General features: G+C 44.4%; 2 protein-coding genes across 3 annotated transcripts in view; both read right to left on the reverse strand.

Annotated features, from left to right (window-relative positions):
- Positions 1-13279, reverse strand: part of LOC127692694 (sterol 26-hydroxylase, mitochondrial) — a 29717-nt gene extending 16438 nt beyond the window's left edge. The window contains exons 1-2 of one of the 2 annotated variants that reach the window (XM_052193301.1): positions 12635-12982; positions 12018-12134 (exon numbers count right to left, since the gene is read on the reverse strand). In XM_052193301.1, the coding sequence (XP_052049261.1) occupies positions 12018-12134; positions 12635-12895 (378 nt within the window). In that variant the 5' untranslated portion in view covers positions 12896-12982. Of the gene's footprint in view, positions 1-12017; positions 12135-12634 lie in introns of both variants that reach the window. The other variant, XM_052193300.1, reaches the window with a different exon arrangement.
- An 11400-nt stretch (positions 13280-24679) lies between these two features.
- On the reverse strand, positions 24680-60519 carry Ttll4 (tubulin tyrosine ligase like 4). Its single transcript, XM_052192438.1, has 19 exons — positions 60276-60519; positions 42512-44080; positions 41409-41518; positions 41011-41074; positions 40136-40260; positions 39663-39773; positions 39246-39322; positions 38204-38395; positions 38039-38121; positions 37746-37874; positions 37317-37439; positions 36935-37033; positions 36141-36275; positions 35553-35699; positions 30807-30909; positions 30017-30227; positions 29808-29878; positions 29371-29456; positions 24680-29175 (listed from the first exon to the last, which is right to left on the reverse strand). Exons 2-19 carry the CDS (start codon positions 43984-43986, stop codon positions 28917-28919), a joined length of 3600 nt encoding a protein of 1199 aa, XP_052048398.1. The 5' UTR covers positions 43987-44080; positions 60276-60519; the 3' UTR covers positions 24680-28916.
- Positions 60520-68225: the final 7706 nt, after the last annotated feature.

Below are 68225 nucleotides of genomic sequence, written 5' to 3' on the forward strand. Positions count from 1 at the left end.
GTTTTTTAAGACAGGGTTTCTTTGTGTAGCCCTGGCTGTCCTGGAGCTCACTCTGTAGACCAGGATGGCCTCGAACTCAGAAAGCCTGCTTCTGCCTCCCAAATGCTGGGATTAAAGGCGTGACCACCACCACCTGGTTTAATTTTTTTTTTTTTTTTGGATTTGGTTTTTTTTTTTTGTTTTTTTTTGAGACAGGGTTTCTCTGTATAGCCCTGGCTGTCCTGGAACTCACTCTTGTAGACCAGGCTGGCCTCGAACTCAGAAATCCGCTTGCCTCTGCCTCCCGGAGTGCTGGAATTACAGATGTGCGCCACTACTGCCCCACTATTTTCTTTCTTTTTTAATTAAAAAAATACTAGAGAATGTTAGTATTATGTCTAAGCTCTACCCCACAATTACCTGGCAACAGCCAGGTATGCCCCTCCCCATAGACCTGGCCCACTATAAAAGGAGCTGCTTGGGCTCCCCCCCCCCCCCCCCCATCGCTCTTGCCTCTTGGCACTCTCACCTCTCTGCCCCTCTTGGGCTCCCCTCCCCCCCTCTCTCTCCATGTGGTCAAGGCCTCCACTTCTCTTCTCTCTCTCTCTCTCTCTCTCTCTCTCTCTCTCTCTCTCTCTCTCTTGCCTCTCTCTGCCTCCACTACTCCATTAATTTCCATCCTCTGCCCTGAATAAACTCTATTCTATACTAAAAAAAGAAAAAAAAAAGAAAAGAAAAGAAAGGGCTGGAGAAATGGCTCAGCAGTTAAGAGCACTGGCAGCTCCTCCAGAAAAGTCAGGTTCGATTCCCAGAACCCCAAAGGTGGCTCACCACTATCTGTAACTCAAGTTCCAACTCCTCAGGCAGGAGTTAACTGTCAAGAAGACATGAGTGCGATTGTTGTGGACTCTTTAGTTGTGGACCTGAAACTTGCTTGACACCATCACCCAGGATGTTCCATTTGAGGGATGATTGCCCGCCAGATGTTGTTGCTCACATCTGTAATTCCAAGCACTCAGGAGGCTAAGGCAGGAAGACCAGGAATTGGAGGCTAGCTTGGGCTACAGAGCAAGCCAGAGGGAGAAGGCAGGAGGGAGACAGAAGTATGCTGTGATAGCCATGGTGGTGCACTTGGGAGACAGAGGCAGGCTGATCTCTGTGAGTTCAAGCCAGTCTGGTCTACAGAGTGAGTTCCTGGACAGCCAGGGCTACACAGAGAAACCCTGTCTCAAAACACCCTTCCCTGAAACTGGGGAGTAGGGGGAAGTACAGTGTTTAGTGGGCAAGTCTATGGCAACAGTCCTAGGGAAAACCGACAATGCTGTACCTTATCCAATCTTCTCTGATTCCTGGCAGCATGGGCGGGTGTCTAGCCACAGGATGACGTGATGAAAAGTCTCAGTCCCTTCTAGGATGAACATTACATTCTTACAGTATCACAGTTATGCAAGTCCCGTGCTACCTATTTGTGGGAAAAGTCTGCTTGGAGTTAACACAAGAGGAATGAATAGCTTGATCCATAGTCTACTGGCTGCACCATTGCTCAGGGCACAGGAGCAGGCAGTTCATCCTGGGCCACAGAGCTCAGGCTATAGTGCACAAGGCCAAGGAGTTCCAAGGAAACACCCAGCTCCCTTTCCAGCCACGCCTACACGCTAGGGACGGAAACTGTGAGAAATGGTAACTAGCAGAGATAAGGAAGAGAACGGCAGGCTCTAACTTGCTGATTCTAGGCAACCGTGGCGGGCAGCGAGGAAGAGATGTAACTACCATGGGGATAGAACACACTGAACTGTGGCAGGAGAGCAACTACTCTGCTTTAGAGGATGCTGGGCTGCTACCCCGCCCCCGTTTCCAACTTGACAAATGGCCAGTGGAAAAAATCTTAATTCTAGAACTCATAGAAACTTCCCAACAGCAAGACTTCTTTGGGAAAGCTCAGCCTCCATGAAAGATGATAGCACAAGATCGATTTTCTGATGTGATCTCTTTGATCTCATCCTGCTGTTGACCTCTTTGATATTTTGTCAGAGCTTGTTTGCTGTTCAAGACAGGTGCCCCTGGCTGCCCTGGAACTCACGTATAGACCAGGCTGGCATCAAGCACAGAGATCTGCCTGCCTGTAACTCCTGAGTACTGGATTAAATGCGGGCATCGCCTTGGCACTTGGCCTTGTCAAACACAGGTCTTTTGGATGTTGGCAACCACATAAGGGTCAACTGAGTTAGTACAGGGGGTTGGCAACAGCTCTAGTTATTTTCTAAAAAGATGCTGGGCCAAACCTGTTCTCTAAGCAAGCCTAACCAACCTTTGCAAGATCATGGTTGTATACAATGTAGTTAGATGTTACTTATGACAAACAGTGCAGTTTTGATACAAGCCCTTATTAGTAAAACGGATTACATTATCTGAGAAGAGTGACCTGTTTCTGGAATTTTTTAAAACCAGATTTAAACATCACAAGAAAATTATTAAAGAATGAACTCCAGCCCATCAGCTTCGTAAATGCCTATGCCAACAATACCTTGAACCTCAGACTCTGAACCTCCTGGAACAGGACAGAATCAGAAGCCTGCCTGGAGCTAACCATGAGGCAACTTTTTGATTGGTGTTTATTTCACTGGGTTCTGAGGTGGCCTGAGACTTTCTGCCCTATTCATTTTAGAAAGAAGATTTTTTTTTTTTGAAGATGTTGTTTTTAACAAAAATCTCAAGCCAGGCGGTGGTGGCACACACCTGTAATCCCAGCACTCTGGGAGGCAGAGGCAGGTGGATTTCTGAGTTCGAGACCAGCCTGGTCTACAGAGTGAGTTCCAGGACAGCCAGGGCTATACAGAGAAACCCTGTCTTGAAAAAACCAAATCCAAAAAAATAAAATAAAATAAACAAACAAACAAACAAAATCTCAAACATTCGATTTTACCAATAAAGACGATGGAGCCAGGTGCTGGGGTGAAAGCCTCATGGGTCTGTGAGGCAGAAAAAGCACCCAGCTGACCTTCCTCCTCAGCCTATGTCCAAAAGCAAGCTCTCCTTCTCCACATCATCTCAAAAACCCCTCAGCTGAAAGCCCCTCCCTTCTGTCTCCTGCGTGTCTCTCTATGCCTCCCCTGAACTCCCTGCTCCTCTCTGTCTCCTGCGTGTCTCTCTATGCCTCCCCTGGACTCCCTGCTCCCCTGTCTCCTGCGTGTCTCTCTATGCCTCCCCTGGACTCCCTGCTCCTCTCTGTCTCCTGCGTGTCTCTCTATGCCTCCCCTGGATTCCCTGCTCCTCTCTGTCTCCCGCGTGTCTCTCTATGCCTCTGCGTGTCTCTCTATGCCTCCCCTGGATTCCCTGCTCCTCTCTGTCTCCTGCGTGTCTCTCTATGCCTCCCCTGGATTCCCTGCTCCTCTCTGTCTCCTGCGTGTCTCTCTATGCCTCCCCTGGATTCCCTGCTCCTCTCTGTCTCCTGCGTGTCTCTCTATGCCTCCCCTGGATTCCCTGCTCCTCTCTGTCTCCTGCGTGTCTCTCTTTGTCTCCCCTGGACTCCCTGCTCCTCTCTGTCTCCTGCGTGTGTCTCTCTATGCCTCCCCTGGATTCCCTGCTCCTCTCTGTCTCCTGCGTGTCTCTCTATGCCTCCCCTGGATTCCCTGCTCCTCTCTGTCTCCTGCGTGTGTCTCTCTATGCCTCCCCTGGATTCCCCGCTCCTCTCTGTCTCCTGCGTGTCTCTCTATGCCTCCCCTGGATTCCCTGCTCCTCTCTGTCTCCTGCGTGTCTCTCTATGTCTCCCCTGGACTCCCTGCTCCCTTCTGTCTCCTGCGTGTCTCTCTATGCCTCCCCTGGATTCCCTGCTCCTCTCTGTCTCCTGCGTGTGTCTCTCTATGCCTCCCCTGGATTCCCCGCTCCTCTCTGTCTCCTGCGTGTCTCTCTATGCCTCCCCTGGATTCCCCGCTCCTCTCTGTCTCCTGCGTGTCTCTCTTTGTCTCCCCTGGACTCCCTGTTCCTCTCTGTCTCCTGCATGTTTCTCTATCCCTCCTCCTGGCTCCCTGTCCCTTGCTATGTGGGTGGGCAGTTTCCTTTGTTCACTTCCTGCCAACTGGTTTCTTGCTCCAACTCTTGACCTATGATTGAGTTTATTTAATCCTGTTTACAATAATCAAAAAGCTCTTGGATTAAAGTGTGCTAGGGCTGAGCCAACCCACAACTAGAAATAGGTTTTTCCAGTAAACAACACAATCTCAGCGTTCACAGTGTAATCAAACATTCTTCAATAAGCTGGTGCAAAGCCAAGCAGTGGTGACTCACGCTTTTAATTCCAGCACGCAAGGGGCAGAGTCAGGCAGATCTCTGAGTTCAAGGCCAGCCTGGACTACAGAATAAGTTCCAAGACAGCCAGGGCTACACAGAGAAACCCTGTCTTAAAAACAAAACAAAACAAAACAAAAAGGAGGAGGAGGGAAGAAAGAAAGCAGGTTTAGAATAAAAATTCCTGGAAAGGGCTTTTTATTTTATTTATTTATTTATTTATTTATTTATTTATTTATTTATTTTTTGGATTTGGATTTTTCGAGACAGGGTTTCTCTGTATAGCCCTGGCTGTCCTGGAACTCACTCTGTAGACCAGGCTGGCCTCGAACTCAGAAATCCACCTGCCTCTGCCTCCCAGATTACAGGCCTCTGCTGGGATTACAGGCGTGCACCACCACCGTCCAGCTGGAAAGGGCTTTTTAAATTGGAGATTATCCTGCCACACACACCGAGTTCATAGTTGCCTGGGGTTTGGGTGTTGGGAGGTCTTGGGCTTATTCTTTTTACACTAAATAACAAACTATCTAAACCTGAAATATCTCTTCATGTTTTTAATTATTGATTTTTTACTGTTTTATTTGCTTATTTATGTATTATTTTCCTGGTTTTGTGTTTTTTTTTTTTATACTAAGTAACTATCTAAACCTAAAAGTATCTCTGAGGTTTTTACTGGCTGAATCTGTCAGGCCTTGGTTTTCTTATATGTATGAATTTAACTAACACACACACACACACACACACACACCTGTCCTTGTCAGTTAAAGAGGATTGTCTGAGTAATTAATCCCAGAGATGTACAGTAGCTAGCCTATATATTTAGAGTGGAATGCTGAAGGCAGGTCTTGGAGACTGTTAGTTAAATTATTAGTATAGTGCCTAGCAGGCGTAAACCTGGCTCTCAGCGAAGACATAAGGTGTGCCTACTAAATTGAATCCTGTTTCTCTCAGGGGTGAGAACTACATGAGTCAATAAGTTTACCAAAGCCGGGCGTGTTGGCGCACGCCTGTAATCCCAGCACTCTGGGAGGCAGAGGCAGACAGATTTCTGAGTTCAAGGCCAGCCTGGTCTACAGAGTGAGCTCCAGGACAGCCAGGACTCCACAGAGAAACCCTGTCTCAAAAAAACAAAAACAAAAAACAAAAGTCTACTAAAAAAAAAAAATTAAGTGTTAAATGACTGAGCAGCATAGTATGTGATTATCCCAAGGAAGTTATTCCTGGGCTAAGGATGCAGCTCAGTGGTAGAGTGTGGACTTAGCGTGTGTGAGCTCTGAGGCCTGATGCCCAGCACTCCACAGAGGAGGGGGAGGGGTAGAAGGGAGGGACAGAGAGAAGAAAAGGCCTTTCAACTCAAAAAAAAAAAAAAAAAAAAAAAAGGCCAGCGGCATTTTGACCTCTTCTAGTTAGAGCCCTGTTTGGTTTGGTGATGGCAAAGCAGAAAACTCCCAAACCAGCCAATAGCCCTGACAACCAAAGCAAACTCACAAAGACCAAGAGCCATTTTGCCAAGTCAACAGCCAGGCCTTGAGAGCTGACAGTGAAATAAACAAGAGTGACCTAACCTCAGGCACAAGTTGCTCCTTTATCTGGTTGGCAAATGTCAGAAAGATGGCTCCTTCTGGGATCCCAGGCAGAGGAAGCACAGATGGGTGGGCCTGCCTCAAGTGCTGCCAGAGTACCACGAGAAGGTGCCACCAACCCCTCACACAAGCAGAATCCACAGCTCCAAGTAACCAGAGGTGCTAAGTAACTCACAGCATTCCAGCTTCTCCTCGCTCGGAACCTGGACTCGGATGAGTTCCTGCCACATCAAACCAAGCCAGTGACACTGTGGTATGTGGCATCTTGAAGATGTTCCTGTTGGAAAGTCGAAATACTATGCAAACCAAGCACCACTATAATTCTAACGGTCAGAAGCTGAGGCAGGAATCCCCTGAGCTCAGGAGTCCAGCAGCAGCCTGAGCAACTCGAGATCCAGTCTCAAAAGGAGAGGCCTGGAAGCGGGAGTGCTGGTGTGTGTAGCAATCTCAGTACTTAAGCCATAAGCAAGCAGGAGGATTTTGAGTTCAAAGCCAGCCTTGGTTACATAGAGAGTCTGAAGCCAGGCCAACTGGGGTACAAATACCCTGTGTAGAAAACAAAACAAAACAAAAAGCAAAAAAAAGGGTTATGTATTCACTACAACTGTTACATAGAAACCCACTGTGTGAATACATATAATTTATTATCCAGGGGGTGAGTATTTCACATGTTTTGATTATATTTATTTCTTTATCATGACTAATTTTCAGCACTGGAGATAGTATCCAGGGCCTAGCACAGGCTAGGCAGTTTCTCTATCTGCCACAAGCCCTACAAAAGGACATTTTTGTGCAAATGTGTACTGATGACTTCAATATTTTTTTTAAAATGTCTGTTTTTAATGCAAGAAGACAGAACTACTGGGCAGGGTGGTGCATGCCTTTAATCCCAGCACTTGGGAGGCAGAGGTAGGCAGATTTCTGAGTTCAAGGCCATCTTGGTCTACAGAGTGACTTTCAGAACAGCCAGGGCTACCCAGAGAAACCGTGTCTTGAAAAAAAAACAAACAAAAACAACAACAACAACAAAAAACCCTCAGCAACAACAAAATAATTGTCGTAGACTTCAAAGATTCATATCAAAGATCCTGACAGGAAAAATGGCCCAGTCAGTCTGCAGCCGGGAGAAACAGTGGGTTAGGAGCCGTGAGAGTAGAGGAGGGCCTGAGGGTGACTCAGGAGAAGCCTTGTCTGTAACGCACTCTCCTGAGTGTGAGCACTGCTTCTGACCGAGCTCATCGCCCACGGCCCAGCCCCACAGCAGAGCACAAGCATAGCTTTGTTGACAAGCACCAAGGATCAAGGGCAAGGAGCAGGTCACTCCCAGATGCTGAACCCTGAGGCAAGCAGGTCCCAGTGCCCGGAACTTGGGGGACAGACAGAAGTGGACAGATATAGGCTCAGCCCTTCATTTTATGACAGGTTTTTTCAGCCATATTAACAATGATGAAAAACCCAACCCACAAACTGACAAGTATTCAGAGGCGACTGGGGGCCGTGAGGGAGGACCTCAAGCCAGGGAGCTGAGAACAAGATATTAACTAGATGACATCTTATCATGCTCAGGATCAATATTTTTGGAAGGCAAAATTTTAATAGAGAGGTTGGAACAATAGCTTGGCAGTTAAGAGCACTGGCTGCTCTTCCAGAGGAACTGGGTTCAATTCCCAGTTCCCCAGCATCCCAACAATCTGTTATTCCGGCACCAAGGGATCAAGTGCTAACTTCTGGGCCCCTTGACAATGGAGGCACATGAAACACTGACATACAGTCAGGAAAACACTCATACACATAAATTAAAAAAAAAAAACTCAACAAGTTTTAGCTTAATAGAAACTTACAGCTGGGCAGTGGTGGCACATGCCTGTAATCCCAGCATTCTGGGAGGCAGAGACAGGAGAATTTCTGAGTTCGAGGCCAGTCTGGTCTACAAGAGTGAGTTCCAGGGACAGCCAGGGCTATACAGAGAAACCCTGTCTCGGAAAAAAATCAAATCCAAAAAACAAAACAAAACAAAAAACAGAAACTTACATATAAATTGGGGGCTGGAGTTATGTTTCAGTGGTTAAGAGAACTTACTACACTTTAGGAAGATGGGACTCAGGTTTCAGCACCCAAATTTAGTATACATAAACTTTCTCTCTCTCTCTCTCTCTCTCTCTTTCTCTCTCTCTCTCTCTCTCTCTCTCTCTCTCACACACACACACACACACAAAATAATTAAATAAGTATTTTAAAGGCAATTATATGTAAATTTAACATATGTTCACATTGTACTTTCCTCCAGCATGCTTGGTATTACTTTTAATAGAACTATGCATTTGTTCATTTATCTCTAAAGAATCTTTTGCCCTTAGCTAGGGAGATTGCTTTTTTTAAAAGATTTATTTATTTTTATTTATATGAGTACACTGTAGCTGTCTTCAGACACACCAGAAGAGTGCATTGGATCCCATTACAGCACCATGTGGTTGCTGGGAATTGAACTCAGGACCTCTGGAAAAGTAGTCAGTGTTCTTAACTGCTGAGCCATCTCTGCAGACCTCAACCAACTTCTATAATACAGCAGAGCCTAGATACCAAAAGGAAAACAAAACGGTGAGTTCTAGGACTCCATAAATCTTGCTGTGAACAGGTTTTATTGCTCCAAAGTCTATGAGAGCTGGAAACCTGGCCCTCAATTCCATGGTGTCAAAAAGTTATAGTAGAGTCTGGGTTGATGGCTATGACTAAAGCCCTTTCTGTATAAGTGCAAATACTGCTCTGTATAAGTATAAATACTGAGCAGGTTTGGAGGCCCACATGTAACACCAACCTTGGAGGGTAGATATGGGGGATCCTAGACTAAGCTGGCTGGAGACACTGGCCTCAGAAGCTTTGCTTTAGCCCAAAATGAATGCAGACAGAAACTTCTACTGGGATGGAGTGGTGTTTGTAAAGGCGACGCTGACAAGGTCACAGATGATAGGTCAGAGGAGGTGAGTAGGGGCACCTTGTTCTAAAGCAGCAAAGAATTTAGCTGAATTGCATTCATGTCCAAGGTTTATGGAAGGCAGGATTTAAGGGTAATAACTTAGAGCATTCAAAAGAAACTTCTAAGCAATATACAAACCACATGCAGTAAGATTTGAGAGCGGCGTAGACCTAGAGGCTGCTGTCCAGAGGCACCTAGGCCTCAGCTCTTTCTTTCCCGGCCACTGCTGAGATAACCCTGTATAGCTGGTGCTGTTGGTGCACAAGAGGGTAAACTAAAAGTTCTCACAGAGTGAGTGCAGCTTACGTTCCCTGCACACAGAACCTAGTGGCTATGGGACCACAGTGATTCAGAATGTTAAAGTGAGGAGGAGGAGGAGGAGGAGGAGGGAGCCTTCTGATATCCTGGCCCAGCTGCCTTGCTGCAAAGCCTCATGACCTGTGTTAGATCCCTGGCACTCACATGATAGGAAAAAGCCATCATGTTCTCTCAACATGTGTCATGTCATGCTCATGCATATGTGTACACATGTACACACACATATACACCCACACACTAAATGTAAAACAAACAAACAAAAACAAAAAAAACCTTGTAACTTAAAACAAAATAAGAAGCCTAGGTAGACAGGCAAGAGTTTGCCAGAGAAGCAGAACTACCACAGAGTCTTCATTTAAAGCCCTAAAGGAGCCATAATCAAGACCCCAAAAATGTAGGGTAGCATACTAGAGAAGTACAGCAGGCAGGGAGATTTGGGGGGAGCTATCTCCAACCCAGTGTGCCCAGGATGCAGGACTTGGGGCTTCAGGACATGTCCACACTGTGGGGTTTCAGTTTTGCAGGGCTCTGTGACCTCTCTCTTCTGGGCCACTTCCCACATTGTGTGATAGATACTGGTAAGTTATTCACTTTACAGGGTAACAGCAGAAAGGAGTCGTCTTGAACGTCAGATCACTCTAGACGTTTGACTTGATGCTCAAAACAAGACTTTGGGGACTATTGGCACAGTTGAATGCATTTCTCCCTGTGAGAAGAACATGTAACTGGGGTTTCTGGTGGAATGCCATGGCTCAGATGTGGTCTGTCTTCCTCAAAGGTGGGAGTTGAAAGCTTGATCCACAAGACCAGCATGGGAAGGCTCTGGGACCTCTAAGTGGTGGGGCCTAAAAGAGTTTGGGGTTGGGTTATAACCATCCTGGGCTCCCAAGAGTAGATCAATTCTCACAAAAACAGACTGTTAAAAAAAAAAAAAAAAACCAGGCAGTGGTAGTGCACGTATTTAATCCTAGCATTTAGGAGGCAGAGGCAGGTGGATTTCTGAGTTCCAGGCCAGCCTGGTCTACAGAGTTAGTTCCAGGACAGCCAGGACTACACAGAGAAATCCTGTCTCCAAAAAAAAAAAAAAAAAGAAAGAAAGAAAGAAAGAAAGAAAGAAAAAGAAAAAGAAAAGAAAGAAAAGAAAAGAAAAGAAAAATTAGGCCGAGCGTGGTGGCACACGCCTGTAATCCCAGCACTTGGGAGGCAGAGGCAGGAGGATTTCTGAGTTCGAGGCCAGCCTGATCTACAGAGTGAGCTCCAGGACAGCCAGGGCTACACAGAGAAACCCTGTCTCGGGAAAAAAAAAAAAGAAAAGAAAAGAAAAATTAAAAAAAAGCAAGCCTGCCTGGACTTGCTGGCACATGCCTTTAATCAGCGCTTGGGAGGCAGAAGTAGGTGGATCTCCGAGTATAGGGCCAGCCAGGGTACTCCTGTCTTCCAACAACAACAACAACAAACCAAGCCTGTCTTTTCCCATATTCGCACTACAGCTCTTCGCTCCTACCATGTGACCACTCTCTTGCTCAACACAGGCAAGCTCAAGCCATGCGATGCCACCCGCCGTGACACATACAGTCACAAGACCTTCATCAGAAGCTAGCTAAGTGGAGGCACCTATTTGGACTTTCAATTTCCAAAATCGTGAACAAAATAACCCTTTCCTTTATAACGTAGTCACTCTTCAGCACTGTGTTATGGTTAAACCAAACAGCCTAAGATTCGGGAGCAGATCACAACCAAAGGACACTCAACGATGGGAATTCTCCACCTTAGCGTTTAAAACTGTTTAAACGACAAGCCAATGCGAACGATACAAAGCAAGTTATTGAAACACACGGTCTTCCTCAATAATGCTGTTGCCGTGTTTTAAGGATGTGCCACACTCTGCTAACTCACAGCAGCCCCAAGCACAGGAAGTGAGGATTAATGCATTCCTCATGGGCAGCTCAGAGTCATAGGATCAAGATGTTTAGAGTCCTAACACTGCTGCCTGCCACCTGTGCCCATTTAAAGGCCATTCACAGGGCTGGAGGGATGAAGCAGCAGTAAGTTTTCTTGCTGCTCTACATGGGACCTGAGTCTGGTCCCCAGTACCCATGAACTACCTGTAACTCCAGCTTTAACAGACAGACATGAACACTCAAACACATATAGGGAAATAAAATAAATCCTTTTTTTTTTTTAATCTATCTCTGGGGCATGATGATAAATGTTACAGAATCCCAGCACTCAAGAGGCTGAGGCAGGAGCAAAGAGTTAAAGCCAACCTAGACTACACAGGAAAGCACTGTCTTAACAAAACAAAAGCAAACAGACAAAACACTATATACTCATGGTTTTAATCCCCCTGAGAAAGCTTCAGTCCCAAGCTCCTAGGCATCAGGCAGTCTCCAGGCCTCTCAATTTCTGGAGACTGAAATCAAGAGGACTTTTCAGCTCCTTTGTTTCTTGGCCTAGAGATATCAGGTCTGCAGGAAATGGTTCATAATCCCACACACACACTGCGTGCCCCCCCCCTCCTTCTTACAATGTAGCATTGGCTGGCCTGGAATTTATACAGATTCTAATGCCTCTCTCCCTTCTGATTTCTGGGCCTGAAGGTGTGTGTCACTCCACCACACCAGGTGTCCTTCCTGCTTGCTCGCTCACGATTACTTCTAATTATGCATATGTGTGTCGGCAGATATGTGCTCACAAGTGCATGGTCCTGGAAGGGCAGAGACATCAGGTTCCCCTGGACCGTTGTAAACTGATTGACAAGGGTGCTGGCTGATTCAGGTCCTCTGGAAAAGAGACACTACTCCTAATTACGGAGCCCTCTCTCCAGTCCCAGGGAATGATTGTTTCTTTATTTGTTTGTTTAAATCATCTCTCAGTACCTTCTGGGCCTGACAGGGACAGCAGCAGGGACCGCTCTCCTGGCCGCTGGTTTTGTCCACAGATACTTCATTTTCTCTTTCTCGGCTCCCCATCCTCACTCTCCTCCTCTCCGACCTCTGGCAGGATCAAGGTGCAATTACATTAGAAGTTCCTTTCCCTGCTCCCTAACATGTTTTCTTTCACTTCCTGAGAAGCAACCTTCTTCTTTTTTTTTTTTTTCCTTCTGTGGACAAATGCGTCCTGCAAATTGCAAAGACGCTTCCAAAGTTGTCTTTTGGAAGAAGCAGGAGGGGAGTGGCATCTCTGAAGTAACAGGGCTCTTCAACATCGGGCAGTTTATGCATTAGCATGAGTCATTCTCTTCCAACACAACCTCTTCCCCTCCCAACTTGTGCCCGCCGCATTGCTAGTGGTCTCTTGATCGGTGACACCCATCACCTGTTTTAGCTCAAAGGAGTCTGTCTCTCTGCACCCTGCACACCCTTCCAGTTTAAGGCTTGAGGGCAGTGGCAAGCTAAATTCTATTCACTATTTATCCCTCTTCTCTCCCATATCCAGCTTCTTTCTCCGCCCCAGTGCCCAGCCCCAGGCGGCGATGCAGCTGTCGGGTGGTTACCTGGAGCTCGTGTAAGCGCAGCAAATAGCCTCGAGGAAATAGCTGGAATAAAAAGTGTAGCGTTCCGGTCCCCGGAAGCTCCTCCAGACTCCGCAAGCGCGGCCGATCTTGACTGGTCCCTGGACTCTCCGTACTTTCTTGTGCCCCGAGGGCTGCAGGGATCGCGGCCTTGGCTCTGGCCCCTTGTGGGCAGAGGCCACGGCTCAGCACACGCGAGTCCAGGAGTGCCCATGTCAGCCTCGTGCGGCTCAACGCAGCCATGGATTGTGCCTGAGAAGCCAAGAATTTAGATCCGGAGACTATGCGCCCTAGCCAGGCAAGGAGACAGAACTCGGGCTTTGCGATCTGGCGACTTTAAAGGCAGAGGCGATCCCGGGGCGGGCCGATAGAGGACCAGCCAGATCCTTTCATAACCCCTTCCAATCAGGATCTGTCGAACACACAAATGCCGCCTTCTCTCGCTGCAAGACCCCTACTAAGAAAGCAGGCAGAGGTGGACAAGGTGGTCTGGGGAAAAGCCCAGCGCTCTCTGGAATTAGCAGCCTCCTCCTCCACGGATTCGCAAGAACTTTGCTCGCTCTCAGTTGTGGGGGGGAGCACAACAGTCAACAGTCAACTTCCAAGTCCCTCAGGCCCCACCCAGCTAGGCTCGCCTTTGCTTGAACTACAGAGCGCCATCTCTGGTGCTCATTTTCCAGAAGGCTCCGCTCCGCCTTCTTGCCCCAACCTCCAGAGTGCAGGGAATAAAGATTTTTGCATAAACTAATTATTGTGGCGCAAACCTTTAATTTCAGCATTTGTGAGGCAGAGGCAAGTGAACTCTGAGTCCCAGGCCAGTCTGGTCTGCATAGCTAGAGTTAGATAATCAAACTCTGTCTCAAAAAAAAAAAAAAAAAAAAAAAAAAAAAAAAAAGCTGGAGAGATAGCTTCTGACTGTTCTTCCAGAGGTCCTGAGTTCAATTCCCACCAATCACATGCAATCACATGGTGGCCTACAACCATATGTAATGGGATCTGATCCCCTCTTCTGGTGTGTCTGAAGACAGCAACAGTGTACTCACATACATTAAATAAATAAATAATTTTAAAAAATTAGCTGGGCGGTGGTGGCGCATGCCTGTAATCCCAGCACTCTGGGAGGCAGAGGCAGGTGGATTTCTGAGTTCAAGGCCAGCCTGGTCTACAGAGTAAGTTCCAGGACAGCCAGGGCTGTACAGAGAAACCCTTTCTCAAAAAAACCAAATCCAAAAAAAAAAAAAAACCAAAACAAAACAAAACCAAAAACCACAGGGCTATAGATGTGGCTCAGCAGTTAAGAGCACTTGTTGCTGTCGTAGAGGGCTTGGGTTCGATTCTCAGCACCTGTGTAGTGGCTTACAGTCAGCCACAACTCCAGGGATCAACTGTCTTCTTCCAATTTCCATAGCAACCAAACACACACATAGTTCACATGCATACATGCAAAGAAAAAAATTACATAAGATAAAAATGAATAAATCTGATTTTTTTAATGAAAAACAAGACTCGTGCAAATGTAAATTAAACACAGGGATTGGGGATATGGTTCAGTGGAAGAGAACTTCCCTAGTGTGATGAAGACCTATGTTTAATCCCTGACATCCTCCGCTACACAGCGAGTTCTGAGGCCATCAGACATTACATGAGACCCTATCCCAAAGGAAACAGGAAACAAACACAGGCTCAATGATGACTTAACCAGGAAATATAGGAACCAGAAAGATGGTGAAGCAGGTTCTAATAACATGAGGAGAATTTTTTTTTTTTTTAGTCACCCAGAAGGAGGAAACATGTATAGTGATTTCAAATAACTCGACTGACAGCTAATGTGGCTAGGTGTGGAGTTCTTATTTATTCTATAGTTCATCTTTTTAACCCAATGCAGAGGGTTAGCCTCTTAGGAAATGCTAAAGCTGTAAGCACAGCTGGGCAATAGAAGAGGCTCATTGCCTGCAGCAGGTAAGGAAAGCATTGGGCATAATCCTCAAGGCAGTGTCCTCCCCAAGGAAATAAACAAGGGCTCTTTATTGGGATAAAGCATGCTTCTTTTTAAAGGAAAGACTCATTACACGTAGAAGAGGGCACACCTGTTCACCTCCCTCACTTTCTCTTACCTGCTCCTTCCTGCCTGTCCTCGGTTCCCAAACAGCAGTCCCCTCTACTTTTATGTATTAAATGCATACACATAACATGGACACACACACTCACATGCACACATATACTCTTTGTGTGTGTGAATGTTCTTGTGTGTATATGCCCATTCATGAATGGATATACAGAGGCAACGGTATTAGTTTCTTTTCTATCGCTGTGATGAGACAACATAACCATAAAAGAGTATAATTGGTGGGGCTCTATAAACACAGGTCCTCCTAACCAGTCATGGATCTAGTCATGGAGTAAATGCAGACACCAAAAACTCCAACATGGGGTTTGGGGATGATACAGTGAAAGAGGTGGGACCTAGAAATTCAACAAATAAAAATAAAAACAACGCCAGTCTCAGTAAATCTGTCGGTGTGTCTAACCGGCAGAATAAGGAAGTAGAAGAGGAAGAAACGTTGCTGAAGCTCTTTCAGGGAGTAAATAGAGCCCAAGATGGATTTACCCAGTGGTGTGAACAGATGCTTCATGCCCTTAATACGGCAATTAACTTGGATGTTCCCACATTTGTTTCTTTCTTGAAAGAAGTGGAGTCTCCTTATGAAGTCCGTGACTATACCAGGGCCTATTTAGGAGATACTTCTAAGGCCAAGGAGTTTGCCAAGCAGTTTCTTGAACACTGTGCCAAACAGAAAGCCAACCACCAGCACCAGCAGCAGCAGGACTCTGTCTGGGGGATAAACCATATAGTACACTCCACTCGGTATTTCAGACCAATCAAAGCAACAACCAACCATCAAATTTTGAGGCTGTGCCAAAGGCAAGAAGAAAAAGCAGAAGATGGTTGGAGCCGATTCCAGTTTATTAGGGTTTTCAGTCAACACCTTTCAGAGTGACTGAACATGGGTAAGATTGAGACTCTGGATGACTCCTGCCACTGTGCCAGCCTGCCCACTCCTGCCTAGTGACCATGGTTTCTCTTCATTGGACACAACATACGTTCACCATTTGCTCTGTCACTCTGCAACAAATCACAGAACCAATCATCTCAGGCTTTTTTTTTTTCCTAGCCCTTTGTGTCCAAGATTACTTTAAGTCACTGTTGGTGAGCACCTCAGACTGCACCTAGTGGAGCAGACCCTTGTCTCGGGGTGGCAGTTGGGATTGCTCCCCAGCAGAGCTACTGTTGCCAGCACACATTGATGTCATCTACTGTCCCCTGGAAGTGTGTTGGAATCTGCCAATAGCAGATCACTTTCTCTTGTCACTTTTCTTGTTCTGTTTTGTTCTTTCTCCCCCATCCCTCCATCCTACCACCCCATACAGGCAAAGGGCCTTAACTGGTGCAGTCGTGAAGAGAATTAATGGTTAATAGACATTGGCCAGCAAAAAACACCCCCTGGACAGTGACTTCTCCATTGCCACAGACAGGCAGAACTCTGTCTGGAGGTTGCGTGGCCATTGTTAATGTGGGAATTGCATCAGATGCCCCGAGGAGAGGTAGATTGGCTTGTTTGATGTTGCACACCCTCTCTGTTCTTTCTGGAGAAAGGATTCATATGTTCTTCATTAGATAGTGACTTTCCAAGCAAGCTGTGCTCTTCCCTGACAGACTCCAACCTTCCTACTGGACAAAGGAGAACCTATTGCTTGGGACAGGGACTTAATTTTTCCTTTCATATAAAAACGGATCTCCCCTCCTCCCATAAATATTTTTACTTCAAAGGACTAGGGCCAGTTTGTTTTGGGCCCTTATGTGAAAAATTTTCTCGTTTAAGAGGCATCTTTACCATATATATGAATTTGTGTAATTTCAACTCAGATAGGGATAAACTTTTGCTTCTGATAAAAGCTGGGGAGTCATCTGTCCCTCAGAGCACCGTGTGCATGCTTTGCCATGGCCCTGACAAGGTCTTGTGAGAAGATTCTGGGATGGCAAATTTCTTGCCTTTTCTGAAAAGAGAAGGTACAAAGCCTGACCACCTTTAAGACCTTCATCCATGGAAACCACTCTGCAGGAGGATGCAGTGGGGTGTGGGATGGGCAGGCCCGGGGGCAGGAGGCCTGCGCCTACACTTCCATAGCGAGGCTAAGTGTACTCAAGCTCAGTATAAACAGACTCTGACTGCTGCTGCTCCAGCCTGGCGAGCACCGCCTGGGATAGTCTAACACCTTGGCTGCAGCTGTGAGTCGGCTGGGCCTGTGCAAGAGGCACTGTGGTGGGCAGCTTAGCATCCGTGCCTGGACAAGGCTGGGGCTGCTCTCAGAGCAGTTTGGTATTGGAAGATTCTATTTGGTTTCTATTTTTATTATTTTGGATCACCATTCTCCCTATCCCTTCTTGACTCTTTCCTTCCTAAATGTGTATAATAACTATACAAAGACTGCTACATACTTGTAAATAGTTTTTGGATCAAATAGCATAAGGAGATAGGGAACCATTAAAATGTGAGATTCCTCTCCTTTGCTTTGTAAATTCAAAAGATATGGGGGAAGAGGGATAGTTAGAATGTTTTCAAAACTTTAAGCTCCCTTGGAACTTTTGCCAGTGTGGAGGAAAATAAAAACCTTAAGGAAAAAAAAAAGAGAGTATATCTGGGAGGCAGAGGCAGGCAGATTTCTGAGTTCGAGGCCAGCCTGCTCTACAGAGTGAGTTCCAGGACAGCCAGGGTTATACAGAGAAACCCTGTCTTGAAAACCGAGAGAGAGAGAGAGAGAGAGAGAGAGAGAGAGAGAGAGAATAATTGTGCTTATAGTTCCAGGGTGTTAGAGTCCATGGTGAAGAAGACCAGGTGACAGGCAGCTGGAACAGTAGCTAGGAGATTACATCCTGATTCACAAGCAAGAGGCGGTCAACACACAGTACAATGGGAATTACGTGAGTATTTATTTATTTATTTGGTTTTTTAAATACATTTACAGACCATTTTTAGTTTTGGGAGTTTGTATATTCTACCTATCAATTCCCTGTCATGTACACTTGAGTCCAAGTGTACTCAAGCTCTGTATAAACAGACTCTGGCTGCTTCTGCTCCAGCCTGGTCAGCATTGCCTGGGATAGTCTAACGCCTTGGTGAGTAGTGTTCCAGCCTGCAGGCTGTCTTTTCTTTCTTTTTCCCTTTGCTATTCAAAAGCTTTTTAATTTTATGACTCTATTTGTCAAATCCTTGTTATTATTTCTTGGACTATTGGAGTGCTTTTCAGAAAGTTCTTATCTGGTTGTGCCCTGTAGAGGTGGCACACACCTTTAATCTCAGCACTAGGGAGGCAGAGGCAGGGAGATCTTTGAGTCCCAGAAAAACTGGTCTAGAAAGCAAGTTCCAGGACAGCCAGGGCTACATAGACAAAGCCTGTTGAAAGAAAGGAAGAAGGAGGAAGGAAGGAAGGAAGGAAGGAAGGAAGGAAGGAAGGAAGGAAGGAAGGAAGGAAGTCATTGTCTCTGTCATTTCTGAAGAAAAAAATTTAACTTATGTGTATATGTATTGTCCTGGTTGGTTTTGTGTGTCAACTTGACACAGGCTGGAGTTATCACAGAGAAAGGAGCTTCAGGTGAGGAAATGCCTCCATGAGACCCAGCTATAAGGCATTTTCTTAATTAGTGATCAAATGGGGAGGGCCCATTGTGAGTGATGCCATCCCCGGGCTGGTAGTCTTGGGTTCTATAAGAAAGCAAGCTGAGCAAGCCAGTAACATCCCTCCATGGCTTCTGCATCAACTCCTGCTTCTTGACCTGCTTGAGTTCCAGTCCTGACATCTTTTGGTGAGAAACAGTAATGTGGAAGTGTAAACTGAATAAACCCTTTCCTTCCCAACTTGCATCTTGGTCATGATTCCTGTTTGTGCAGGAATAGAAACCCTGACTAAGACATGTATGTACCTACTTGTATGTATGTATACATACCTTCAATGTGCACTACACCTGTACATCTCTCAGAGGTCGGAAGAGGGTATCAGATCCGCTGGAATTAGAGTGTAGACTATAGTGAAGCTCCCACACGGATGCTGAGAACTGCCCCTAGGTCCTCCGCGAGAGCAGCAAGCCGTCTAAACTGCTGAGCATTTTCTGCAGCCCTGTGTCCATTTCTGTATAGCAGGCAACAGAGATCTTGCTCCATTCTTCTACTTACAGTTGTCCAGTTACCCAGACTATTTGGTGGAGAAACTTGTCTTTTCTCCAAAACATATCTTTCTTGAACATCTTGTGAATACAGTCAAATGATTTTTACTTCTCCAATCTATTAAGTTGTTCAACATGTTTTTGGGTTGTTTTCATTTTAATTTGTAGATCCCTTTAGATAATAGTCATCTTTATGATGTTAATTCATCATAACCAGTTTTTGAGAATGGGAGCTCTTTCCATCTCCTAGTGTCTTCAGATTTTTTCTGCATTTTAAAGTTTTCATTGTAGAGGTGAAGAAACTGTGCTCCAATAGGTGCATGTGTTGTATCTGGGTCTCCTACTCAATTCTATTGATTCCATGTTTATTTTTGGGACCGTTATCAGGCTATTTTTGTTACTGTTTACTCAAGTCAGACACGAGACCCAGAGCTTTTGTAACTATGAGTACTTTTCTTTCCAACCTCAGGTCTACAACCCGAATGGCTCTTCTACTCGTTAAAGTGGTTCTCAATCTTCCTAACCCTGCCACCCTTTAATACAGCTTGAGTTGTGGTGACCTCCAACCATAAACATTATTTTTGTTGCTGCTTCCTAACTGTAATTTTGCTAGTTATGAATCCTAATATAACTCTCTGATATGCAGGATATCTGATATGTGAACCCACAGGTTGACAACCATTACTTTTAGAGCAAGGGAAACAGGCTATCAATAATTCAGTGGTTTGTGGGGCTTATTGAAAGAATCTACATGAGCCCAGGACTCCACAGAACAAGTTCTTAGGGCAAAGATTTATTTGCTCCAGAGGGACAGAGGACAGGGAATAAGAAACAATGACAGGAGACAGAGGACAAGGGAGAAGGGGAAGGGAACAAAGACGAGGGAGGAGTGTCTCTGGATAGGAGACAGACATGGGCCATAGGAAAATAGTGGTTTATAAAGGTAAAAGGGGAAACCCTGCGTTAGGATGAGGTGTCTAATTTTGATTTGGTTTGTTGGCTAGGTAAGTCAAAGGGTTTATTTTTTTTGTTTTGTTTTGTTTTTGTTTTTTTGGTTTTTCTTTCTTTCTTTCTTTCTTTCTTTCTTTCTTTCTTTCTTTCTTTCTTTCTTTCTTTCTTTCTTTATTTTTTGATTGCTGGACTTCAGTACTTTGATAGTTGAACCTTGGTTTTCAACACCTGGAGTGGAAGTGGCCAAGTAAGAGAAAACCTTGGTGGCTAGCTTTAGGAATGTAATCTAACAGGTTTTAGCAAGGCCTGCCAGAGTCATGTTTGCCATGCTCAGGCTGGCCAGTCCCTTCATTTATACCGCTCTCTAAATATCTCATTCTGTTATGTGATATTTAACATAACACATATCAATGTCAAACAGGTCAATGCAGATGACAAACATTTATTGTAATTAAGTTGCTACTGATCAATTCGGGCCTCAGAACAGATCACATGAGTATCGAGCCAGAAGATCACAGAATATTTAAGCTGGCAAATCATAAACATTTGTGCCAAGTTGTCGTTACATTTCTCCACCAATCAGGATAGGAGCTGGCTCCTGGGTCTAGAAACATGAACTTAATTTAAAACTCTGCCAGCGAGAGGAAATTGTGCTTGAGATAGCTGGACTCGGACAGCTGGCTTCTAATAACAGAAGCTTTTCAGTTATTGGGAAGTCCCCAGCTCCCCTAGGGTCTGGGACCTTAAACTTTGTTCCCCTTATGCTTAAAACAAGTTTCTTCTGCTTGTTCTCAACAGTTCGATGTCTGAGCCTCAATTTTTACAAAGCAAGGAACTATTTTTGTTCTCTGCTGTGGTACATTTCTAAAGGGAATGCCATGAGATAGATGTTCCAGCTGCTGCCATCCTCCGTGCTGGGCCTGCAAGTGTGGACTGGGGGCGGGGGGGGGGGGGGGGGATAACAAATGACTGGAATGTAAGAAAAGATTTAAAGATAATTTAAAAAAAAAGAGTACAGCTCACACTTGAAAAGATCGTAGAACAATGACATAAATGTTTGTTTGTTTTTTGGTTTTTCGAGACAGGGTTTTTCTGTGTAGCCCTGGCTGTCCTGGAACTCACCCTGTAGACCAGGCTGGCCTCGAACTCAGAAATCTGCCTGCCCCTGCCTCCCAAATGCCGGGAGTAAAGGTGTGTGCCACCACTGCCCAGCGACATAAAAGTCTTAAATGTGTGGGTCAAGGTTGAATGGCAGGCATGAATCTGGAGTGGTGACACCCAAGCCCAAGCTTTGAAGTGGCCTTTTGTCAATGACTCCTATCAGATTTTATGGGGCTATCTTTTTTTTTTTTTAAAGATGTATTATTATATATAAGTACACTGTAGCTGTCTTCAGACACACCAGAAGAGAACATCAGATTTCATTAGGGATGGTTGTGAGCCACCATGTGGTTGCTGGGATTTCAACTCAGGACCTTCAGAAGAGCAGTCAGTGCTCTTACCCACAGAGCCATCTTACCAGCCCCAGCCCCCTTTTTAAATAAATGTCTTTTCTTTTTTAAAAGATTTATTTTTTGTATATGAGTTCACTGTCGCTGTCTTTGGACACACCATTACAGATGGTTGTGAGCCACCATGTGGCTGCTGGGAATTGAACTCAGGACCTCTGGAAGAGCACTCAGTGCTCTTAACCACTGAGACATCTCTCCAGCCCTTTTTTTTTTTATTATTATTTTTTTTTTTGTTGTTGGTTTTTTTCGAGACAGTTCGAGACAGGGTTTCTCTGTATAGCCCTGGCTGTCCTGGAACTCACTCTGTAGACCAGGCTGGCCTCGAACGCAGAAATCCGCCTGCCTCTGCCTCCCAGAGTGCTAGGATTACAGGCATGCGCCACCACCGCCCAGCTGGGGGCTATCCTTTTTAAGAGACTTGTATAAGAGTCTGGAGTCATGACTGGTAAACCAAGAAGTCTCCTATGGCTGAGAATTGCATAGGTGATTAAGTCATGACAAACTTTAGATCAGATAAACAATTTTTGTATGTAGAAATTGAATTGCTAAAAGTGTTTTTTTTGTGTAACAATAACTTAATATTCAAAAAAGAAAGGAAGGACACTGAAGATAAGTTCTGAGCACTTAGGGATAAGGCTTCCTATCTTCTTGAAGTATTTTGTTTTTTGAGGCAGGGTTCCACTGAATAAGCCCAGTTGACCTAAAACTCTCTATGTAGACCAGGCTGGCCTCAAACCTGCTGTCATTTTCCTGCCTCTTCCTCTGCTGGGGAATTATAGGTATATGCCACAATGCCCAGCTAGGCTACCTATCTTGAAACAGAATTTACTAGAACAAGAAGTTCTGAATGGGGAGCTGAGAAAGCTCTGAATGTGTATATTGTTAATATGGGCACAGTCATGTCAAGGACCCAATGCCTCAGACTCCAGAATAACAAAACCTTCTAGTGTGAATGTTGACACTGCGTGCAAGTAAGTGCTTAGGGATGACCAGCCAGTGTGTGCAGAAACCAGCATCTACAGTCTCCTCCTCCCCCGCGTTTTAGCCTAAGAGTATTCTCCGCTGTTCTCCCACCCTGTGCTGTACATAATCAAGCTGTGTCTCACCACTGTGGTGTAGGCTGTGTGCTCTATCACTGTGTGTCTGTCCTTCGTTCCCTCACTTGCCAGTCAGGTCAAAGTGCCGTGCTGAGCCCTGGTGACTGCAGAGGCACTGGAAAAGGCCTGGGTCTCACGGAAATGCTGGCATTTCATTAAGACACAAAAATCAAGTCAGCAACTCTCTCACATGACCGGAAGGACACATAGAGAGTTGGTAATGGTGATAAATCATATATTTCATTTTCTATATATTTCCTGGCATGTGTAATTATTTTAGAATAAGAAAAAAAAGTTCTAACATCAAAGTACATGGAGCATGGAGTCTCTACCAGTTTCACTTGTGATGAGATTAATATTTGGAATACATAAAGAACTAAGATTTTTTTTAATCAAACACCAATATTCCCAAATGAGCTAATCAATAAATGGGCAAATAAACTGAACAGTCAGTTGTCCCCCCTACCCCCCACAAATTACAAACAGTTGCAATTTACTTAATTAAAAAAATATTGATGGCCAATAAATACATCTTAAAAACTGTCCTGTCTCCTTAACCATCAAGGAAATACAACCCAAAACTATGTTGAGATTGCATTTCTCCCAGCCGACTGGCTACCCGTAAGAAAACAAACAAATGCTATTGAAAATGTTGGGCGAAAAGAACACTCACACACTGATGGTGGGATGTAATTAGTGTGGCCACTGTGGAAATGAAGTATGGAGTTTCCTCAGATATCGAAAACTAGAACTACCATACGGCCCAAGTCTACTCCTGGGAATACTGGTGGACTCTAAACCACACAGCAGCAGACTCTGACATCTCAGTGAATGACAGCACGGCCAGGCACCACAGCCAGATACTGTCCATCAGCTGACAGACAATGCAGCGCATGTACACAATGGCTTGTGCCCATCTATAAAGAACACAACTGTGCCACCTGCAGGAAGATGGATGGAAAATAAGGCAAGCTCAGAAAGATAAACACCAAAGCTGGGTGTGGTGCACACACCTGGAATTTCTGTACTCAGAAGGTTATGCTAAGAGGATTGTTTAAGTTCAAGGCCAGCCTGGGCTATGAAACCAAACCAAAAGTTTCAAGGGTTGGAGAGGTAGCTCAGTGGTTAAGAGCAAGTACAGCTGCGGCAGAGAACCCAGTATGGTTCCAGCGCCCATACCCGGTGGCTCAGGACCACCTGCAACTCTAGCTCCAAAGGGATCTGACCTCTTTGGCCTCTGAGGACATCCGCACACAGAAATTAAAAAAATAAATGTATTCTTTTTTAAAAAAAAAAAAAAAGCTTTCCCTCACGCACTCTTTTCTCACACTAATGTAGCCTTTATTCAAAGAACACACACAAGGTAGTAACTGTCAGTGAAGGGGAAAGGGACATAGGAGATAGATATATGATGAAAATGTCATGGTGAAGCTAATCAGTTTCTACCATTAACATGTACTGGTAATATAAAGAAATGAAGTGTCAACTTGTTTTACAAAGTGAATATTGAAACCATGCTAAGTCAAATACAAAAGATTACAATCCAGAATGGGTGAACCTATAGAAACTGAAGGGTCGGTGATTACAGAGAGCAGTTTGCTTTTCAAGTTTAGAAAAATATTCTAGAACGTGAAAGGAGGACGTGAAAGCTGTACAATAAAAATATAATGAATGCCACTGAAATGTACACGTAAAATGCTAATTTAACACACTGAAATGCTGTCAACAATTACACAGGTCTTACATGCACAGTTCAGTGTTTTAGCAACCATGTTAACCACAAATCCAACAGCCAAGGTATAGATAGGGCTGCTCTCGCCCCACAAGGCTCTTCCTTGGCAACCACTGACTTCAGCAGCCATAGCCGAGTTTCCCGCCAGAGGACAGCTAACCAACCAATATGTCCTCCTGTGTCTGCTTTCTCTCAATGTTTTAAGACACAGGTAGATATGCTCTTTATAAATAACTGCAAGGATTCAATTGGGACCAACATCTTATGCTTACACAAGTCACATATGCAAACTGCAATGGCTTTGTCCTCTCCAACTGGTCACGGCTGCCTTTCAGTCTTAACTATACTCCATTACCTCATTGTGACCATGGCTTTAATTTCTATGTCTCAACAAAGTGGTAACGGCTCTGGGTGTGTATGTGTCATTCCTTAATCAGATTTGGGCCAGGGAGTGTGGCTCAGTAGTACACTTGCCTAGTGTTGTTTGAGACCCTGGGTTAGATCCCATCACTTGAAAAAAAAAAAAAAAAAGAAGTTAAAGAAAAGAAAATCAGAAAATCAGCTTTATTTATAAAAATTTGTGTATAATACTCATTTCAACAGGACAATTTTGAGGTCAGCTAACTCTATACAGTTGTTAGCACAACTACAATTAAGACAGAGTATTCCCATGTGCCTCTAAGTCAATGCTCTGCTCCCCTCCCCCCAGGCATACCCCACCCAGGAAGCCCCGCCTGCTGTGAGCTGTTTCCTCTTCTAGACTGGAGTCTGCACATGGGCTTGTTTCTGGCTTCTTTCACTCAGCACAGTACTGTAGAGATCATCCCAGCTGTGCACTGGTTTTTCCATTCTGATGTTTAGACAGTATCTACTCAACAGTTTGTTCTTCCATTGGCTTCTGCACACTTGGGCTGTTCTACTTTTTAAGAAACTACCAAACTATCAATGGATCTGAGCACCCTTGCCAGGGATACTGGCATTCCTACCAATGGCTCTGCATTTCCAGACGCTGGCATTCCGGTTGTTGGGCCACTTAGTGTTAAGTTTTACTTGTGCCCCTCTGACAGCAGAAAGGGTTCTAAACTCTTAAGCTAATTATCTTGATCAAATCTTCAGCTCTAATTTCGCACAGACAGAATTACAGCACAGTTCTCCAGCCTCTGTGGGGATGGGCTCTAGGACTCCGATAACAGAGCACACAGATTTTTCAATCCCTTAGGTAAAATGGAGTTGCATTTGCTGCTGAAGTTTAGCCTGCACACATCCTCCACTGGACTTCAAATGGAGTCTAGATTAACTACCATACCCAACACAATGTAAACGTTATGCAAATAGTTGCACAATTTAGGAAGACAAGCCCAGCCCTATCCAACGGCTCCCACAGGCCTGAGCACATTTGCTGAGCCTACTGCTCTGCCACAGAACTGCTAAGAGCAGTGTAAGGCCTGGCCCCGCGCCTGCTACTCTGAGGAAATGGTCTGGAGGAATCATTTGGTATTTTAGGACTTATATGATGAAATCTGCACTGTGAGGCACTTTATTAAAAAGTTGTTTTACACACAATTTGATCCTCATAACTACATCTAAGAAACTGATATCCCTGGTTACTAAGCTGAAATTTCTAAACTAGATACATTTCAAATGTTGATTTCTGTGGTGATCCCTGGTGTTTCAATCTTAGCCCATTCTGATGTCTAAAGCAGACAGGTCAGTCTCAGAATGTCATGTGGCTGCTGATCTGCTGTGATCGCTCACAATTCACTCACAATTCCAGGACTGCTTGCTGCTTCCACTGATCTGAAGCTGACGGAGGAAGTCAAAAGCACACGCACTGGTCCCCAGGGACTACAGATTAAGGTTCAAGGCTAAGCACTGCTGGAGAGGCTGGGATCAAAATTCCAAATGACAAGATACTCTCTGAAAACCATTGTTTCCAGACCCAGAGTAAACTAGACATTCATTAGAGCAGTAATCAGTACTAACAAGAAGCCCACAGGGTAAGCTCCCTAGCAGCCTTTGACCATCATCTTATCCCAGGGAAGGAAGTGTAAATCACTGGCCCTCAGCAGTGAACTGCCACGGAAACCACCAAGAATGTTCTTTGGCTATAGTGATGGGATGTGACTTTCAGCAAAAGAGCTGCCACCCTGATAATGGGCCTGAAGTGACAGAATACCCTGGTAGTTGCTAGGTCCTCACAGCAGCCCTCATGGTTTGTCTTCTGTGCTATTTTTGTCCCAGACACTCTCATTATTCTTTGCCAATCAAGGCTCTTGGGATAACCAAATCATCACTTCACACACATATTTAGGTTTACGGCTCCCTTTCCTGGGATGCTACAGAGATGAAGCCAGACAAGACTCCCACTGAGTGCTATGAGGAATAATGAAGTGCGCTTCAGCAAGCCCTGGGTAAAAGGTGAGTAGAGACACTGCTCTGGCCTTTTCTGAGACCTCGGTAGCAGTTTCTCTTCTTTAAAGGGAAGGTTTTATCGGCTCACCTCTGCCTCCTCAGAGTGCTAGCATTAAGGGTATGAGCTACCACACCCAGTTTCAAGGAAAGATTTTTTTTACATTTCTTGCACAAAACAATGTTTGGATAATAAACCAACAAACTGGAAACTCCAATCCCCAGTGCTTTGGCTTAGCTTACTAAACAACCTGCAGGGTGGGTCTCATGTCCCTATTATAAAGGAAAAGATGACTTTATTCCCTGTGTCAGTCTTTGCTTCCCCCTTCCTCTGGAGGCTGGGTATCTTATCAACTTGGGAAAACAACTGATGCAGATAAATGTGTATTCCAGTACACTTACAAATTTAAAACTTTCAAAAGCTATTACTTAAAAAAAAAAAAAAACCTCATTCAGCCAAATGCTATTTATTGACTAGCCAGTGCTAAAACATGCATGTGAAATAAATTAAGGTTACACTCTTGAAAATAAGATGATATACAAGCCCCATCTTTTCTCCCACTAGCAAAACAGATCCATCGGCCTTCAGATGTAAGACTGAATACTGTGTGTTTAGCTGGGCACAACAGCACACCCAGACAATCTGGCATTTTTGAGGCAAAGATTACAGTCCCCAGGCAAGGCTGGGTCATCAGAACAGAAGACAGAACTGCCAGTGCGCTGCAGGTGTCCCATCAAGGGGTCCCCACGGGCTTTGTCTGGTGGGCTCCAGGCAGCTACTGTGCTGGTGAGCACTTTCAAGGAGTAAACCAACATGAGCACTAGGATACTGTAACCAGGACAAGAGGGTGTTGTTGGCGGTTGATATCAGAACAGATTTTCCAGAACGGCTTGGACTCTCCCACTGTGGTCTGACTTTGAAGCATTTATCATTGAGCAGGAGACACTGCCTAGGACTTTGTTATCCAGCTTTCTTCACAACTGTCAACACAGCATTAGGACTGACCGTCATGTTCACCTACGCTGTGGCCTTGAACCCAGTTAGGTCTCTCTTATCTTTCCAGGGCTCCATGCCAACTGACTAAGGACTCCAGGGGCCACGTGGAAAAAGCCTTCCTCTTTCCAAAACTCAGATGAATGAGGATAAGGCCAGTAGAGTCGGCCAGCTTGGTGTACGAAGGGCAAATCTTGTTTCTCAGATACAGGGCCAATTGGCTTCTTGCGAGCCCCTCTGCTGGGAAAACTAGAGTCTACAGGTCCCAGGGAGGTGAGTGCTGCGGGAATGCTAAGCTAAGGAGGCCATGGCTCTAGTGAAACCTCTTCCAAGCCAAACTGTCCCGCCTTGGCCTCCTTGAGCTCTCCTTTCCCACACTGGAGAGAACAGCAGTGCTGCAGGGGCCAGTGTCCTTTGGAGATCTGTATGCCCAGTTCACTCTGTCAAGTGTTTATTCAGTGCTTAGTGTAGGTGAGTCCGGGGTGGGGGGGGTAGGGGGGTGGGGGGGGTGGAGGTAGATGCAGCTGAGTATTGACTGTCAGAGATGAGAAGCCTGTCCTCTAAGAGTGACTGTGCTGAATCCACCCACCAAGGCACTAAACCCTGCTCAAAGCAAAAGAGACTATAGGACTTCCCCACACTGAGGAAAATAGAGTTCATTCCACCCCCACCACCTCCGCCCGCTACATAGCAGCAACTAAAATTATCAGGATCCTTCACTGGAGCCCTGGGAGACTCACAGGTAATAGCAACTCGCAGGTGATGGCGCTCATTGGGTGTAAGCTTAAATGGAGATATGGTATGGATGTCACCCCAAGACCAGGAGGCCAGAAAATGGGATAGCCGGTCATGGTTTCTTCTGCTTGTCTCTGAAGAAATCTGAAAGTTTCTAAGACTGTCTCTTCAAGACAAGGCTAAGCAGGGGACAGAGGTCCTAAGGAAATCAGGACCTTCAAGGAATTCCTCTCTGTTACAGAACAAGAGACTTCTGTGTTTAGCATGTTTTCTCCTCTTGAGCTACAACTCAAACCTTGTACCAGGGCCTCAAATAAATCACACATGGCTCTCAGTGTAGAAACCAAACCCTGCTTTATAAGGCTGCTTGGCTGTCACTGGCTTCTCTACTGAGATATGAAGTGCCAGCCAGGCAGTAAGGTGACAGACAGAGGGTGAACCTTCCTCACCTTCTCCCCATCACCACCGCCCCTCCAGCCCTCCAGTTGCCCATATCTACAATAGAAACACTTCAAAAATACTCTGATGAGGGGCAAAGTGGAGGCGGGGTGGAGGCTCAGGATGGTCAGCAGGCTGGTTCCCTTGAGGTAGCTGAGTGCTCCTGTGCAGGACCAGTCATGGGCTCACAGCAGTCAGGAGGGAGTCAGCGACTGACTGGGAAGCAGAAGAAGCAGAAAGTCTGGAAGTCTGCCCAGAGTACTTGAGAACAGGCAACCCTGGGGTAGAGCGCTTGGACTGTTTGCTGGAGCTCTCATTGCTCTTCGAGGACAAAGTCTTCCTGGATATGGGGGACAGGCCAGCTTGACTCTTCTTGGACTTGGGTGTTAGCTTATCTTCAGAGGATAGCGTATTTCCCTCGGAGCAGTTCTTCTTTCTGAAGGGGAAACATAGCTGAGGCTAAGACTAGCATGACACGGCAGGGCAGGGGAGGGGATACTCGCTGTCTATATGGCTAAAAATTCTGACATTCCACTTACAGGTGAAGAGTTCTTCTCACTGTCATGATCTTGGGAAAGAGGAAAGAGACTCCCCAACTCTCTAAGTCTTCTCTTGCTAAACTAGTACTCACCTTGACTTGTTGTGTTCTGATCTGCTGATGGAATTTGGTGTCCCATCACCCTTTGAGGAAGTCATGAGCGATGTTGGCAGAGACCACTATAACAAAGGAAGCAGTGTTTAAGGGCAGGCTGAGTCCAAGGAGGAATGCTTAGGATCTTGGGATTCTTGCTCAGCTCTGCCACTCTCACCTGAGAACACGGGGTTCTCACCTGCCCTACACCACATCATGGAGCATGTGACTAACTCAAGAAATCAGAAAGTTAAGGCTACTGATCACATTTTGATCCTTCAAAGATAGGCACCTAGGGCATTCTGTGACTAACTATATCCTTGAAAGCGAGACAAAGAGGTAGGACTGGGAGAGGAAAGGAGGGTACCTACCCATAGGCCAACCATAATACAGTCAGGAGCCGAGAAAAAGCTGTGACCCTGCATGGCATCACTTACCAGTGGAGCTGAGTCAGAGACAATCCCCGTGTGGAAGCCTTTGTAGCACCAGTTCCGAAGCAGATCTACTCCTGGACAAGATGAGCAGAGGCTGGGACTTAACGGAGAACAATCAATTCCCCACCTCCTGTCCAAAGAAACCTATTTCTTGGCCTAATGGGATTTAATCTACTAAATATGGCCTCCTGTGGACCAGAAAGTCATATCACCTTTGAGCTTGTTTCCATGGTACTTCTGTTCCCACTGGGTGGTGAGAATGTTGAAATATCGTGGCTGCTCAAAAAAGCGAAGATAGCGAGAAGAGATTCGGGAAGGAAAAATTCTTTCAAATTGACCACGACGAGAAAACTCATCTTCCATCTCCACCAAAACCCGAACATCATCTGGTGTCAAGACATCCAGCACAGACGCATAGAAGTCCTGTGCCCCAAGGAATAGGGAGAAGGGCAATGTGACCAACAAGGAGAGACATGGGCATTGAAACAAGAACTGGGGTAGGGAAGAAAGCTCTGGTGCTCTAAGTTTCCAGGATTCCCCTGGGACTACAAAGGACACCTGATCTGAAGCATGTGTTTCTAAATCCAAGGAACTGAGTGAGCTATTGGCGAAGACACTCTTGGCTTGAGCCAAGGAACCACTTGGGCTGAGTCAGTGTGTTGTTGAGTGAAGGCTAGCACCCAGCAGCTCAGCTTTGGCAGCCCAGACCCCAGACCTGCTTTGAGAAGCGCAAGCCTCCTAGGCCTGCCACAGCTCTTGGGAAGAAGTCCACAGGGTTAAAGGTTGATGGTTTTCACCAGAGTGAGCCAGTAAGGCACAGCTCTAAGAGCACAGTGACAACCATCCACTTTGCCAGAAAGATACACGTTTCAAATCTCTGTGCATCACATCATCCCACTTCTTGGTAAGAAACTCTGATCTAGACAGGAAAGCTCATCTCCTTCAAGTCTATGATGCTTGACTGAGGGCTTCTGGTAACTAGAGGGAAGATAAATTTCCTACCTGGTCAGGAATTTTCTGGGTCAGGTAATAGGCTTTCTTCATCTTCTGTGCAGTGAAGTGCTCTGGAGTCATTTGACATTTGTCTCTAGGAGAGCTTGGCAGGCTAAGGCAGACACAGGCAAAAAATAAAAGATAGGTCAGCAGCATCCTGTGCTGTCAAAACTCCAGATCCAGTGTAAGACTCCTTCCCAAGCACAGATGAAGACACAAGAAGATACTTACTTGTCCCTTAACTAGATCACTCTACATTCAAACAGCTGTTATACACAACTAAGTGCCCACAATGACGAAAAGAAGCAAGGGTTACTAATTTGACAGAAGCAGCTGGAGTGAACCTGCTCATGGGATGCTTCAGGTACCACTCACTACAGACCAAGCTCTATTGCGTGTAGGACCCTGTGCAAGAGACTTCCTCTCTTTTACTTCAGTTTCATTATCCACATCACAATGAATTCTATATCACTTTATATATACATATATTTTTTTAACTTTTAGAGTGAAACATAGTCTAACTCAGGAACTCAGGATGGCTAGAAATTCACTAAGTAGTCCAAAACTAGCCTTGATTTCAGGTCAATCCTCCTGCCTCCTGATTTATGGGATTATAGACATGGGTCACTACATCACTGAGATATGAAAATGGTTAGAAGGCCAGTGAGATGGATCAATGGGTAAGGGTGCTTACCACTAAGCTGATGACCCAAGATCAACTTGGGGGACATGTGTCTGGTCCCCAAAGAAATTTTTTTTTCTCAAAGTTAGGCATTTAGACAGAAGTCAGCATTCCTTCAGGGGCTTGAAAAAAAGTTATTACTACTTGTAAAAAAAAAAAAGGAGTCATTCTCCTTATCTCTGGAAAAAGAGATCCATTAGCTTGTTCTGGTGTGTATTCACTTGTCAGATCAGCTCTAGCCTCTAGTCTCAGTCATGCTCACAAGGCTCGCCCAAGCTCACAGACTCCCTCTCTCTACCGGACCACAGAACCTTCCCCATCACTTCTCTCCGCTTCCCCGGGAGACAGCCTTGGCACTTCAGAATGGCCTTTTCCCTTTTCCCCACAGTGCAGTTTCATCCATCTGGTGCCAAAACTCCAAGTGGCATAAGTGAGATCCCTTCCAAAAGACTCGCTGCTCTGAACCAAGCTGCTGGCCCTACTTTGTGAAAGTATATATGGATCATCTGTTTCTGCTGGCTTCTGCCACCCACTATATTTGGCCTCATTTCAAATTCTAGAGTCTACCTCTCCTCATCTCTTCATTTCTCTGTCTGCTAGAGCCTACTATTGGTCTGCTGAGTTAAGTGTCACCCTGGAGCTCCCTGCTTTGTCTATTACTACAAAAGCCACACCAGTGCATCAGGAAGTTCCTCTCACTCCCACTAGGTCCCAGTCACAAGGACAGAAAACACCTTTCTTCTGGTTTGGAACATTTCTTGACAAGGTTCCCATTCAGTTGGGGACACCCCAGATGGAAATTCTTGTCGCAACAATACTTTAACCACCTCAGCTCAGCTAGTTTTCTCTCACCTTCCCCTAGACCTGAAGCTCTTGCTCCAGTCCCACCTATGCCACCTCTCGCTGCCTGCTGTCTCTTCCTTGAGCTCCCAGGCCTCTCATTCCTCAGGCACAGGCCCTCTAAGCGCACACCATCTGCTCTCAGTTGAAACTTACGAAAACTCCCTCCTGTGGAACTTTATTTTATGACCCTCTCTCTCCTCCTAAGACTACAAACTACTTGGAATCAATACAGATCAATGGCCAAAGACTGTATATGATAACAACTTCTCACACTGTACAAATGATCCCTAATCTCTTATATCTAAACTTGCTTTATCCTACACTTCCAAGACTCTTATCTCTAAGGTTTTTCTACTTCCCAATCCTAAAAAAAAAATCCCTGTCTTGAAAAAGAAAAAAAAAACCTTTGTGTCAACAACAACAACAAAAAAATCCATACATGGGTAATCTTAATTTACAACTTAATATATGAGGGATTCAACTCTTGTTTAGAATATGTAACTTGTACTCAATTCTTATTTAAAAGAAACAGATCTACTTTTAAAAAAAGTAGATATTTTAAATAGTAACCACATAGTTGGCAGTCATCTTTACTAAGTTCAAAGGATATACATGTCATGTGACTTTGTCATCTTAAGATAGCTACATGGTATAACCAACTAAGGCAACACCTGTATTGAGAATTTTGGTTTCTTTGAAAAAAGACACAGATATCATGGGAATGTCTTAGTTTTAAGCCCAGGCGTGGGCTATGGGGAAGCAGAACTGCTTCAGATGGCCACGGCAACTGTGATTTGCCTTGTGCTCTAGCAGGAGTGTGATTTCTGCCAGCTGTACGGTTTCATTTAGAATTCATTTAGAATGTGTGTCATTTAGAATTCTGTGAACTTTTCAGAGGGTCTATAAATGCTAGGGCCCTGAGAGGTAGGGTAGGTTGTTGGTTTGCTGAGACTTGTGGTTTGCAAAGAAGAAACAACAGAAGCAATCAGATAACTGACTTGCCACAAGAACTCCACTCCTCTCATCAGCAGGAGGCCGTCTAATCATCCCCGCTATCCTTTTCTCTCTATGCAGCTTTAGGGGGTAAAGGTGGAAGAAAGGAGTAGAGAAGGGCAGAGAATGAAGAACCACAAAGCCCGGCTACAACACCTGTAAAACATCTTAGTCCTACTGAGCCCTTGCCTTATTATTATATCTCCTTTAGACCAGGAAAACAAAAGCACATTTCCAAAATGTTTGGGATCAGGGTGGATTTTTATAGATGATAAGTTCCTAAGGTTATAAAGGTCTACTCAGGTTAACAGAACTAACTTAGAAATATATGTCTATTTTATGTCTTTGTTAATTCTGTTCAACATCAGGTTTCTAAAAATTTTTAAGTAAGAAACAACAGGGGTATGTTTGATAAATAAGCTTTATAAGTTGCTACAGTCTACTCAGGTCACAGTAATATGTCTAGTCTCTTGTCTTTGCTAACTTTGTTAAGCTTCAGCTACTTGGATAAACTGAGTCAGGTAAAACACTGTGATAGTCTATAATGGATCCACTATAAAAGACTAAGTAAACAGTTTAAGACAGGTATACTTAATAGATTATGCTCCTTAAACTTTTCAGAAATCTCTTGAACATGGCATTTAAAATGTTTCATGTTTAAGTGTCACATGATAGAAATGCCAGGTCCTAGCAGAAACCTCAATGTCTCCAAAGAAGACAGATGGAGCATGATTCTACCTGATCTACAATAACACTAACCACTGCTACCAGGGAACTGCCCAAGCTATGGGCACTGTTGGGTTTATCTCCTCAAAGTTAACACTCATTAGTCCCCCATGCTTCTCCTCTACAGAAAAATCTCAGACCTGGCTCTGGCAGCCAAAGGCTAATACCTCTTTATGTGGTAGTGGAAGATTTAATGCTCTCCTATATGATAGCTAAAGATAGATCATTGCCATCAAGATCATGGGAGCCTAGAGCAGCCATCTAAGTAGTAGGTAAGTCTGTTATTTTTTAACTGGTACATAGATCAATTTTATCCTTCTCAGATCTGATACTAACTAACTACTGTAGCTTTAAGAGCAAGACATACTAGCTTGTATCCCAAGGCCACACATAGCTGCCTTCTCCAGACTCACTTTCATAGAACCACTAGGTCTCCAGCAGAAAGAGTTTACCTTGCTCTGAGAGGAGACAAACTCATTTTTAATGGTTTTAACCTAAAGTCATATTTGGGTCCTCAAGCTTTTATTATGACTCAAAGGCATAACTCTACTGTTCAATGTGGATTCCAATACGAATTACAAACAGTGGTAGGTAGTGCTAACATATCTAAAACTTATCTTTTTGGAAACTTATAAAAAAAAAATTCCTGCTGGGCGGTGGTGTCACACGCCTTTAATCCTAGCACTTGGGAGGCAGAGGCAGGCGGATTTCTGAGTTCAAGGCCAGCCTGATCTACAGAGTGAATTCTAGGACAGCCACTGCTGCACAGAAAAACCCTGTCTCGAAAAAACAAACAAAATACCCAAACAAACAAAAAACAAAACAAAACAAAAAAACTTAAGATTCACGGAGTCAACGTGGATCCACCTCTCCAGTCAACTGAAGAAAGCTGTTCCCTGGGCCAAGTGGTATTCTGGATAACTGAAGGACAGGGTCAATAATATAATATAATAATATGATATATATCCAGAAATACACAGTAGGCAAAGTAGACTAGTCCCCAAGTGTACTGGCTAGTTTTGTGTGTCAACTTGAGATAGGCTGGAGTTATCACAAAGAAAGGAGCTTCAGTTGGGGAAGTGCCTCCATGAGATCCAGCTGTGGGGTATTTTCTCAATTAGTGATCAAGTGGGGAGGGCCCCTTGTGGGTGGTACCACCTTTGGGCTGGTGCTCTTGGGTTCTATAAGAGAGCAGGCTGAGCAAGCTAGGAGAAGCAAGCCAGTAAGAAACATCCCTCCATGGCCTCTGCATCAGCTCCTTCTTCCTGACCTGCTTGAGTTCCAGTCCTGACTTCCTTTAGTGATGAACTGCAACGTGGAAGTGTAAGCTCAATAAACCCTTTCCTCCCCAACTTGCTTTTTGGTCATGATGTTTGTGCAGGAATAGAAACCCTAAGACAGAGCCATAGAGGAGACCACCTGGAGAGAGGCTCCAGAACCCATCTCCTCCCCCAAATCATACTGGGCTGCTTGTGCTATGATCCCAACCTCAGGGAAGCTGAGAAACAGACCTGGTGCTGGAGCCACTGGAGCTGCTGGGGCTGCTGGAACTAGAGATGATATCCTCCATGTTGGGCAGAACAAAGCCTGCCAGGTTCAGAAGATCTCGGATCATCTGGCCTTTGATGCTGATGTCCAGGGGAGAGTTGGAATGGAGGCTTCAGGAGAAGAATGCAAAATCAGGACTTCTTTACAGCAAACACAGCTCCCAATATCCACATTTGTGGAGCATCCTCAACAAATACCCTCAGGTGTGTATGGTGGCACATGCCTTTAATCCCAACACTCAGGAGGGAGAGACAAACTGAGTTTGAGGTCAGCCTAATCCAGAGTTTCAGGACAGCACAGAACTACACAGAAAAAAATGAATACCCTCAAAGACAACAAATGCCCTTAATCAGTTTGGTGAACATGCCTATGCCCTTGGTTTGCGAGAAAATGGTAGCAATCTTTTAATAACCTTTCTCTAATCTCAATCATGAAGGGATGATATACACCCCTAATGAAGGAAAGACCTTCGTAAGTCAACAAGACTATATTGACAAGGACTCTGTGGATAAAAGATAGATTCTACTGAGAAACTGAAAAATACTACCTACCTTGGGGAAATGTTGACTTCTAAGACCCAGGGCTTCAGGTTCTCATCCAGCATGATGTCAAAACCAAAGAGTTCATGACAGCTATAGGGGCGCCGCACATATAACTTCAGTAGGTTAGTCACATAGGGCTCTGACCTGCCAGTGGGGTGTCTTGAATTAGGAGAGCAGAAGCAACTTTCTCTTCTAAAGTGCCTCCTTAGAGCCAACATGGAGATACATGCATGCAATGTTTCAACCCAACACTTCAAAGTCAGATGCAGAATGGTCAGGAGTTCCAGGCCAACCGTGGCAGTATCAGACCATCTCAACCACAAGCACTACCCTTTCCCATCCCAACACTGGTGCTTAAGGGATGTGCCTGATCTGAACTATCACTACCTTGATGAAGTTGGTAAATAAGCAGCATGGTGATTTGAGTAAGAGATGCTTCTATAGGCTTATATATTTGAACACTTGGTCCCTAGTTGGTGGAACTTGTAGGGAAGGAGTAGGAAGTGTGCCCCAAGGGGTGGGCTTTGCTGTTTCTAAAGTCCACCCATTCCCAGTCAGCTTGCTCTGTCTGCCTTGTGCTAACTCCCTGGAATTCTAAGCCCCAAACGAAATACTTTCTTTTATAAGTTGCCTTGGTCATAGTGTTTTATCACATCAACAGTAAAGTAACTAAGAAAGCAGAATTGAACTTTTCTTCCTACCCCATCCTCGGAAATGAAACACAAAATGGGCTCAGCACAGAGGCAAGGAGAGAGCATGAGGCTTCATGGAGCACCCCACATCTAAGTAGCACTGCAACTCACGAGATGATGGTTTTGACAACAACATCCTTTATCTTCTCCCAAATGGCATCACTATTAATTCCTTTCTGGCTCAGATAGTTCCACAAAGCCTTCAATGCCCTGAATGTAAAGGATAAGTAATTAACGGGGGTTATGTCCTAGAAATGAGTGACAAGAGAAAAAAATGAGTATGAGGCATACAGATACTTCCTTTGTATCTCACCAGTGATATTTTGTAATAGGAAATGCTCATGAATGCAAACAGACCAATTCTGAAGTGACAAGCACTTACATAACCCCCAGACTCTGTACTAATACTCAGCAACTTCCCCAAACCTCCCAAAGGCAAAGCCCTTCCCAGATTCAAGATGGGAGTCTGTCAGGGACCCACTGCTCTCAATACCATTTGTGGCCTTGGCATGCGGTCTCATCAGCATTGGCCTGGTATTCTGTGTTCTTCTTATTGACACTGTAGTTGGTCAGGTGCATGAACTTGTTACTAAGACTCTTCATGGAAGGGGAATACCTGCAAGTGAGAAGAACCGCAGAGCAGGACGGTAAGAACAGAAACATCAGGCCAAGTGCTTCCCTGGAAGGAGATGAAGGACAAGTGCACAGACCTGTTCATTTCCAGAAAAGCCTACGCTACAGAAAAACAACTAATCTCCTTGGCAGCCTTAGTCCTGCAGGAAAACTTTCCTTGTTTCCTAGCCTCCCACCCTCCTCCTTACTGATGAAAGCCACCATGACCTCTTGTTTTCTGCTCACTGTCCTCCTCCCAAGGAAAGAAAATCTCCCAGTGTCAGAGGAATGCCTCACCACCAGCACATACTTGCAACTGGCAAAGCGGACGAGTCCATCCGAAAAGAGGTAAATCCGTAGAGGATCATAAGAAGTCACGTAAACATAGATCCGAAGATCAAATTTGCTGCCACTAATGAGGTAGGGCTTGTGTAGATACCTGTCAAAGGAAAGGCTAACTTTACTTCCAGCCAAATGATCCTAAACAGATGACAAAGGAAGGTCTTTGGCTGGGAAGACATGAGGCACAATACTCTACGAAGACTTACAACAGAGACCAACAAGACAGGAAGATGGAGAGAGGACTATGAGCTATGGGCTCACCTCTGTACCAGGAGGGGCCTGCGCTTGGGAAGCTGACTCCATTTGTGAATGACCTGAATGCCAATGCCTCGAGCAGATGCTGGCTACAAGTCAAAGGGCAAGAGATGAGCTCCGCTCTCTCTCCACCCTCATCCCACCATCTACTTCTCCCGCTGCCTCACTTACTGGCTTCACAATCCACTTCTGGCGGCTGCTGCTCTCCCAGGCTTTTCGCAAGAGTTTGGAATCCTGGGGCAGGATAAAGGACTGGGGAAAGAAACTGAACTCCTTCTTGCCAAAACGGCTTTGCATTCGAGACAGGTTCCGCCACAGCCGGTCCTTCCTCCCAATCTGGAAGGAGCCTGGGAAGTGATTTAGCTGCAGAAGGGACAAGAGGCAAGTAGAGGGAAAGAGCAGAGGTGAGACCAAGAGGAACAAAATAAGCCCTACCTCATCATTTCAACCCCCCAGCAAAGTTCATGTTCCCTTTTATCTTTTTACCACCACACTCACCTAGAAAGAGTGAACTGATTAAAGAATTGCTTCAACTAAGGCTAACCTATGGGTATGCCTGTTGGGGGCATTTTCTTGATTAATTATTAATGTGAGAGAGCCAGGCCCATCTTGGGCGGAGCTATCCCATGGTAGGCAGTTCTGGGTTGTATGAGAAACAAAGCTGAGAAAACCATTGAGATTTGAGCCTGTAAGCAGTGTTTCTTTCTCCACAGTCTCTACCCAGCTCCTGTGATGGACTGTATGTAAGCTGTAAACCAAAGTAATCCTTTCCTCCCCAAACTGCTTTTGGTCATTGCTTTATCACAGCACCAGAAAAGTCAACTAGGACAGATGTGATAGTCACCTTGAGTTCAATGGCTAAAGCTGTTAAATATGTTTCCATGATGGGAAAGTACCAGGCTATTAGGGAATCTAGGGGCAGGAAGCCACACTGTTCAAACAGAACCATGGAATCCTCTTTATACACACCTAGCGTGGGGAGTAGAAGCAGTTAGCCACGGTAATGGGAACACACCCAACTAAAAACAGACAATGCTCTCAAGAAATGGACTGAGAAGCCTGAGGGGCAACAGGACCTACTGTGGCCTTCCTAGAACACTGCTCTGGAATTGACCTCACTTAAATGCTCCTCCCACACTGCCCCTCACTGCCCCAACACCACCCTCATCGTGGGCCTAGCCCATAGGACAGGCTCCTTGGAAAAAAAACCCACCTTCTGATGCTCTCTAATGGATCGAAAACCAGGAGACTTCATGTGGTGACCCCAGCAGCCCAGCCAGTCATCATTTCCTGCAGAAGGTAATTAGAAAGTCAGTCTCACAGAACAGCTCAGACTCTGGGACAGAACAAGCCTCACCACTGAACTCAGCAAGCTGACTTAAGGGATTTAAGAGTTACCATGGAGCTGCTGTCCATGAGGCCCTAGGATCAGGACCAGAACAATGTTCCTCAGACTCCCAATACTGGACAGCTGGATAAGCCCAGGGAACTTTCAGAGCTACAGCCTTCCAGAGTTAAAAGCTTTAAGACAGAGTCCCCACATACGACAGGATCTTTAAGGATCTCTTCCTGTCCAAAACCCATTTGGCAGGGCAAGGAGGTCAGGTTCATAGTGGGGCAAGTAACTCACTCTTGCTGATTTTGAAGTGTGACCGTCCGATGGTCTGTTTGACAATGTTGGGGGTAACTGTGCTCATCTTCCACCGAAGCAGCCTCCTCTGTTCCCAAGGAAGTTTCTCCACTGGGGAAAGGCAAGGCAGGGTGGGGTGAGGAGATAAAATCGATGGCACTGGTGCCCATCCTTTCCTGGGCAGGCAGATCACTACAAACAGTTTCAGAGCAGGTTTTAGAGGAGTACATTTTATGGAGAGGATACAGGAATGAGGAGCAAAAGAAAGGCTGGAAAGAAAAACATGTGCTAAGAGATTAGAGACTGAGAAAGGCCAAAGAAGGAGGCAAAGTCCTCTATGAACTTAAATCCCCATGTGAACTGAGCACAATGTAATAACTACGTCAACAGCTATTGTGGAAGGCTCACCCACCTTTGTCCCTTTCACCCAAGTTAGTCGGGACCCTCTGGATTTTGTCAAATGGTCACATTACCTCTTTCATCCCGAGTCCCAAAATAGATGGTGGGGGTCACATTGGGGAAGAGGCTGTAGATGAGGGCTGGCCGCACAACTTTCTCGTGACTGGAAAGGGATTTGGACATCAAATCCACACAGTTCCTGTGATGAAGAATAAGCATGACAGAATGGGAAAGCCACAGCTCTGAGGTGGTAACAGGACTGCATGAAACTCTGAAAATCATTGTGCAAATACAGACTCATATAGGATCTGTAATGGGATCCTCTTCTGGAGTGTCTGGAGACAAATACAGTGTACTCATACACATAAAATAAATAAATACATTTTTAAAGCCAATTTTCCATTATTTTACTTTTTAAATTTTTTACATTTATTTATAATGGGGTGTGTGCACGCACACCAATGTGCATTCAAGCCAGGAAACAGTTGAGGGAATTCTGGGGACCAGACTCCTGTTGTCAGGCTTAGAAGCAAGCAGCACTCTCGGCTGAGGCACCATGCAGCTCGCATGTGTTTGAATGCCTAATAGTTCCAAGTGCTTTACAGTCCCTCTAGACACAGCACTCCAAAGCATTTGCTCTACAAAATTACTTAAATGGATGGGCATGAAAGTGCACACCATTAATCACAGCCTGAGGGAGGCGGAGGCAGGCATAGCTCTGAGTTCAAGGCTACCCTGATCTACATAGTGAGTTCCAGCACTTCCAGGACTACGCAGAGACCCTGTCTGATAAAATCAAAACCACTTAAACTACAATTACAGACAAAAACATACAAATAAGAAGCTTGATGAAAAATGAATTACAGTTGTCAGGGCCAGTTAGGTTAATGTCATTACAACCTTCAAGCCACAGACACGAGCATCTGCCAATGATCTGTGTAGCACTCACCGAGATATTAATGCCACTGACTCGCTGGGGGAGACAACACTTAAAGAAGAACACTCGGAGTCTCCTGTAGACAAGAACAGAGCAGTCATTACTGGAGGGGAGGGCTGAGCTGCATGTCCCTCTCCAAGCCCAGGCAGCTGACCGCCACTGTAACATCCTGAGCACTGCCCTTCTTGATGGAGTAAGGAGCATCCATGCATTCCTTAAACTTAGCAGAGGCAGCAAGACCGGTGGGACAAAGGAGTAGAGACCAAAGTCCCTCACAAATCCCCAGTTAGGCCCTCAAAACAAACAAGTGATGCAGATGATGTCAGTAAAGCCTAGCGCAGACTCATCCCTGCTCCCTAGTAGATGGTGAGCAAGCCCGACAGCTGGAAGCAGAAGGATCCCTTCCTCACCTTCCTCTTCTTCGTTCTCATCATGGCTGCAGCTATCTTCCAAGCCATCTCCCAGCTCATCTTCGGTATCTTCAGGCTCCACCTGGTTTGGCTGGAGGTCAGCAGCTGAACTGAAAGAGAAACATCATGCCTCCACCCACGTCACTCTGGAGTCTCCCGACAGCCTCCTTATCACCAATGTGGTTATCTCATGCTCCCATCCTAAGCCTAGCCATAGTTCCTCATCTGCATATTTTCTCAGAAGTCTCTTAACAGTATATAAATATAAAATTCTGCATATAAAAGTCAATGAGCCGGAGCGATGGTGGCACACGCCTTTAATCCCAGCACTTGGGAGGCAGAGGCAGGTGGATTTCTGAGTTCAAGGCCAGCCTAGTCTACAGAGTGAGTTCCAGGACAGCCAGGGCTACAGGGTTATACAGAGAAACCCTGTCTCGAAAAAGCAAATAAATATATAAATAAATAAATAAATAAATAAATAAATAAATAAATAAATAAAAATAAAAAAATAAATGTCAACGAATATCTGATAATTTACATATTCCTTTTGGGAACTCAGAAGGCCTTGGTGGAAGGTTCTAGAAAAGTAACAAGACACAGAGAAGGAACCAACTACATCTAGGTCTTCAACTCTTGAGTTGCTATCATTCCAGAAATGCATGAGAACCCAGTTTGGTTTGGGGAAAGTAGGACAGTAACAGACCCTAAGATGTGGTCTCAGGAATTATTACTTCTCCTGATGGTAAAGCCTAAAACCAGAAGGGACAAACTCGCTAAAGGACCCATCAGTAAATATCTTTAGTAGATCAGCCTCAGCCACAACTTCCCAACTCTACTGTTGTAGCAAAAAATCAGCCAAAGACAACAGTAAATACATGAACAAAGATGCATGCCAGTAAAGCTTAATTAAAAAAAAAAAAAAGCAAGATTTAGTCTGCTAGTTAGTTTTCTAATCCTCACCTTACAAAAAACATACTTTAAAATGAAAACTAAAACTTCTAGGACAGCTAGCCAACTATGAGATATACAGGGCATCAGTGTCTCCAGACTATGGTGAAGCTACTGCACTGGTCCAAGTAATCCAAGGACAGGGTGGGACTTACCAATCACTCTTAGTACAAGAGTTCAGGTCCTTGGCTTCCTCAGGCTCCTTCGCAGGCTGGCCAAGATGAACAGAAGAAAGACGAGTGGCCACTTCAGCTACACCAAGAGGCTGGAGGGGAGAAGGGGGAACAGGAGCTCTGTCTTCTCCAAGTAATTGGGGGTCGACTACAGAGCCACAGGTAGGGCTGGGGTTGAGCCCATGGACATGTGAGGCAAGGAGGTGAATGCTGATCCTTTTGGTACAAAAGACTGTACTGTCCAACCCCAAGGTGTCTGAAGCACCAGGAAGGATCCCACTGTCTAATCCAATATCCTCCTGAGGAAGCCGCTGGCCCATCAGAGGTTTCCACCGCCTGCTTCTGTTGAGAAGACCCCACTGGAAGCTGGGGTTCACAAAACAAGCCTGTTCAAACTGGTAGCCTTGTCGTGGCATCTTCTCAAAGCCTTTTGCAGCCAACTTCCTCACAGCCTCAGTGAAGTGTACCTCTTTAGTAGCACTCTGGGAATCCGGGTTTTCATCCAGGCCACAGGGATGTGCCTCCATCCTAAAGTTACTCTGACTGCACTGGGAGGAGGTAACACTGGCTGTGGATATGTTGAGGGTGCTAGGGGTAGATGGGGTGATAGGGGCAGTGACATCATCTAAGACAGTAGCAATGTTCTGGGGCACCTTATGGTCACCAGGTTGGGGTACACAGTCTCCAGTACCCCCTGAATGATGCCATGAGACAGGCTGCATCTTGGGTGAGGATACTGGCTTCAGGCCATCTGTGGCTTGTGATAAGGGCACTTTAGTGCTATTTGGCCTCATGAAGGAGTTGTTGTTCAGCATGGGCTTGTAGGAGGACAGTGGAGATGCAATCTTCCCTGAGATGGCAGAGGACAGGCTCTTCCTTGAAGGATTTTCCCCAGCGGCTGCCAGTGAGAGGTATGGATCAGTGGGTGAAGATGCCAGGGGCTGGGCCATGGGGAAGACTGGAGAAGATGTGGCTTTATTGGCAGTGACACTGACAGGGAGAGTCTTCTGAGGGAGAGAAAAAGATCTTTTCTCTGATGGGCTGGAAGGCAAGCAGAAAGATTCCAGTTGCTGGTATGGTTTTTGCCTCACGGTGCGGCGGTACAGCAGAGTATTGCTGAACAAGTCAGGGAGAGACTGCAGGTAACAGGGATTGCTGTGGCCTGCAATGACAGCTGTAGTCCCAGAGCTACATAGAGTGCTAGGGCAAAAGAAATAGGCTGGTTGGGATGGGACTCCCAAGAGGCTGGTGGTGCCCAGCCCTGCTGACAGTGTGCCTACGTGCTTCCTTTCCAGTTTCCAGATTGGCTTCACCTGCTGATGGGCCTGAGACCAGACTTTGACCTCCGAGGGTTTCTCAGATGGGGAAGCAGACACTGTGCCTGAGGGATGTCTCTGCTTGAAGCTGTTTCCTCGGCGCAGGCCAATACTGTAGTGCTCTGTTCCTGCTGAGGCCATGAGGGGCCCACATCATGGCAACATGGCCTCATGGCCTGCCTCAGATAAGGTGCCACACACCTCTAGCACCAGCTGCATCCTTGACTCCGTCAGCCTGCAGGGAGAGGAATGATTAGAAATGCTGCCAGCTTGTGACATGGGTCCTATGCTAGATATGTGGTAGGACCTTACTTCAGCTTTACCAACCAGTCTCCATCCCTGGGCAAAGAACACATTTCCAGTGAGCTTGTAGTGGCCTTCCTGAGGCCTTCTTAGGATCAAATCCAGTTTTAAGAAGTACTAAGCCCTTAAGGGTCCACCAGCACAAGGCTGCTCATATATCCACTCTCAGAAAGCTTGCCTCTCTTCAAAGAAATACAGTTGTTGGAAAGGATCAGGAGACATCCTGTGAGTGCATGCGTGTGTGTATGTGTGTGTGTGTGTGTGTGTGTGTGTGTATGTGAGTGAGAGAGAGAGAGAGAGAGAGAGAGAATATTTGTGTGTGTAACTGTCAAAGAAAAAAAAGTATACGGTTTAAAGAAAGAAGAAAAGCTGTCTATCACCATCCCAGACTTGACCTTTTGTACCTAGTAAGGCAAGTCTGAAATTGGCTAAGACCAGTCTGTGCTCCCCTCTCAACTGATGCAGTCAGAAACCTCTAAGGCTGTTCAAGAACACATCCACTCTACTGTTCTGTGCTACTATCAACTATTTTTATCTTTACTTTGAGCCTTAAAAGAAGAAAAGAAAATTCAGACAGAAACAGAACAGACCCAGCAATGTCATCTCTTCAAGAATCTTGTCAAGCCTGCAGACTACTAAGTTCCAAACCACACACTGGTTGGACCACAAGGCAGATGGGACTACACACTAACACTATTTTACTTATAGGACTTTATTCTCAGCAGCCATAATGGAACAGAGAAATAAGGAAGCAAAGAGAAAGGGCCAGACTATAGCTGGATGTTCTCTGGGGTGGGGAGCCTGCCTTGTTTCACAATTTCTTCAGTATGGTAACTTTCTAAATAGACTCACAAAACATTATCTAGTTTTCAAAGTTGCAGGGAAAGGTGTCTACCTGCATGTCCACACTCACAGGGAAATAATTCATACCTGTCTATTTACCACAGATGACAGAATTCTGATCAGAGTACTGTCCAAGAACCAAGATTCCAGTCTACATACAACTACTAGGAGGAAGATACCACCAAAGAACCTGTAGAAGCCATGTGACACTGCCCTCCTTTCCCACAAATGCTGATCCACAGGAAATCCTTTTCAAGAATACAAACAGGCACAGCACAACAGAAAGACAATGTTGAGCAAAAAAAACAGTGAATGCTAAAAACAGTATTGAGGTCAATGTCCTCAAAAAGAAAAGGCAACAATGCCCCTCAACCAAGTCCAAACATGGAAACAGTGTATGAGGGACAATCACTCTGTATGCATACAATAGAGAAGCCTAACACTGAAGGAGCCAGACTTTGTAAGACTGTGTATGCATGCATGCATGCTAGGTACACTCAAAAAGCTAACAACTCAACTCAGTCCTCTTTCTGATCCTACCAATGTAACACAATAGATACACCAAAGCAATAGGACACAGGAGCTAAGGAAATAAAACCCAAACCAATATGCCCTTTTTAAAAAGCAACCTCACTAATGACTTCATATTCATTTCCATTTTTTTTGTAAGTTCTAGTTCAAACCTTCATGAATGAAACATCTAAGAACATTCCATACATTTCTTACCAATACCACAGGCTTTCCCACCTTCCTCCACAGCTGTAAGAACCACTACATAATTTCCTCTCTGCATCCTACCAGGTAATCACATGTGCTGAGAACACCGAACACATTGGCCTGGCACCAGCTGGTTTTTTGTTTGTTTGTTTGTTTGTTTGTTTGTTTTTTGACGGGGTCCCACTATACAGCTTTGGCAATTCTGAAACTCACTGTGTAGATCAGGATAACTTCCAGCCCAAAGACATCTGTCTGCCTCTGCTTACCATGATCTAGGATTAAAGGCATGTGCCACTACACCCAGATGGCTTGTCTTTTAATACAACTAAGGAAGAAATAAAGAGCCTAAGGCTGCAATTTCATCCCCTTAATGTCTAAGGGTAGTTTTATCCCAGATGCTGTCAAGGTGTCAAGCTGGGTTAGCTCCAATGTAGGTGAGTTCTCTTCTAACTGATGGGATACCAGCACCCATGTCTCTGAGATGATCATTTCCACTTCTTTGTCTCTTCTCTCGACGTAAGGGTGTGTAGAGTAACAACCTGGGGAAGTTCATATATCTTTACGTGTATGCAAGGGCCGGGATGTGAGAGGGTTTCTTTAACCATGACAAAAAGTTCCACAACTCATTAGAGACGTGCAGGGTTGGTTAACATGACAGTGTCATGAGACAAAGACAGGCAAGGACATACTTGCCATGTTACACACTTTGTAGACAGCAGCTCCAGGAACACAGTAAACAGTCCACCATTAGTAAGGTGCAGTATCAGAAGCACCTTAATAATGCTTTTAGTTCACAAGCAGTTTCTGACTCAAACAAGCAAATTATATTTGCTAAAAGCAACTTCTCTTTGTGGAAATTCCTAATGAAACCACAATTCAGTGTCATGGGAAGCAGAAATGCAGTGGGTAATGTCCAAGCAGCCTGTGTCCTCCATCACCACAATTGCTACAGCTCACATTTTCCCAGGGGATGCCCAACGCCAAGAAAGTCTGAGACAGTCCAATCCTAATAATTTGAGGAAATCAAATTATTTCCAAATCAGTTTGAAAATAGTTTCAAAAGCTAACACGCTAAAAAGGCTGAGTTCTAGCTGGGTGTAATCGTGTACACCTTTAATCCCAGCACTCCAGAAAGCAGAGGCAGGTGGAGCTCTGGGAGCTGAGGACCGCCTAGTCTGTCTACACTAGTCTGTCTACACATGAGCTCCAGAGCAACCAGGCCCTACACAGAGATCCTGTATCAAAACAAAATAACAAAGACTGATCAGTTCTGTCATCAGGTCAAAATCAATATAGGCAAATAATGCCTGGTACCCAGATGGTAAGGATAGCAGATCCTCTCACAAGATAGCTTCCTACTGGGTCAACCTGTCCTCTGAAGTATTCTCTTGACTTCAGATACTCGTGTTATTTCTCAAGTTTTTTTCCTAGCGCCCCCTTACATTTTTAAGTATACTGTGAAGACATACTCTATGAATCTATCTGTACGCTTTTAGAATCCAGGGAACAGACTGACTTTCTCCCAACCAAAACTTTAGAATGAGCTACCAAGGGAAAAAGACCAGGGAGGAAGGCCACAGACAGACCATTAGTAAGTCTTATTTCACAGTACCCAGGTTAGCTGGGTGTGGTAGTGACACACCTTTAATGCCTGAATTTAGGAGGCAGGCTGCTCAGAGTTCAAGGCTAGACTGGTCTACATACTCAGTTCTAAACCAGTTAGAGCTATATAGTCTCAAAACAAACAAAGACAAAAATACCCAATTTAGCCAGGCATGGTGCACGTGTCTTTAAACTCAGCTCTTGGGAGGCAGAGCCAGGCAGAGCTATGTAAATTCTAGGACTGCACAGTCCATATAGTGAACTCCAGGCCAGCTAGGGCTACAAAATGAAATCCTGTCTCAAAACATACAAACAAACAAACAAACTTAGCATACACAAGGTGTACATACATACATGTAGGCAAACTTCATACACATAAAAGTGTTTAAGATTAGTCAACTTAAATCAAATTTCATAAAAGCAAATTAAGTAAAATTAAGCAAATTAAAAAATTTTCTGAGGCTAGAAAGATGGTTTAGTGATTAAAAGCACTGGCTACTCTTTCAGAAAAATCTAGGTTCAATTCCCAATACACAAATGATAGCTCACGCCCATCTATAATCCCACTTCCAGGGGATCTGTTGCCGTCTTCCGGCATGCAAAAGAATATATGAGAGAGAATTTTCCATAAACTCAATTATTTCCATTTAATTTGCATTCTTTTAAAACCACCCACACACACACACACACACACACACACAAACTGGCAAAGGCACCCAACACTGCCTTATCCTCCAAATCAGCACCTTGCTAAAAACTTACTTAGGGAGCAAATAAATGACCTTACCTGGAAAAGAGCAGTTTGAATAATCTAACATTTTAAAGAGTCAATAAAATTACATGATTCTTGTCCCTGTGTATTATTCTTGAGGAACTCGATCTAGAGGAAGAGGGTATACAAACACTGAGCTCAGCTACAGCCTTCCCAGTTCAAGTTTAAAAGAAAACAAGTCTGTTTTTGTGGCTAAGTTCCTCCACAGAGATCCAAACAGGAAACTGCCCCGCTGAAAGGAAAGTTTACTGAGAGCACAGTAGTAGTCCAGGAAAGGGTCTTGGACAGCTCTCAGGGCATCTACTGTGTAAATCCATAATATGCCCCCCCTGTTAGTGGCAGAGGGATGGGATGAAGGACTGAGCAGGGGAACGTAAGGGGCATTATATGATAATGTACTTCAAGTCACCGGCTTTGTTTGACAGTGCAAACAGAAGCATGCATTACTTGTGTGAAGTCTCCAGGATGGCTCCTCTTCCCAACCACGCTGCATGAGCAGCCACACCTCACAGGAGTGCCTGCCAAGCGTTAGTCAGCAGTTCATCACATCCAGAGCTCAGCAATTAATCACTTTCAGTGCTAGGCCTCACAGTTGCAGAATGCTGGGAAAGACAGGAGAGAGGAAATACCATAACCCTACTGAGCAGTTATGTGAGAAAATTCACATAAGACACATTGAAGCACATACAGTGTACCAAGGAGAATGACAGCACACCCATAACCACTAGAGAGGCAAAGGGTTGTGAATTTTAGAGTAGAGTACCTGACCCACAATAAACACTGGCAGCCTGGTAGTTACTAACTTTATGTTGATACCTGTCTCTTTTTTGGTTTGGTTTGGTTTTTGTTGACTAGACACAAGCTAGAATCATCTGGGAATAGGGAACCTCAACCGAGAAAATGCCTCCACCAGGTTGGTCACAGGCAAGTCTGCAGGGCATATTTTTCATTAGGATGTGGGAGGGTCTGTCTACTGTGGGCAGGTGGTCCAGGCTGTGAAAGAAAGAGAGCTGAGCAAGCCTTGGAGCACAAGCCAGGAAAGTAAGCAGCAGTCCACTATGGCCTGTTACAGTTCCTGTCTCTGGTTCCTGTTTTGAGTTCTTGTCTTGACTTCCCCGCAGGATGGACTATGGCTTAAGATGAAATAAACCCTATCCGCCCTGAGTTGCTTTTGTTTGTGATATTTTATCACAGCAATCCAAAGCTAACTGGGGCAGTATCCAAAGTCTCCATTTTTCCCCCTCAGCCTTTTTATAGGCTGCCATGAAAGAAGAAAAACACAAGGAATAGGTAATAATTATTCCACTAGAAATTTCAAAATCAGCTAGGACAAATCCTTTTCCCTTATAAAGACATCACTGGAACTGCACAGGGTAGTGGTTCAGGCTATAATCCCAGGCACTTGGAAATCTGAGGTAGGAAGACAGCCTCAAGTTCTAGAGCAGTCTGGGATATGTAGTCAGATCAGTCTAGACTAAAAAGTGAGAGAGACAACGGTCTCAAAACAAAAAGACATAATTGCTTTTTTGTAGCTTTTGTAACATTTATTATACAACTAATACTTATATTCTTCATCTACAAAAGATTTTCTATTAAAACATACCCAAAAGGCCAAATAGTTCAGTAGAAGTGCTTGCCACCAAACCTAATGATCTAAGTTCCATCCCCAGTACCCACATGAAAGAAGTAGAAAACCAATTCCCTCAAGTTTTCCTCTGACCTCCTCATACACACCTTGATATGTGTATACAGATACATACATACATACACGTGCACACACAACAAATAAACAAGTAAATAAAATGTAAATGTAAAAATTAAAAACAAGCCCAGCACTTGGGAGGCAGAAGCAGGTAGATTTCTATTTCTGAGTTCAAGGCCAGCCTGGTCTACAAAGTGAGTTCCAGAACAGCCAGATCTACACAGAGAAACCCTGTCTCAAAAAAACAAACAAACAAACAAACAAACCAAACAAAAAAACAAAACAAAAAAATGAAAAAAAATCATGCTGTGAGTTATATGATAAATTAAGCCCTTTCTGTTCTCTTGCTTCTGGGTCTTACTGGTTTTTATAATTAGATACTTAGGACTCCTGAAACACTGTATAAGAAAGAGCTTTAAAAGCAACTTTTATTCAACTAATGCCTAGACTTTGGCTTCTAAACACCATCTGATAATAAAAGGAGTCAGAGCTGTCTAAAAGTGGCTGATTCTAGATCTGTGTCAGGAAAAGCAAAACACAGGCTAGAACATTTGGTGCCACCAGAAAAGGAAAGAGAAAGGTAAACCAAAAAGCAGTGCTATTCTACAGTTGACAGGATCAAAAGATCCCAGAACACCTATCAAACTAATATGAGACAATGGGCGCTATCCTGGGAACACTGGGAAGGAAGCAAGGATGGCTACTTGACAGTGTTAGTCAACTCTGTACTGGAAGGCAAAAGAAAATCAAATATAAACTGAAAAGGGACAAATAACTTTGGGAGCAGTAAAAATAGAACTCCGTAAGAAATCAGAGCAGCACAATGATTCAGAGAACAAAGCTCTTGCAGACAGGCTTGAAGACCAACTCAGTTCAAACTCAGAACCCACATGGAAGGAAAGAATTAACTCCTACAAGGTGTCCTGACTTCCACACAAGCACCATAGAACATATCACTTGCACATGCACAAAATAAATGTAAATAATAATAGAAAGTCTATAAGAGATTTATAAAACACCAAGAAATCTACCAAAGAAAATCTACTAGAGTGAAGCAGCAAGTTAAGTAAGGCTAGGGGGTACAAGACTGATACATAAAAACAACTTAAAGTTTTTAAAGTTCATTATGTGTGTGTGTGTGTGCGCGCGCACTTGTGTGTATGAAGACACAAGCATTCAAAGTGTATGGAAGTCAGCTTCTACCTTGTTCAACATGAGAGCCCTAGGATTTTGTCGCCTATGCCAGATATCTGCAAACTCCCAGGGATTCTCCTATCTCTGCTTCCTACCTCCCAGTAGGAACTGGGACTGCAGAAACCTGAGCTACTGCCTCTGGCTTTCCTGTGACTTCTGCAGACTCAAACACTTCAAGTTCACACTTGAATGACAGGTGCTTTTACCTACTGAGCCATTTCCCCAGCCCCAGAAAAAAACAAAACCCTCAGCCTCACTCCATGCAGCTAGTTCCCTGTGGACCTCCATTGCTAAACAGTGATTTGTTTGTTGTATGTCACTATCAGAAGGTGTGGCCCTGTTGGAGTAGGTGTGTCACTGTGGGTGTGGGCTTTTTAAGACCCTAGTCCTAGCTGCCTGGAAGTCAGTATTCTGCTAGCAGCCTTCAGACCAAGAAGTAGATAGAACTCTCAGCTCCTCCTACAGCATGCCTGCCTGGATGCTGCCATGTTCCTGCCTTGATAACAGACTGAACCTCTGAACCTGTAAACCAACCCCAATTAAATGCTGTCCTTTATAAGATTTGCCTTGGTCACAGTGTCTGTTCATAGCAGTAAAACCCTGACTAAGACAATCTGCCTGCTTTCTTGTACTCACAAAGCATTGCTCTTTCTTCCTCTTCTCTATCTCTCTCCTGGCTGCTGCCAAGACTTACAGCTTGCCTGTCCTGTTTTTTTCCCAAACACTAATGGGGGGTTCAGTTGGTAGAGTGCGGACCTAGCATGCAAGAAACCCTACATTCAATTTGCAGTACCACATAAACACAGCAGTGGCCCTTACCTGTAATCTGAGATGGAGGTAGGAGGATCTGGAGTTCAAGATTAATCTCAGGGCTGGGATTTGGCTCAACAGTTAAAAGCACTTCTTAGAAGACCTGGGTTCCATTCCCAGAACACACACAGGAGCTCATAACTGTAACTCCAAGTCCCAGGAGAGCCCACACCCTCTCCTGACTAATTTTGGGTACTAGGCATGCACATGGTACACATACACACATGCAGGCAAAACATCACACACATAAAATAATAAATCTAAAAAAACAATTTTAAAATATTATTCTCCGTTCAAGGACCATGTGGGTACATAAGACTCTGTCTATAAAAACCAAACCAAGACTAGACACAGTTACATGACACAGTGAGCACCTAGCTAATGAAATAAACAATGTCATCTACAGTGTGTCATTAAAAAGAATTAAATCACATAGGTTCTTTTGTGTGTGTGTGTGGGGGGGGGGGGGTGTTAAGGTTTCTTTAGGTTGGCAAAGGGCCTTGCTGTGTTGCTCAGGCTAGGTTCACTCTCCTGGGCTCAAGCTAGTCTTCTACCCTACTCTAAGTAAAGATTATCACTGTGCCCAGACTTAGGAATAGCTTTAACAATAAAAAAAAAAAAGTATAGGTCTATACAATAAAAAATACAGGAACTGGTAAAAAAGAAAATAGATGTAAACATACAAAGAGATATAACATGTTCATAAATCAGAAGTCTCACTATGAAGTTGGCAAGTCTTATCAAAATTTCAAAAAGCTTTTCTGAAGAAACTGACAAGAGGATATGAAAATCTGTCTGCAAATGTAACAGATCTAGAATAGGAGATGGAATAGCTAGGAGACGTACTCTGCCTGGTTTCACAATCTAGAACAAGGCTATGACAGCAGTATTAATAATAGACATTTAGGCCAACAGGACACAACAGAGTTCAGAAGTAAACCACACTTCAGCCAATTAAAAGTTACCTCTGCAATTTCATGAAGAAAGGAATGTTTTAACCAATGGTATTGAAGCAACAGGATGTTCATGTTAATACACACTCTACACCTAAAATAGGATTAACTGAGGAATCCACCTGTCTTGTTCTAACGGTACAAAACGAGGTCACATGCCCACATAAAAAGTCTTTTAAATCTGCCTGGCAGTGGACTTGCAAACTGGTTCAAGGTAAAGCTTTAATAGAAGCACTTTCTGGGACCAGTCAACATAGGGTCTTCATTGCTTGGAGAATGTCATTAAAACTTGATTTTCCATGGAAGCCTCACTGCTCACAAAGTCTTGTCCTCAACAAGTAACAGATACTGTCTACACACGGTTGAAAAAACACAAACCTGGGCTGGAGAGATGGCTCAGGGGTTAAGAGCACTGACAACTCAGGTCCTGAGTTCAAATCCCAGCAACCACATGGTGGCTCACAACCATCTGTAATGAAATCTGATGCCCTCTTCTGGTGTGTCTGAAGACAGCTCCAGTGTACTTAGATATAACAATAAATAAATCTTTAAGCTGGAATGAGCAGGGCCAAGCCGGAGGGAGCAGAGGTCCTGAATTCAAATTCCCAGCAACTACATGATGGCTCACAACCATCAGGACAGCTACAGTGTACTCATATACATAAAATAAATAGATGTTTAAAAAAAGAAATGTGTAACAAAGCTACCACACTTTTATAAGTACCCACAATGTTTAAAAAGAAAAGCAGGAAACTGAAAGGGGAGTTCAAGGGTTTCTATAACCACTGCCACTCAAGAGGGAATGACTTACCTTGTAATCTTTTTGAAAGTAGATGGGACTGTTAGCCTTTAGGCAAGTTATACTGAAGGACAAGAGAGCCAATGACACTAGAACGAAGCCATCCAAACCATGTGGTGACAATGGCATGTAATTTCAGCATTCTTGAAGCTGAGGCATGAGGCTAACTACATGGTGAATGAAGCATTTTTGAAGTATCTAGAGGAAAGGGAGGTCTGTGGCCCAGGGACAGACAGCCTGGAAATGAGCAACAAGGATTTCATCCTGACCTCTGCTGACCCCTCTTCCAGTCAGTCCATCACCAAGTGTTTCCAACTTCAAAGTAGTTTCTTAAGTCTACTCTTCCCCATCTCCATTTACCTTAATAAAGCCACCATCATGTCACCAGCTGAATTCTACTTCTATACTCAGCCTCCTTACAAACTTTTTTTTGGTGTTAGTGTGTGTGCATTCAAGTGCATGTGCCATAGTAGTCACATGAGGGGAGAGGACAACCTCAGGTGCTGGGCCTCACACCCTCCCATTTAAGGCAGTGTCTGTTTGTCTACTACATATACCATGCTAGCTGGCCCATGACTTTCTAAGTATCTTGTCTCTGTCCTATCTCCTCATAGGAGCACTGGGATTACAGATGCTTGTACTAACCATCCAGTTGTTACATGGGTTTTGAGAACTCAAAGCCATGTCCTCACTTACCATCTGAGCTATACCTTCCCAGTTCTGTCCTATGTCCACCCGCCCTGTTGTCCTCATCCCCCATGGCTCACAGTGCTCTTTTTAAAATATAGCTTAAAGCCAGACTGCTGAGTCTGCCAGGCCTGATAGCGCACACCTGTAATCCTACTCAAGGATGATAATGGCTTCAAGGCTTACAGGAGTTACAGGTAAATTCAAAGCCAAGGTGGGCAACTTAGTGAAAGACTACCTCCAAATAAAAATTAGTGCTGGGATGCAGCCTAGAGTAGAAGAGTTAGTTGCCTGGCATTTGTGAAGCCATAGGTTCAATCCCAAATCATATTTTCATTCTTTCTCTCAGACACTCAGACATTTTGTTCTGTACAATCTGCAGGGATACTTGCCCTGTTTCCTATGGCAAAGAAGCTATGCTGTCTCAAATCAGCTCTCTAGGGGCCAGTCCCAGCTAAACTTAGACAAGCACCATTTCTTTCTATAGAAAGGAATTATTCATTACACACTGATTAAATCACTCTCTTGGATGTGGCACTGAGATCTGCAGTTTCCTTTACCTCCTCCATCTATGTTTCTGTAGGTCAGCTGGGAAATCTGGGACACTAGAAATGGCTCATCATTTATATACAAGGTCCCTGATGGAATCACCTAATGGGACACAACTGGACGGACAGGGATCAGACCCACTTCCGCTGACAAGATAAATCCTAAGCTCTAGCTCCCTAAAGTAACTTGGAAAAGCAATAAATTTAATGTTTGTGGATTTATTTTTATTTCTCATTGCATTTATGTGTTAGGTATGAGTTTGAGAATGTGCACATCAATGCAGGTACCTTTGGAGACCCCTGGAGCTGAAGTTATAGGCAACTGTGAGCCGCCCAATATGGGAGCTGGGAAGTGGAGGCAGGTCCTCTGCACTTAAAGTTATAAGCTTTTAGCCACTGAGCCATCTCTTTAGGCCTGGGCAAATGAATTTCTGAAAGATACACAGAGGAAGGGCAAACTCTAGCTTTAAAGAAAGGGAAGGTGAAATCTCAGACAGTTTGGAGGGGCACAATACAGCAAGACAAACTGAAAGAGTAAACCAAGAAAGATAAAGGTTGTAACAGCCAGACCAGAGAGGGTAACACTACTCTTGGGCCTTCTTAGAATCTGACAAGTGAAACCAGTAAAAGCTTTCTATGACCAGCTCTTCTGAAGCTGATTTTTATCAGCTTTCACAGGCACCTCCTTCCTTGGGTGAACAGAGTTTCTCAAAGAGTGGTTCACAGAACATGAGGAGACCCTGAGACTCTTTCAGGTTGTGCTAGGTCACAACTGTTTGTATACCAGAAATAAAGGGCATGGGCCCTTTTCACTGTGCTGATTGTTTCCATGGGTGGTGTAAGAAAAATATCACTGAAGAAAGCCACTGGCAAGCGGGCCCAACTTAAGACAACGGCAGCTTCCATCCTTCCACAGGATGTTTTAACTGGCCACACAGTAAAAGAATGCCAATTTTACTGCATACCACGAATAAAATTCCTGTGTGACAAATGAGAGGTAGGGCCTGAGGGTCTAGCTCTCATACAGCGCTTTCCCAGCAAGACGCAAACTCTAGTTTCAATCCCAGCACCTGGGTGGATGAGGAAACATGCGTGCAAGACATACTAGTGGAGCCCAGTGGCCTTAGCACTTCCAAGGGAGAGAGACACAGTTCAGTGTTATTCCCAACCACATGGTGAGATCCAGGACAGCTTGGACTAGAGACCCTCATCTCAAATGAAACAAAACACTAAGAACGCTCCATAAAGGCCTGTCTCAGGGCAAAGCACCGGTGTGAACCAACGGTCAGGTTGTTCTGCGGAACACCACATTTACTCAAAAGAAAAGAGGACGCAAGTGATGAAGTCCTTCAGACTTTGGTATCTGGCAAACATGTCTGGAAAGTGAGACAAAGTAAAGCCTGCCACTCCAAGTAAAACAGCTGACAGTATTTGTTGCCAATGAGAAAATTTGAACTTTCAAGGGAAAATCGAAATTTTGGCAAAAACAGTATCTGCCACTCAAAGAGTGACTGCTTTTCTAGAAATTGTAATGCTGATACAAATATTAAGTACTTATTTTACTTAATATAAAACTTTAACATTCACTTATCCATTTGAGTTCGTGGGAGTGTCACAGTATCATGGTGGAGGCCAGAGGATAAACCCTCATGATTCTTCTCTCCATTATGTGGTTCCATAGACTGGACTTAGGTCATGAGGTTTGGCAGCAAGTGCCATTAGCTGATGAGTCACCTCAATGGCCCACTTAGGTGTCATCAGGCAAAGTCTTGCTATGTAGTACAGGTTGACCTCAAATGTATAGCCCTCTTGTCCCTGCCTCCCAAATGCTAGGATTAATGGACCTAATGGTAACATCGTGCCTACCCTCAAATATATTTTTTTAATTGTATAACAAAGCACTGACAGCATTTAGAAAAGCTGTTTAACTCAGTCAGTGCCTACCACATGATGTCATGGAGTAAGGAATACCAACAAGCCTACCGGCATGGTGGTATACACCTGTGGTAATCCCACACTGGTGAGAATGATGCAGAAAAATCTTAAAATTCTAGAAAAATCTGAGGCCGGGCGGTGGTGGCGCACGCCTGTAATCCCAGCACTCTGGGAGGCAGAGGCAGGCGGATTTCTGAGTTCAAGGCCAGCCTGGTCTACAGAATGAGTTCCAGGACAGCCAGGGCTACACAGAGAAACCCTGTCTCAAAAAAAAAAACCAAAAATCAAAACAAACAAACAAACAAACAAAAATTCTAGAAAAGTCTGGGCTACCCAGTGAAACCTTAACTCTAAACAATCAAATAACAAAGCTCTACCAGGTAAGCTGATCCTGCTTTTTCACAATACCAAAGCACAGCACCCACAAACTCCTTGACTGTCTTAGGCCCTTTTCTAACCATCTAAGGCTAAATTATCTTCTTTTTAATATTTCTGTTGTTTTACGTATATAAGTATTTTGTCTGCATGTACGTCTGTGCGCAACAGAATGCAATGCCCAAAGAAGCCAGAAGAAGTCTGAACAGCAGTGAGTTTGGTTTTCTGCAAGAACAGCCAGCACTCTTAACCACTCCAGCCCCTAAATCTTAACTCAAAAATGAACATATCAAAATAGAGTGAATGCAGAAATATGAAAATCCAGTTATCTTCTCTTAATATACAATAAAAACCACATCCAATTCTATTCTTCTCAAAAACATTTTCATTTAAAAAATATTTATGGAAGCTAGAGAGATGGCTCAGTGGTTAAGAGCACTGACTGCTCTTCCAAAGGTCCTGAGTACAAATCCCAGCAACCACAGGGTGGCTCATAACCACCTGTAATGAGATCTGATGCCCTCTTCTGGTGTGTCTGAAGACAGCTACAGTGTACTTACATATAATAATCTTTAAAAAAAAACATATTTATACTAAACATAATGTTTTATTAATATCTCTATTAATTTTTCCCAAATGGAGTAATATTTCAGTTCCTTGAGATATACCTTCTACATTAAAAAAATCAGTACTGTGTAATATTTGAACAAGCCTGTAATCCCAGCACTGGAGAGGCACACACAGGTGGAGTAAAGGCAAGGCCTCTGTTTTGTAGAGGGTGTATTTTTTCCTGTATTTCTCAACCTCAATAAATGTCTTCCTTTAACTGGTGTTCTTTTTGTGATGCTTGAGACTTCTCTGCTGCTACATCTGTTGTGCTTTAGATTTTTCCTGACTTTAATTCTTTAACTGGCAGAGAAAATGAACCAATCAAGAACCCTAAACTGTATCATCTCTAGAGTCTATCACTTGGCTCTAGTCTGATTTTTTTTTTTTTGTTTGTTTTTGTTTTGTTTTTCAAGACAGGGTTTTTCTGTGTAGCCCTGGCTGTCCTGGACCAGGCTGGCCTTGAACTCAGAAATCCTCCTGCCTCTGCCTCAGCCTCTGAAATGCTGGGATTAAAGGCGTGTGCCACCACCGCCTGACTCTGAAACATTTCTTGACCAGCCTACCCACCACCCCTCCTGTACTCTTAAACACAAACCTGATGCTATTTTCCTGCTTTTTTATCTTCACATAAAATATACTCATCTCTTTCCCTAAGAATTCTTAAAATTGTGTATTCCAAACCGGACTAAGAAGCAGCTAGGACACCGGGGGCAGTGGGTGGTGCACGCCTTTAATCCCAGCACTTGGGAGGCAGAGGCAGGCGGATTTCTTGAGTTCGAGGCCAGCCTGGTCTACAGAGTGAGTTCCAGGACAGCCAGGGCTACAGAGAAACCCTGGAAAAACCAAAAAAAAAAAAAAAAAAAAAAAAAAAAAAAAAACCAAAAAAAAAAAAAAAAAGACAAAAACAAAACAAAGAAACAGCTAGGACTACATAGAGTCTGTCTCAAAAACCAAACAAAAAAGTAATCATAGCTGGGAGGTGGTAACACACAGCTTTAATCCCAACATTCAGAAGGCAGAGGCAGAGACAGAGACAGGAGGAGCTCTTGAGTCAGCTAGGGCTACACAGAGAAAAACCTGCCTAGAAAAACAAAACACACAAGAAAAAAGAGGGGAGGAGGGGAGGAGGGAGGAAGAAAGAAAGGAAGGAAGAAAGGAAGAAAGCAAACGAACTTTATGTAGATACTTTTGCTCAAGTTTTACTTAAAATAAGTTTTCAAATTCCATGGTCCACAAAAGCCTTCCAGGCCTGAGACTATAATTTGGTGGTAGTGATTGACTGTCTAGCATGTATAACTCAAAAGGTTCATTCCCTAGTACCTTAAAGATAGAAAGGGCAGGGAAGGCAGAGGCAGATGGATCTCTGAGTTCAAGATCTACAGAATGACAGTCAGGGCTACACAGAGAAATCCTGTCTCAAAAAAAAAAAAGTCACTTGGAAACTACAAGTCAGGAAATACTCATTCAAACTTAAAGTGAAGTCCTGGGCCCTGTTATCAGGGCCTAGCCCACAGAATGGCTCCCAAGCAACACAAGTGAGCCCTGCACTCTTTTTCAGGCCATGCTGTATCTTTTCCAAAGCTACATTGTAACTTGAATATCTTCCCCCTTCTTCACTCCCAGAGAATATTTGATAACTTTGACCGCCTGGCTTAGAGTCCAATCAGTAAGTAGGTAGTTCCCGACAACAAAGGGAATAGTTTTTATGCAAATAATCTCAGTATTGCAACAACTCAAAGCAAGGGATCAGACGGTACCTTCTTTCAAAGATTCCTCCAGATTACTGCTGATTGGCCAAATCAACAAGCGCTGACACTGGGACTTGAAATATCCAAAATGACTCCATAAAGGAAGGGTTTCAAATGCTGATTAAAACATTTCCAAGATTCAGAACCGGAATGTAAAGACTGGAGGTGAGGTGACGTATTTTTCCAAACAAACCTCGGTTAAGCGCTTAACTTATATCACAGCACATACAGCAATATGGCAAGTGCTTTCTTGATTTAAATTCTCTCGTTCTGTAAACTCTCGAAAACACGTCTGTCTTGCTCAACAATGTACCCTCCCTAGGAACCTTACAGAGTGGCTTCGCTCGTTACCTATTTGTCGATGTTTATAAAAACTGTAAATGATTAAATGAAAAAAATGGCTGGATAAGTGAGTTAAATCGGGATCTCAGCTTCTGATAGACTCTGAAATGTAAGAAGTGTGTATGGATAACTCAAAGTGGGATAACTCCAGAGTGGCGTCGGGGAAAAGCAGGCCTTGAAAAGAGCCTGGATTTCAACCCAAGCCAGAATTTAAACCGCAGCGCGGCGGGAAAGAGGACACGCTGAAACCAAGACCGAGTAGGCTGTGGGGCTCGGGCGGCCCGCGGAGAAGCTAACGAAGTTCTCCCCGCGTGGATGCTGCCGAGGAGGACTCGGGAGAGGGCCCGGGAAGAGGCCGCGGCCTCGGCCTCACCGGAGAAAGGCAAGGTGGCGAACCGGAAGCGGGGTTGGGGGCCCGTGCCAAGGGCTGGGGCCCAGGCACGCGGGAACGGCCGGCAGAGGTCCGACGGCAGCTCTGAGGCCACACTCACCTAGGGTACCCTGCTTCACCGCGACTGGACGCCGGCTCTGCGCCGCTTCTTCGCTGCGCCTGCTGGGCGAGCGGGCGACCTCAGGTGTCCCTAGCAACCAAGCTCCGCCACGCGACCCACGCTCCGCCGCTTTCAGCCCCGCACAGAGCGCGCCCCCAGCGGACAGACCTAAGGCCAGAAAGGGATGGGCGGGGGAGGGCCCGAGGCAAGCGCGCCGAATCCGAGTCCTAGTGCTGCCTAGAGAATGGGGGGGAGGGGAGGGGGAGGGATTTTAAATCGGGGAGGGGGGGAAAAGAAAGTGCAAGAAATTTGCGCACGCGCAAACTTGTCGACACGGTGGAATTCTACGAGCAGAATTCTGGGAATTGAAGTCCTGCAAGTAAAGGCTCCGTTCTGGGAATCCACGATTCATTCTACCTAACCACTATGGACTCTGACCATGCCGCGCCCAGACTCTATTAAAGAATTTCCACTAAAATTCTATGAGTTTGAGACAGGTAAGAGGAGACGACTCAAGGCACTTTAACTCTCTCCCACTCACCTTTCCCTAAATTCAACGGGACAAGACAAAGCAAGACATAACTACAACTTACCAGCTTTATGGGCTTCAAGTGAGAACTTTACCTAAGTGTGAGTCCTTTCATCTCTCCACGCAGAATAGATCTGCCTGTTTCAGATGTCGCTGAACGAATTGAATTTAAAGAACTATAAAGACAGCTGGATGGCAAAAGGATCTTTCTCAAACAAGCTAGGATAATCAATGATAAAACTAACTTTGATGAGGCCTGGGCACCGGTTGTACACTCCTTTAATCACACCATTCCTTAGGCTGAAGCAGGTGGATCCCTGAATATGAGGGCAGCCTGGTCTACCGAGTGAGTTTAGGACAGCTAGGGCTACACAGAGAAAAATTAGCCTGGTGAAAACAATTTGAACCATAGCAAAAATACTTAGGCAGCATTCATTCACGGATGTTGAACTATGAAAGGATTACTTATCAATTTTAGATCAGGAAGCCAGGCAGAGGTGGCGCAAGCCTTTAATCCCAGCACTTGGGAGGCAGAGGCAGGCAGATAGAGGCAGGCAGATTTCGGAGTTCAAGGCCAGCCTGGTCTACAGAGTGAGTTCCAGGACAGCCAGGGCTACACAGAGAAACCCTGCCTCCAAAAACAAAACAAAACAAAACAAACAAAAATTTAGATAAGAAAATCTAGGGCAATTATCTAGTTTGTCTCCTGATGAGAAAGTGTGGCTTTTTTTTACATAAGTTACATTTTGGGTTTAGTTTGGTTTTGGGTTTTTTGTTTGTTTGTTTGATTTTTTGAGACAGGGTTTCTCTGTGTAGCCCTGGCTGTCCTGGAACCCACTCTGTAGACTAGGCTGGCCTCAAACTCAGAAATCCGCCTGCCTCTACCTCCCAATTGCTGGGATTAAAGGTGTGTGCCACCACTGCCCAGCATAACTTTACTTTTTAACAGAATTTAAAAGCTGAATCTAACCAAGCATTGGCTCCAACTTTAGTATACAGGATATAGAGGAAAACAATTGTATAATACTATAGAATCAGATAAATTCAGAATTTGAGCCAATGCACAGTATAAAGTGAACTTTCTTAGACAAAATAGGAGAGCTGGAGCTAAAGAAAAAGCCCTGTGGTTAAGAGTACATGGCTCTTCCAGAGTTCCTGAGTTCCATTCCAAGAACCCTTGTGTGGTCTGGCACCCAACTGCTGTTAACTCCAGCTCCAAGGGATCTGACACTCTCCTCTGATGGCCAAGGGCACCTGCAGTCACATGGACAGAACCACCTGTCCCCCCCCAACACACACACATTTTTTTCTAAAAGGAGAGAAATGTTTAGGTGATAAGATAGAAGAGGTCAGCAAAATGACTCACTCAGCAGACAAAGGTGCTTGCCAGCAGGCCTGAAGATCTAAGTTTGGTCCTCGGGACTCATATGGTGGAAAGAAGAAACTTCACAAAGAGAAAAATTTGACTGAATGGGGTATGCTCAACTCTCACAAGAAAGGAGAATAAAAGGAAGCTACTTAAGGGAGCAGTATGGAAAAAAGAAGAGAGAGGCAGACTTACTGGACAATGTTAGACAGGCTGTGAAAAGACCACCAGCTAGACACCCGTGGAGACAGAATGAGACAGAAAATGAGAAGGAGACTAAAGTAGATAGTCAGTTTGAGGCCAAGCAGAGCAAAGGGTCAAAGGCTGAGAGGAGCCAAATTGAATCAGTCATCTTGGAAAGGGGTTTTGAGCCAGCACAGCTGAGTTGACCAGCCAGCCAGAGATCAGAAAGATCTAGGACTAGGAAGGGGTGAGCTTATTCAGCAGTAAGTCTCAGAGGCTGAAAACATTCTAGGCCTATGTCAAATTGTACAGAGGCAACAAGCTTCCAAGACTCGGCCTAGGTTAGCAGATGGAGGCAGTAAGCCTTGGAGCCAGAGAATGGGAAAATATGTTCATCAACTCTACATCTGATATTGGGCTGATATTCAAAACATATAAAGAACTCAAGAGGTGGGCACACGCCTTTAATCCCAGCACTTGGGAGGCAGAGGCAGGTGGATTTCTGAGTTCAAGAAAAACTTGGACAGTTTTTACAGAAGAATAAAAGATACGTTTACACAGGCCTGTAATCCCAGTGCTTGGAAGGCAGAGACAGGAGTATCCCTTCAACCTCCTGCCAGTCCATCCAGCTTATTGGTAGGCTTTAGGTTCAGTGACAGACCCTATCTCAAAGTCGAAGATTCAAAGTGATGTAGGAAGCTTCCCCACACTCTGTACATAAACATGTACATGAATAGAAATGAAAATAAACAAATAAAGTGCTGTAGGAAAGTCAAGGGATATACAGCTCAGTGGTAGAATGTTTTCCTAGAGTATGCGTAAGGTTTTGGATTCAATCCCCATCACAAAAACAAACAAGCAGCTGGTCATGGTGACATGCACTTTTAATCCCAGTGCTCCAGAGGCCACCCTGGTCTAAATAGAGACTTACATTCAGATCATCTAGAACTACATTATGAGTCTCTGCTTCAATACATACATACATACATACATACATACATACATACATACATAAATACAGCAGGAAATCCCAATACCTACAGAAAACACACCTTAGTAATTGTAGTAAGAAGCACAATTGTCTAGGTTATAGTTTCTAATACATTTTAGATGAAAAGGGAACCTCTTTGGAGAAGAGAATGACTCTAGACTCCAGCAGAAAACACCTGAGCCTTGTATTAGTCAGGGTTCTCCAAAGTCACAGAATTTAGTTTAGTCTCTAGTAAGGGAATATTTTGATGACTTACAGTCTTAAGTCTAACTCCCCAACAATGGTCAGCAGCAGCTGTGGATTGAAGTCTGAGGATCTAGCAGTTGCGCAGTCCCACAAGGCAAGCAGGCAAAGAAGAAAGAGTGAATATTCCTTCTTCCAATGTCCTTATATAGGTCTCCAGCAGTTAGGTGTGGCCCAGATTAAAGGTGTGTGCCACCAAGCATTGATCTGGGACTTACTTTGTCCCAGATGACCTTGAACTCTGAGATCTCCCTGTCTTAATCTTCTGGAATTCATGGCCATTGTGCTTCAAGATCTCCAAGCCAAGATCCAGGTCCAGAAACTTGTATCTTCCAGCCTCCAGATTAGGATCACAGGCGAGCCTTCCAATTCTGGATTGTACTTCATTCCAGATATAGTCAAGTTGACAACCATGAATAGTCACTACAAAAATGAAGCCTCTTGTCATCAGAGAAAGAAGCCTTGTATACAGCCCCATGCACACATGCCCTCCACAGTGGTAGGAAGAAGTATGTCTCTGGAGTTAATTGAAAGAGATCCCAACAAAGCTGAAAACAAATTAACGAATAAAGCAATACTACTTCCTCATCCAAGTAGCCATGTGTCCATGGAATCACTTGGTATCATAGCAGAAAGGAGAAATCTGTTGTGAAGAAATCTATGTATGGAGACACTCCATTCTGAAGAAGGGATGGGCAAAAAGTTGTTTTATAGTGGAGACATCTGATAAACAAAGTAAGATGTAGGGTTGTCTGCCTGCAATCCCAGCACATGGGAGGCTGAGGTGAAAAGATTGTCTCAGGGCAACTTGGAATATATGGCAAGTTCCCTGCTGACTAGAGCAACATAATGAGACCATGTCTTAAAAATAAAATCACACCTCTGGGCAGTGGTGGCACACACCTGTAATCCCAGCACTCTGGGAAGCAGAGGCAGGCAGATTTCTGAGTTCGAGGCCAGCCTGGTCTACACAATGAGTTCCAGGACAGCCAGGGCTATACAGAGAAACCCTGTCTCAAAAAAACCAAAATCCAAAAAACAAACAAACAAAAAATTCACACCAAATACTTGATGGTTGATCAAGGGCAGCATCAACATATAAATCATGTCAATAGAATGTACTTTGAGCTGGTGTGGTGGCACACGTCTTTAATCCTATCACTTAGGAGGCAGAGACAGGCAGATCTCTTGCAATTTGAGGCCTGGTCTACAAAGTGAGTATTAGGAAAACCAGGGCTACATGGAGAAGCCCTGTCTTGAACCACACCCACACCTTCAAAAGAAAGAAAAAGGAGAAAAGACGCAAACGAGCAAAAGAAAATGTGCTTTGGATGTTGGTGTGATAAAATTACACTATAAATTAGGCTTTCTGTGTTTGCTGTGATATGTGGCACTGGCTTCTGGTTTGTATGTGCGTGTATTTATATGAGAGTGACAGTAAGCTTAGGTGATCAGCGACTGGTGTGATGGCTAAGCTTGGTTGTCAACAAGAATCAGGAAACTTAAACTAGAAGTTCCTGTGCAGGCCCATAAGAAACTTTCTTGATCAGATTACTTGAATCATGAAGATCTTCCTGAATGTGGGCAGCTCAGAGAAAAGGCCAAGGAAGAAGGACACTTTGCCTTTTTCTGCTCCTCTCTGCTCTTACTGAAAAGTTCATCTATCCTGATACTACCCTCTCTTACTGATATTAAAACCAGCTACGCAGGCTTCCAACATAGACTGCAGGAATCTTCCAGATCGCTACGCCTGACTGGGACTGCTGAGACATCCTGCCTCATGACTAAAAATCTACAAAATTTCAAGCTCTCTCTTGTGAGGCAGGCATTGTTGGACTACCCAGAGCATATTGTGTGAGCCAGTGTATAAGTCCTTTTTGATGCATGCATTCAGCCTATCAGTTTTGTTCCCGTAGAGCAGTGGTTCTCACGCTTCCTATTACTTCAGTGCTAACCACTCATATTGTGGTGACCCACAACCATAAAATTACTTTCATTGATAACTTTAACTATCAGTTGTAATTATGGTTGATAACTGTAGTAATTTTACTACTGTTGTGAACTGTCATGTAAATTGCTGATATGCAGAATATCTAATAGGCAATCTTTCTAAAAAGTTCAGTTTGACCCCTAAAGGGGTCAAGGCCCACCGGTTGAGAACCACTGCTTTAGAGACTGCTAACTACTCTAGGAACCCCCAAAAAGCAAGGTTTAAGGAGGAGATGGGAAGGGTAACGGCACACATGAGACATGAAAGCAGAAAGCTGACTCTGGGGATGGAAGGCCACAGGGGGTGGCGTGGAAGAGAACAGCAGAGAGAGCAACCGGAACAAAGTACCTATGAAAATGCCATAGGGAAACCTGCTGTTCTGTATGATAATTACATGTGCAAGTTAAGCCAGGAATGAAGGCACACGCCTGCTCAAGAAACCAAGGCTAGAAGATACTTGATTCTAGGAGTTTGAGCCCCACATTAAGAATAATAATAATATTTCTTTTAAGTATCTCTCCATTACTTGAGATTTCTATTTTGAAAATTCTCTGTTTAGATCTGTAGCACATTTTTCAGTTGAATTATTTAGTTTGTTGATGTGTAGTTTCTTGAGTTCTTTTGTTGTTGTTGTTGTTGGCGGGTTTTCTGTTTGTTTTTGGTTTTGTTTGTTTGTTTGATTTTTTTGAGAAAGGGTTTCTCTGTGTTGCCCTAGGCTATCCTGGAACTCACTCTGTAGACCAGGCTGGCCTTGAACTCAGAAATCCACCTGCCTCTGCCTCCCAAGTGCTGGGATTAAAGGCGTGTGCCCACCTCTTGAGTTCTTTATATGTTTTGAATATCAGCCCAATATCAGATGTAGAGTTGATGAACATATTTTCCCATTCTCTGGACTGCTGTTTTGTCCTATTGACACTGTCCTGTGGCTTCTAGAAGCTTTTCAGTTTCATGACATTCCATTTATTAATTGTTGATTTTATTGCCTGTGTTCTGCTCAGAAAGTTGAATAAGGAGATGGTGACACCTCCAGATGTTCATTTTGTATAGTATGGGACACTCCTCCATTGCTAGTGGGAGTGAAAACTTGTACAGCCACTTTGGAAATCAATATGGCAGTTTCTCAGAAAATTGGTAATCTACGTACCTCAAGCCTCAGGCTGTGCATATCACTCCTGGGCATAGACCCAAGAGGTGCCCAGGACATTAGCTCAACTGTGTTCAGTGCAGCTTTAACCCTAATAACCAGAAACAGGAAACAACCTATATGTCTCTCAACTGAGGAATGATTTTTTTAAAATGTGGTACATTTTAAAAACCATGGACTATTACTCAGCTGTTAAAAAAAAATGGCATCATGAATTTTGCTGGTAAATGGATGGAACTATAAAAAAATCAGCCTGAGTGAGGTAACACAGAATCAGAAAGACAAGTATAGTGTGTATTCACTTATAAGCAAATATTAGCTGTAAAGATAACCATACAACAGTCCACAGACCCAGAGTAGCTAAGCAACAAGGAGGGCTTGGGGGGCGGGGAGGACAAGAATGCTCTTTTGAAAGGATTAGGGGATGGGAGGAGCTAACAATTCTCTTATGTTAGAGAAGTTGCAGAGTTAGATAAGCATTTAGAGAGTCTGTGAATGGAGTTAGGAGAGCTTGGGAAGCAAAAAGAGTCAGTGGGAGCTGGGCGGTGGTGACGCACGCCTGTAATCCCAGCACTCTGGGAGGCAGAGGCCAGCAGATTTCTGAGTTTGAGGCCAGCCTGGTCTACAGAGTGAGTTCCAGGACAGCCAGGACTATACAGAGAAACCCTGTCTCCAAAAAACCAAACCCAAAAAACAAACAAACAAACAAAAAGAGCCAGTGGGAGAACAACAGGGGCTTGGTGTCTGGAGCCAGGAATATACCACTCGATGACGAAGGGCAGCAAATGGGCTGAAAGGTAAACTTTCCCTTGCCCTGCTCCACACACTTTCATTCCCAGGAAGAGCAGAAAATAGTACAGGTACACCAGATAGTGTTCAGCCAAGTATGCCAGCAGAGGATTTGCTTGGCCTACCTTCAGCCTTCCCAGTCTTGTGCAGTACATGCCTGTGAATGATGGTGGTCCTGCCTATAATGAGCTGACCTGGCATCTGACAGAAATGCTAGATATAAAGGATTTAAAAGAGGCTGTGATATTGTATGGCTTGAACTCTCTATTTGTTAAAGAAATGTTAAATACTTGGGTTACACAGAATTGGAAGGTATTGGTGTCAGATGTCCTAGAAGCTGGACAACAATTACAATGGTTGTCATGGTGGAGGCACAAGCCACAAAAATAGAACAGAATGTAGTGACAGGGATAAATGTTACTAAAGACCAACTGCTTAATGAAGGGTATTATGCTGATTTACAAGAACAAATCTGATCTGATGATAGAGTAATTGAACGATGTCATGTTTCAGGCTTTAAGAGCCTGGGATATGATTGAGGAGCCCGGGAGAAAGTCTACCTTTTTTATGAAGGTAATACAGGGACCTATAGAAGCACTCACTGATTTCTTACAGAGATTGGGTTCAGCTGTGAATAAAGCCATAGCCAACCCTGAAACCAGGCGGAAATTGATAATATTGGTCTTTGAAAACATGAATACTGAATGTAAGAAAT

This window comes from Apodemus sylvaticus, chromosome 9 (genome assembly GCF_947179515.1).
Source record: "Apodemus sylvaticus chromosome 9, mApoSyl1.1, whole genome shotgun sequence".
Lineage (NCBI taxonomy): Eukaryota > Metazoa > Chordata > Mammalia > Rodentia > Muridae > Apodemus > Apodemus sylvaticus.

Excerpts from the sequence above, each read along its gene's own strand:
- Ttll4 (XM_052192438.1), bottom strand. The coding sequence starts at position 43,986 with ATGGCCTCAGCAGGAACAGAGCACTACAGTATTGGCCTGCGCCGAGGA. Across the intron at positions 41,075-41,408 it reads TGAGAACGAAGAAGAGGAAG|GAGACTCCGAGTGTTCTTCT; the intron begins GTGAGGAAGGGA and ends TCTTGTCTACAG. Across the intron at positions 36,276-36,934 it reads GTTGTCAAAACCATCATCTC|GTCAGAGCCCTATGTGACTA; the intron begins GTGAGTTGCAGT and ends CCCCACTGGCAG.